This window comes from Hyaena hyaena, unplaced genomic scaffold (assembly GCF_003009895.1).
Source record: "Hyaena hyaena isolate Hyena2069 unplaced genomic scaffold, ASM300989v1 scaffold_274, whole genome shotgun sequence".
Classification (NCBI taxonomy): Eukaryota; Metazoa; Chordata; class Mammalia; order Carnivora; family Hyaenidae; genus Hyaena; species Hyaena hyaena.
Genome location: NW_024080907.1, coordinates 1053057 through 1114004, shown reverse-complemented (window position 1 = coordinate 1114004; position 60948 = coordinate 1053057). Strand labels below are relative to the sequence as shown.

The following is a 60948-nucleotide window of genomic DNA, read 5'->3' as shown; positions in this document are numbered from 1 at the left end:
GCCTTCAGTGGACACGTTTCCTTTCACCCTGCATCCAGATGGCCAGTCCTGCTTAGCGTAGTCCATGGAGAAAGAGCTGGCATAAATTGTCCATATTGGGTTAGCCACTTGGCAGATGTTTGCTAAGTATGGTTCTTGAAGGAATCCCCATGAACACTTGCATTTCTCCCTTCCTCCCCTCTTGTCCCGAGCCTCAGAGCAACAGAGCCCAAGGGCCAGCCCTCACTTTGCTGATGTGGAAGAGGAGCCTCAGTGAGAGGAAGAGGCCTGCTGGCTGTTAGCCAGAGAGGCAGCAACAAGGCAGAAGGGAGCGCTCATCGCCTCTGGTTAAGTGATTCCACTGACATCCCTCCCATGAACGTTTCCCTCAAAATGGAGTAGGAAGGGGCCAGGGATGTAATTTGCTTTGCCCAGACTCCAGTTCTTCCAGCCAAGACATCACTCCACCTACTTCCCCTCCTTGGTCCCCCACTTGCCCCTCCCCCAGCCTGGCTCACTTCCTGCCCCTTATCAGCTCGCTGGCCTTGGACACCCTGCCCCTGAGGGCCTTCTGTCTGCACGGAGGGCTGGCTGCTTCCCCCCGGGCGCTTGCACAGCCTGGACTGCCCGGTGGACATGGGGCTCCCATCCTGCCGTACTGTGGGGTCTTGTCTCCCAGACAGCGAGGGCTGTGCTATCCTTTTCACCCTTGTCTTTCCATCCCCTGACAGGAGGAGGCAGGGGCTGGCCCTAAACTAGACAAGTTAACCCTCCGACCCAGAACAATGTGGGGGAAAGTACCAAATTCCTAGGGGAGGTAGGGGATAGTGAGATAAATATGCCAGGGCCTGGCTTGGTAAATGTAAGCTCCTTTTTCTTATCTTCTTAGGCAAACAGCAAGGTAACTGACCACAGAAAGGAGAGGGTCAGCCGTCCATCGGGCATGGCTGGCTGGGGGTCTAAAACATCACAGGAATCATAGGCCTTCAACTTGGAAGGAAGGCTAGGACCCCTTTGTGCAGCTAAACCACCTGCCTGAGCGGATTACACAGCTGGGGTATGGGGCCAGGAGAGAGGGGAGGCTTGCTTGCCCCCCCACCCCCTCTGCCACCACAGCTTGCTAATGGGTCTTAGCTGGAAGCAGGGTGATAGGAAGCTTTCATTCCAGACACACTGTAGGCCAGTGTTTTTCAAACTGCTGAGTGTGATTCATTAAGAAATCAATGTAATAGCTTCGACCAGCATCAAAACAAAACACAACAGAATAGAAAATAGTACACTGTGTACAATCTGTGAAACCTTTGGGGTCGGGGGAGAGAGAGAGTGATTTTGTAGATTGGGGGAGCGTCCTTGAGAGATCTGTCAACTACTTCTCATCTCTAGGGAGAGCACCCTGAGGGAAAAGCATGACCTGGGGAAGGGCTGTGAAGTTTGCGCTAATGTGGTGATTAAGTTGGTGCCAAAAAGGAGAGGTTTGCGAAGGCCAGAAGCAATCATCTAGATGGAACCTTCTTCCCCAGGTGGTACCACAGAAGCAGTGGGGACTGCCTGGTTCCTGTCAGGGTGACACTTTACATTTGTGGAGTTTTCAGCCTCTCATTGACTTTTTATAAGATTCCTGAGAGGTGGGGGGGTGGGGGCACAGTATCATTATCCCATTTTAGAGATGGGTAAACTGAGGACCTGAGCCAGCACGGTGACTGCCTGATGCAGAGCTAGAATTTAGATTTCCTAGCTTCCAAGTGAGTGTACTTTCCTCACCATGACATGAGTGCTCTATGTTTAGAGTGTGGGTTCCAGGCCCTAGCTGCCCATTTGGAGCACCTGGGCATCTTCCAAAAAATTCCAGTGCCTGTCTGAATGAATCTTGGGGGTGAGGGGATTAGGGGTGGGGAGCAGAGGTGGGGTGAGTCCTGGGCATCAGTATCTTCTCAGGTTTCCTTTGGAGAACTTGGTGCACCACCAGGGTTGAAAGTCCCTGCCCCAGTGGGGCCAATGTCTTCTGTGCCTGTCTTCTTTCCAGGCCTGGCCCTTAGAAACTGGCCCAATTCGGCCAAACTACCAAGCTGCCTGTGAGATCCTTTGGTGCTCCCCACCCACCAGATGGATGTCACTGTTGTTTTGCTGAGTAACTTCCCCAGGGAGCCGCTGGGGCCCAGATCCAAGAAGCTGAGGTCTCCTGGGGCCCCCTGAGAAGAGGTGTGATCAGGGAGGTGGGGGAGGCAGGAGGCTCTGACAGACAGACAGCAAACAGCTCAAAGAGGTGGCAGGCTGCATTTTATTCATCGTTAATTTAAACACCCTTCAACTCCTGTCTTGGAGTTACTGCTCAGAAAAATAAATGTATTGTTTAAGAAACCCTGCAGGCTCGCCCCGCATGCTCTAACCCCCTCCTGAGAGAACACGGTCGCATAGAAAATGATTTGTAAAGCAAGGGGGAGCTTCCCTAGGGAGGGGAGAGAAGAGGAGGAGGCTGAGAGAGAGGGGAAGGGGGTCTTGGGCCAGGTTAGTACAGAAATCTCATCGCTTCTCAGCACTTAACAAGGTGCCTGAAAGCGCCAGGGCTGCCCCAGGGGCAACAGTCCAAGCCCCGAGTCCATGCTGAGGAGCCTGCCCTGGGTCGAGAATGGTTCCAGCAGCCCTTTCCCCGCCTCCCCTCTGCTCCTCCCCCCCCTCCCCCCCCCCCCCCCCCCGCCCAAATGTGCAGCCTTCAGCCACAACGTGATGAGCTCGCTGTACAACAAATCCTGCAACAGAGAAGCCCCAGTGCCTCTTCTGGACTCAGAAAGGCCCTAAGCAGTCTGTCTGGATGTGCTTTCCAGACAGTGTGCGTGTGGAATTGTGCTTTTTGTTAAGAATGTAAAAAGTTACAGTAAGACGGAACCACCTGGCCCACAGCTCCTGTGGTCTCCACCTCTGTGGGCTTCCACCTGCCTCGGTTCCCAGAAGCTTCTCCTTTGGTTGTGAGGGCTCAGACACCCTCACCTCCAAAGCACACAGGAAGAGGGCATCTGCTCGGAGGCCACAGGGAAGGAGGAGCCTGCTGTAAATTTAGCAGCTATTTTCCAGGGTTTGGCTTGGGTTTGGACGCTGGCTTCTATGTAAAACAAAAATTCAAATTCATGCAAAGTGTACGTGAAACTCCCCCAAGACGGAGAGGAATTTTCCAGGCCCTAGTAGATCTCCAGGGAGTTAAAAATGGGAAGTCTTTCTTCTCAACGTGATCAAGACTGGGGTTTTTCCTTGGGGAAAGGGGCTAGGAGCTCTTTGTAAGGCTGACGTGTGTGTGTGTGTGTGTGTGTGTGTGTGCGCGCGCGTGTGCACGTGTGCGTGCACGCGCATGTAGGTGCATGTGATGCTGTGATGTGTGAAGCTCCTGGGCAAATGCCCAGGACTGTCTGGCATTTTCCACAAGCTGAGGGCATGACACTACCTGTGCCTTCTGATTCCTTCTCCAGGCCCAGAGGCTCTGGCTTCAATCAAAGGACAGAGGAGCCTGACCACCTGGCCTTATTAGCAAGCAAGGACATTAAGAGTGGCTTCTTTATCTGCCTGCTCATCTCTGAGAAGTCCCCACTGCTCACTAAGACCCTGGCCTCTGTGTGGCCACAGTGGGAGGCATGGGCTGCTTAGGGCCCCATAGCCCCAGCCTGGGAGGGGCAAGTAGAGGCTTAGGTGAGGCAGCAACCTGAGGATCCAGGGATCGTTGCAGACTGCTGTGAGCTACCAGCTTTGGGTCAATGTGGAGAGCCCTTCATGGTGGGACAGGTCACAGCATCTAAGCGAACGAGGAGCCCTTTCTTATGGAGCCTGAGGTTCAAAAGAACCCACACCAAAGAAAGAGGTCCCTATCAATGTCATTATTCCTGAAATGATGATAGTTCTGGTTCTCAGTGCTCATCTTCAAGCAGGAAGCCACATAAGTCTAGGTATGGGTCTAGGCTCCATCAATCCCCCTAACTTTGGGAGCCCAGCTTTTCCAGAGAAGCAGCCCCTGGCACTTGGACCACTGAGCCTTCTGGGCCAGAGTGAAGGACAATGACATACTGAATTTGGGTTGGGGACTAGGGGAACATGGGCAAAAATACAAGCATGTCCCCGGATCCTGAACTACCCTTGTATGCTGGAGGGCTGGTGTTGCTCTGGGAGGTTGATGAAAGGGAAGGCTCTCTTCCCTGACCCTGTGAGCCGTGCTTAGGGATCCTTCAGAAGCTTGCTCAAGCTGCTTACAATGGTCTCCTTCCAAAGGCAGAACATAGGAGAAGTGAAAGCAACTAAGGCTGCGGCATGAGCAATTTAGGATAGACTTTAGGAAGCATTCCTGACTGAGAAGACTGCCAAGGAGGGTTTTGAGTTCTCCTCTCTAGGCAAGTCCTGCTCCCTCCTGCGGAGACACGGTTCTGTGCAGTCCTGAGCACTGGTCAGGGGGATAACTTGGACACGTCTTTGGCCTGTCTAGCTCAATGAACCTTGATAGCTAGGTCTTCAGCTTCCTGTGCTGTTGCTGGGGTTCACTTCTGGATTGGCTGCTATTTTGGCTGCTATTAAGTCCTCATGATCTAGATGCCTCATCATGGGGATCTCTTACCCCTTCTGTATGCTTCAGATCCCCAAGTTATTGCTTGTTACCTGGGTGACACCTCTAATTGGTGTCAACTTTCCTTCATTGGGAGGGATAAACATGCCACTTTATTTCTAGGTCCTGTGAGAGGGCCTTGGCCTCGAGCACTTGTGCCTCCGAGTGTGCCGTCACTGCAGTGTGACTGAAGCCATGGCTCAGATGGGGCAGGAGTGGGGTGCTCACCAGCGGGCCTGAGTGATGGTCATGGCAAATCCTCTCTGGAAGCCTGGCTTTAGGATTTAGCAAGACTGACCTTTCTCCTGGCTGTTCTGCGTCATTGGCTTTACCCTCAGATTAGGGTCTGTGTTTAAATCCCAATCCTAATTTGAGTTAGAAATTACCCAAAGGAGCTACAGAATTATTCAGATCCCAATGCATTTTTTCCTTTCTTGCCATGAACTGGAAAGAGAAAGGGGAGGCTGACATTCAAGCATGACTCCTAATGTCGTGTGTGTGTGTGTGTGTGTGTGTGTGTGTTCCAGGCACATATGCCTCCTTGGTGGCCAGGGGAGCAGATCTCACGGCTTTCCATGCCTCTCAGGCGGACAGCGTGAGGCGTCCTGGTGCTTTAGAAATCTTAGAAATAAGACTTCTTATCAGAAGCTGTATATATTGGTGGGTTACACTGTATCTGTGGCATTTGTCCTTGGGACCTTTTTTCAGATGAGGAAAATGGGCTGAAAGAGCATTGTTCATTTACAGTCCAAGACCCCCAGGCTTTCGATGAAGGCAGCATCTGACCCTCCTTCAGTTCAGTGACCTCTAGGCAACAGAGGGTAGAGAACCGGTCCCTCAGTTTAAGGATCATCCCGAGCAAAACTTTAACTCTAATACCGCTTCCATCCACCCATTCCATCAGCTCCCTCCCACCTGCTGTCCGCCACCTCCAATACAGACTGTGCGTGGAGAAAACAAACCCACTTGATTGTCAGTGGGGGCCAAACAGGGTTTAGAATGGGATCTGTCCCCCAAACATTATGGGTGGAGCCAAATTCTCCGACATTTGCAGGATGGCTGCTTTGGGTTCCTGGTGCGGCAGAGCCCTGACTCAGAGAGGAGGAGAAGGGGGTTCTGGAGGGTGCACTCTGCACCCGTAGGCTCTCTAAAAGGGGAAAAATGAACTGCTTCACGTGAATTAAGAAACAAAATCCACACCAACAAAGCAAGACCTTGTCTGAAAAGACTGAGGCGTTCCTGTTAGTAATGAACCGTTCCCAAGGACAATGCTGGTGAAAGAAAGGAGGGTTAGGGGATTCTGAGATGTGCCCAGAGCCTCAAAGATCAGCTGGCTGAAGCAAAGCAGGGCTCCTGCAGCCCGAGGGCTCCCCTCCCTGCGGGTCACCCTGGGTTTCCGGCATTGAAAGTAGCTGCCCTATGTGCTGTGCTAAGTGCACTAACTCCAGGCTGAGAAAGGCCAGCTGAGCCCCTTACCATCCCTATTTCCAAATCTCAGGGAAATGCCACAGTCCGCAAGTTGGTGCTATGTTTCATCTCATTGCATAATACTACACCATTCTACGTGTGTAGCGGCTGTTCTATTTATATACATCGGTAGGCAACATATGGCTCTCCCCACCCCCACCTGTCAAAACTGTGACTACATCACTTCTGACGACCAGAAGGAAGCTGCTAGGCTGGGCCAGGATTCTAAATGCTGCGGAGGTAATTCGGAGCCAGGAGAAGTTGCACCATATGCTTTGGGGTTGCCGGCTGCTTATGTGCATGGGGACGGGGTTCAGTGCCAGTCCGCAAAACCCAGGGATGGCCCTCTCCGGGCTGCGGTACGCACCGGGTGACGGTCTGGGGTGCCACTTTCTCTCTCCCTGGAGGAGAATCTGCTGGGGGCCACAGTTCTTCCAGAGGGGACCCACGAGGAAAACAGGCTCCCCCGAAACCTGCCCTGGATAACATCAGGCCTGGCCAAATAGTATTTATTTAAAAAAAAAAATTTTTTTTTTGGTTTGATTTTATTGGATAAAGATTAAGAAAGCGCCAGCGTCTGAGAAGGAAAGCAAACCACGGCCGGCAGCACGCCAGCCCGCCCAGGGTCCGTGGCGCGGCCGGGCGGTCTACCTGGAGGCGCTGGTCTCCGCCAGCCGGTTGTTCATGATGCCCAGCGCACCCACGCCGCCGGAGAAGCCGTTCTGGCGCGTGTTGACGCACACGCTGCGCGGGTAGCCGTTGGCCGTCTCGGACAGCTGCTTCTGCAGCAGCGCCAGCGACACCTTGTTGGAGGCCGTGAGGTCGCGCATGGAGATGAGCTCGCCCGACAGGCGGCGGCCCTCGGCGTCGCTGTCGCGGGCCGCGGGGTCGGCGCCGAGCGCGGCCAGGCGGCGGCGCAGCCGGGAGCCCGGGGTGATGGCGTTGCGCCGGGCCAGGGGCGCGCCGGGCGCCGGGCAGCAGCGCGCGCAGCAGCGGCAGCTTAGCTTGCGCAGCATCCAGTTGAGCACCTGCTTGATGAGGATGGAGATGACGTTGAAGAGCGAGTAGATGCAGCACACGCCGAGCAGGATGAAGAGGAAGTTGCCCAGGCGGTAGAGCCCCTGGTTCCGGTAGGCGGCGTGCTGGCTGCTCACCAGGTCCCCGAAGCCGATGGTGCTGAAAGTGACGAAGCAGAAGTAGAGTGAATCCACGTAGTCCCAGCCCTCCACGCTGGTGTACATGGCCGAGGCGCAGCACGACAGCAGCACGGCGAACAGGCCCAGGATCAGCAGCACGTGGTACACCGAGGGCTTCCAGCCCGCCAGGCAGTCGGCCTCGGAGAGCGCCGAGCCGCGGCGGAAGGTGGCCGGCAGCAAGCCACTGCGGCGCAGCTGGCGCTCCCTGCAGGCGCGCATGATGAAGGCCAGCAGCGAGATGATGCGCTCCAGGAAGAGGTTGAAGAACAAGATGGTCCCAGCGCAGCCGAACAGCCCGTAGGCAATGAGGAAGGCCTTCCCGCCCACCGTCGCGGGAGTGGTCATGCCGAAACCTGTGGAGACAGGGAAAGGGTCAGCGAGGTCCTGGCTGGGCAGGTGGTGCCTACTGGGCGGGGAGGCGGGCCTACACAGGTGTGGATGTGGCTTCTACCCTGAGTGGCATCAGGGAAAACCGTACTTAAACATTTCTCTCCCTTGTCGGCACTTGGCGTGGTTCCTGATGCGGACAACGCTGGAAACTGAGGGCAGAGACATGGCTCCTCGTCTTGGGGGGGGGTCTGTAGATCAAGATGGGTGGGGCAGGATGGTCGCTAGGAAGGACCCTTCTAAAGACACGTGAAACGAAACCACTGCACGGGTGCAAACCACTGATAAACCTGCAAAGCCTACAAAAGAGATATCACCTTCTCTCTCACCCCTCAAATTTTTTTTTTTTTTATGTAACCAATGGCACACGTGGACCTCCTTAGGACAGAATTCCATAAAGGCTTCATTTGATCTGGGATTACTAGGGACCAGGTAGACTGTGTTCAGTCCAGGTAGCTATGTGTGATGGTCCTTGGAAAGGGGTTTATGAAACTGACAAAAAGATTAAGAATGAGTCCACAACCTTCAGGGAGTGAGCAGGCTCTGCCCTGGGTGTCAGTTCTTTCTCACCCAAGCACCACCATCACCCTTGCTCAGACTTGGGGCCAAGGGGAAGGTTGTGGCCCGGCGGGGTCCTGTGCTGCTGTGTGTCTGGGGTCACTTTTGTCCTGGGAGGTCTGCTCTGTGCCTGGGCAGCTATTTATTGCTTTTAGCATAATTAAGCCTTAATGTATCTGCGTGTTCAAAGCACAGTCTTTAAAGGAGATTCTTTATCATTTGATTTCTGCAGAAGGCTTGGCTTCCCACCCGTGTGCTCTGCCCCCGCCATCTTGGGCAGCTCTGCCCCTCCCACCTTGCTCTCAGCCTGCTGCGGGCTGTGGGCTCTCTGCGGGACCCATAACCCACTCTGGTTACAGAAGGGGCTTTAATTTCTTCACACAAAGATTCACTGCTGCTCGGAGTCTATGATGGAAATAGGTCATCTGTCCGAGCAGCACCATGTCACCTTTCACACCTCTGCAGCAAAAGTTCAGGGGCATCCCTGTTACATTTAGGCCTCACGACAGAGGGGCTACCTGTGTGCTGCCAGTGGGGTGAAGCCAGCCCTAAGAACTGGGTTGAGAAGACTTTTGTCTCACTTGGTTTACTATTTCCTTAAAAAAAAGCCAGAGGGGCGAAATTTTTTTTTCAGTAATTCCTTAAGCTTCTATGCTAATTATTCTTTAGATTCCCTGGAGGAAATCTCAATTGCCTGACCACAATCTTCTTCTTAAGCTTAAGCTTAATGACTTAATTTTGGAGAAAAGCTTATGACAAGATCCATGTTGAGGAAGATGGATTATATCCTTAGATTTGGATTTTGGCCACAAGAGAGTGGGAAAAAAATTACTAGTAGTGTAAGCAATTTAAGAGAGGGATTTTTCCACACTTCAAAGCCAAATCTGAGTTCTTGAATTCATCAAGAAATCACCTTTAAATCTATATGATTATATGTGGAATGAGCGTATTTGTATGTGTGTGTGTGCATGCACACTTGTTTGCATGTGCGCATTTATATAAAATCCTAGATTGATAACCCAATTGTCCACAACTAAGTTAGTCTATTCCTACTAGGAAATGCTCTATAGCAATAAGAAAGCATGAACCACAGCTACTTGCAATAATATGAATGAATCTCACAAAAATGTTAAAGAAGCTGAACCCAGAATGGATTCTGTATTATTCCATTTATAAAAAATTCAAAATCAGGCAAAACCAAACTATAGTAGTTTTTTTAGGGATGCATCTTTGGTTGGTAAAATTATAAGAAAAATCAAGAAAGTTATTTTAATAAAAGTCAGAATTGGGGTTTCCTCTGGGGATGGCAGGGGGTAATAAACAGGAGGGGACACAAAGCCTCTGGGGTGCCGGAAATGTTCTGTTAATCTGGGTAATGGTTACACAGGTTTTGTATAATTGTCTAACTGTGTGCTTTGTGACTTTATTTGGTACTCTTATGATAAGAAAAACTTTTTTAAAAAGTGCTATGGGACACCTGGGTGGCTCAGTCAGTTGAGCATCTGACTTCAGCTCAGGTCATGATCTCACAGCTTGTGAGTTCAGCTGCCACATCAGGCTCTGTGTTGACAGCTCAGAGCCCGGAGCCTGCTTTGGATTCTGCATCTCCATCTCTCTCTGCCTCACCCCCACTTGTGCTCTGTCTCTATGTCTCTCTCTCAAAAATAAATAAATATAAAAAAATTTTTAAGAAACCTGCTAGACTGTTAACTGTAAGGGACCTTAATTCTGATTTCTCACTGTACAAGTGAGGGAGCAGAGGCAGAGGGGACATGACCTATAGCTTGTTGAGGACAGATACCTTACACGTGTGCTGGCTTCTAGCCTGGTGCTTAGACATTCTACCCGACACTGCTTCTACACATTGAGGAAAAACAGCACCTCTAATAGGGGATCACTTTGCTAGATTCCTGAAGAAGTGGAAAGTCCTGAGCCTGGAAAATTAATTTGCCTGAGATACTATTGAATGGGATTTTCCTAATCTTTAGGATTTTTAGCTGAAGTCTCAAAGCTAAGAATGACACATAGCACATTATCCCTTATTGGAAAGAGAGGTTCTAGAGGCATCTATGCTGAATTACTAAACCAAAATAGGTCTGGTGACTAGCACCGCCCAGTCCTGGGCTACATGGAAAGGCTGGAAATTATCCAGGGATAACAGGAGATGGTCATGAAGTAGCAGAGTTGTTGTGGTAGCGGGGGGGCACTGTGTCATCCTCCACCCACTGGGGTTGTGATCAAGAGCACCTTGTCTGCAGCCAGAGGGGAGCTGGCAGCTCACTTCCCAGAGGCTAGCTGACTTGCAGAACCAGGCAGGCCCATCCAGGGCCCCTGGATGGAGCATAGTGAGAATTCTGGGAAAGCCAGAGGTATCTCCTAGAGTCTGAAGCCGAGCTGGAGAGTTCTCTGGGTGGGAGGCTGACTGCAGTGGCCCACACAGACAGAGGTGGGAAGAGGGGAGCAGTCTGCACTTCAGGTGCTTGGTGCATCAAGGATGTGTGAGAGTGACAGAGTCAAGTGGATGTGCAGAAGGCAGCCAGGTCTGAAAATACTCTGCCCAAGAGGGTTGTTGCTGGGTGGAGGGGCCCCTGGCAATAAGAGGCTAAGGGATGGGGTGATGGGGCAGTATTTGAGGTACTCCCAGGAGGTAAGAGGGAGAGGGTACCTCCACTGAGGTAATGGTGCAGGGCAGTGGGCCCTGTGGGTGGTCTCCAAAGACCCATAAATGGGCCCCATGAAAGGGCATGTCTGTTCTAACAGTGGGCAATAGGTAAGAAAGGATTATAGTGGCACCAATGATGTCAGATGGAGCCAACAGACTGCCTCTCCCACACCACAGGCCCCTGAGCTGAGGGCCAGACCTGGAGCTGGAGGGAGAAGCTGATCTTTGATTAGAAGTGAACTTGAAGACTGGATTTAGAATGGATTTAGATGGACCTGGATATCTGAGAATGAGTTTCAATTTTAAGACTGCTGATACTTAAAAAAAACAAAAACAAAAACAAAGACTAATTGGAAAACTCTAGCATCTCCCTAAGATGTGAAGGGATCCAAAAGAAACTTCCTTTAGACAGCAGATAAAGACACGGTCACTTCCTTGTCAGCGCATTGGATAAACTGGTTCTGCCTGGATTCACTAGCTGCCGCGAAGCCCCGCCCCCAGTGCGAGCCTGCACGCCTTCTTCCCCTAACTGCATCTTGGCCACAGCTGTCGGGGAGGGACGTCCCACTCACCAGACAGGAAACCGTGGGCCAAGGGGTTAGGTCATTGTCAAGGCCCCACAGCACAGAGGGGAAGCTGTGGCTGAAACCCAGGTCTGTTGGTGTCTAACGTTCACGTTCTTTCCACCAACCCCAGGCCGCCTTCTGAGAGCACCGCAGGGCCTCCTTTCCAACTAGAACACCTCATTTCAGTCCTCCAGGGCTGGCAGCCAGGAGAGCACTTTCCCGCAGGGAGGCTGGCTGACCCTCGGTCATGATTCCTGTCCCCAAGAGTCCTCTGTCCTGTGGCTCTTTTTCCATGGACCATTGCTGGGCAGAGGGGCCACTGCTCCTCCTTTATTATTATTTTTTTAATGTTTTATTTATTTCTGAGAGAGAGATAGACAGCATGAACAGGGGAGGGTCAGAGAGAGAGGGAGATACAGAATCTGAGACAGGCTCCAGGCTCTGAGCTGTCAGCACAGAGCCCGACACAGGGCTCGAACCCACGAACTGTGAGATAAGGACCTGCGCTGAAGTCGGACGCTTAACCGACTGAGCCACCCAGGTGCCCCTCACTGCTCTTCCTTTAAGGTTCCCACAGAGGTGGGCTCATCCCCTCCCAGCCCCACCCCTCCGTGACTCAGCTAAGGCAAGCTTTAGAACCAGACTGGCCCCAGGGGCTCAGTTAGGGACAGCAGGAGGCATGCCATGAAGAGGGGCCTATACTTTTGGCTAACAGGATGGCTGGTGGCCCACAGGCACGGTGCTCATCTGCCCATTGGGGTCAGCCGACCTACCCCCCTGAGTCAAAGACCAGGCCCTCCACCAGGAGCATCCTCCGATTCCTCCCACCTCCCCCATGTCTGGATTCCTGGCCCCCCTCCAGAGTCTGGGTTTTCTGCTGAAGATTTGTATCTTCCCTCCATGATGGAACCGAGAATGTGACATGTTTCCCACTGGCCATTCTCCCTCCCCAGAAGGGCGTGGCCTTATCCTAGGGCCTCCATAAGGCCACAGGGCTAGATACACCACGGGAAAACGACATTCCCCCTCCCCCCCGCCCCCCCACATCTTCAGAAATGCAGCTTGGCAGGCTTTGTGCTAGGCTCGGGGCTATGGTGGAAAACCGGACAGATGTGGTCCCTGCCCTCAGAGTATCTGGGCTGCTTTCTTAGAGCCTTGGTACTGATCTACTCTTCTGCTCCACAGGCTCACCCTTAGGCCAGGGCACAGCTTTTCCCTGCTGCCCCCACACAGAGGCTGGGCCAGATTTGTTCTGGGGTCTCCTCAAGGCCATGACCACAGGCCCAAAATGATGCCAAATATTTGACTGGCTGTGGCCCCGTCTGCCCAGGAGGAAGGGGACAAGCAGGTCAGTTTCTCTGACAGCACAGAGAGCATTCAATGCAAGTGTCCTTCTCACGACCCCTATTCCAGAGGTCTGGCTTTGTGCCCACGACACCTCCTTTTTGCTTTCCTACACACAGCACTGTCTGTCTGCTTGGCTAAAGAGATAGGTGGCAGTTTACCATCCAGCCCCATTGACACTGATAGGCTCAGAGCTCTGGGGGTGCTGAGGTCTTGGGGTCAGGGCTGTGGGGTCTGTGCCTGGCACTACTGTCTAGCCAGGTGCTTCCCAGAGTGGAGGAGCTGTCCCTCAAGCTCTGGCATTCTGTGGGGAGTGAGGCTGGCTCTGGAGAGGGGCCTTGAAGCCTCAGCCAGAGAAAAGGCAAACCCAGCCACCCTGAGAGTCCCCTCCTTCCCCCAGTCACAGCCTGCAGAGGTGTAATCTGTCCCCAGGTTCACACCAAGCCTGCTGTTTTGTTTATGCCACAATTGATCTGCCATCCCAGTTTGCAAAGAGCAGACACTTGGGGGCTTTATTATGCCACTTTGACAAAAACTGTGAAGCTCATTCCCACAGCCTGTCTGGTGCCGCCTTCGCAATTGGGGCCCTGGTGACAGGGCCTATGGAGTTCAGCTCAAAGAGAGTGGAATCGAGATGGGGAGGCCAGGACTGACCTGTATTGGGTGCTCCTGGCTGGCAGCCTCTGTGCTGGACACTTGTCCTCTCATCCAATCCCCCAACCACCCTGGGAGGGAGGCATCATCAACCCCAACAAGGATGTGGGCTAAGGGAGGGGAAGGCACAGGCTCAGTTTCAGTCCGTAAGCTACTGAGCTGACCCTAAAGCCCTTTCCACTGTGCCAGAAGGATGGGAAGTCTTTGCTCCTCACGTGGGGGACATTTTTCTGCTGGCTCTACAGTGTCACCTGGGAGAAGGGGAGATATAATTTATAGTCCGATCCAGTATACTTTTGAGAAAAAAAGCAGCACTAGTAATAATTACCCCAGGACAGCCATAAATCAGGGCTGATCCAAGCAACTGGGATGCATGATTAAAATGCAGATTCCAAAGCAGAGGGCAGTTAGCTCAGTTAGAATGTGGTGCTAACAAAATGCAGATTCCAAGGCGGGTCCTACTCCGGAAGTTTATTTAGTGGGTCATGGAAAGGGCCCAGGAATCTGCATTTTAACAAATGTTTCCAGATGATTCTGATGCAGGCAGGCTAAAGCCCTTTCTTTAGGAAAAAAAATGTGATAAGGTAGCCCCGTATGCCCTACTGGTTGGAATCTGACCAATTTCAAATATTTTTGATTTAAATTTCTTTTAAAAAATTGGCTTTACTGAAGTATAATTAATACATATAATTGTAAAATTTTTAAATCTTACCTAAGAAAGGTATATTGTGGTGCTTTGTTGATTTAAATTTCAAGCCGCCTAAAGCACTCTGGTGGATATATAGCCTTCTCTTTAACAACACCTTCCACCCCCAACTCCTACAGGAGGCAGCCAGGTCACTGGAAGACCAGACTGAGCACCAGGGATGGGCTCCATTAGTGTAGGCCAATCAGATTACCAGTCCCTTATCATGATTGGCTCAGGGAAGGATAGGCCTAAACCTATCCTTGCAGGGCATTTTTACGGCTAGAGTGATTGGTGTAGGAGTGGACATGTGACTTCAGGTGAATTAATGAAAGAAGAGTTTCTCTGCTAGTTTCTGGGTTAAAAGATTCTCACTCTAGAGCTGCCCTGGATGTGGAGGGAGTCAGAAGTGGCCCCAGGAGTAGTTGGCAGCCATCTGCGACCATGAGGTGGGGCCAGCCTTAGATGAAGCTGACACTGCAGGAGGCTGAGTTGAGGCAGCCAGAAAGAAATGAGGTCTTCATGACTCCAATGAGCTGTCAAAGCAAACTGGCCATGCTGCCCCCAGGTACTTCTGGACTTCTGGTTGCTCAAGCCTTCAAACCCCCTTTCCTGCTTACATCTTCGATAACACGCCACCAAATACACTCCAACTGGTGTGATGGTTTAAGGGCCTGGGTAAGAGGCTCAGTGTCCAGGAAATAGAACCAGATTTGAACTCGAAGTTTTGACTTTTGTTGTGGTCTCTATCAGCCAAACGTGAAACAAATCACTACCACTATCTTCTCTCAGCCTCAATTTCATCGTCTGTAAAATGTAAAGCCCCCAGTGTGAACCCTCTTTGTAACCTGTAATACACTATGCCAAACTATCCTCCTCAGGTTAAGTCTGGGTGGCTCAGTCAGTTATGCGCCTGACTTTGGCTCAGGTCATGATCTCACCATTGGTGAGTTCGAGCCCCACAATGGACTCTGCACTGACAGTGTGGAGCCTGCTGGGATCCTCTGTCTCCTTCTCTCTCTGCCCCTCCCCTGCTCATGCGCGTTCTCGCTCTCTCTCTCTCTCTCAAAAATAAGTAAACATTAAAAAAAGTATGCTCCTTAAGATGATAAAATAAACTTAATGGTGGTGGGGATGGGAGGGGAGAATTCCCAAAATTAAAAAACAAAAAGTTGGATGTAAGGACAACGTTTATTTATGGCAGGACTTTTCAGAGCGCTTATTATGTTAATGTGATTTATGAATCTGAGGGGGCTGTGCTGACACTCTCCAGGGTTCTCCACACTAACTGGACCATAGATTGTATTTAAATCACCTCTGGTGACTTGCGTGTTTCAAAGAATAATCTTTGGGAAACGCTCCACTCTACCCTCATGAAGAATTGAGGATGAGACATTTTATAAAACGCTTGAGGAGGACCCGCAGTTTTCAACAGTCACCGTGACAATGCAGTGCCTGGAATAGCCCCTGGTATGCAGAAGGTGCTGGAGCTAAGCTTGTCGAGTGAATAAATAGACTCTCCCTCTGCTGAGTTGGAGCAGTGATTCTCAAACTAGTTTGCCTAGGACCCGCCTGGGGATCTTGTTGAATTCTGGGGTGGGGTTCCTAATTCTGCATTTGTAACCTGGCATCCAGTGGTGCCACTGCAGCTGGTCAGTGAATTTTGAGTAGCAAGCACAGATGACTTACAGCATGAACTACGTTTTGGGGCCCGTCTCCACAATGAGACTGAGAACCCCTTGCAGGTGGGACCACATTCATAATTGGCTATTTGCAACTAGGTTGCTCAGGTTTGAATCTAGCTCCACCAATTAACCTCTCTGAGCCTCAATTTCCTCATCTGTAAAACAGAGATAATATAACTGCCTCAATCATTTTTTGTTTTGAGTTCAATCTATGCAGGATATTTACTGCCTAGCACATTAATAAGCCCTTAATAAAGATTTATTATTATGAATCTTTCTAAGCTCTACAGTGAACAAAGGCACTTCATGTAAAGTAGGCACTGATAGTTATTTGTTGACTTAATGACTAAAAGTAAAAATTTCAAGAATCTCTCAAGGGTGAAAGTTTATTACCAGAGATAGTAGGAAAGCTGAGATGTGGGGTCAGTGGGCAGGGATGGGCAAGGAGACTCATTAGCATTGCCAGATAAAATACAGAACTCCTGGGGCACCTGGGTGGCTCAGCCAGTTAAGCGTCCAATTCTTGATTTCAGTTCAGGTCATGATCTCATGGTTCATGAGTTCAAGCCAGGTGTCAGGCTCTGCACTGACAGTGTGGAGCCTGCTTGGGATTCTTCGTCTCCCTCTCTCTGCCCCTCCCCAGTGTGTGTGTGTGTGCGCACGCGTGCACACTTGCTCTCTCTCTCTCTCTCTCTCTCAAAATCAAACATTTAAAAAACCAGAACTCCCAGTTAAATATGAATTTCAGATAAATAACGAATCATTTTTTGGTATAAATATGTCCCAAACATCGCATGAGGCACATTTACACTAAAAAACGGATTCATTATTTATCTGAAATTCATATATAACTAGGTGTCCTGTATTTTTATTTGCTCAATCTGGTGACCCTAACCAGGGCTCCGCTTGTCTGCTTGGCACAATCCTCTGGGAATCCATCTCATCTGATCCTTCCTGACTGGCTGGTGGAAGGATGAACAGCCTCACTTTATTATCAAGGAGGCTGGGCCTTGCCAGGCTAGCAGCCAGGCCTTCCCTTGCCCCTCCCTAGCTAAGCAGGGAGCAGTGGGAGACTCGGGGTGGGCTGTGGGGTGGAGGGTGGACTGCCATTAGGCTGCTCTGTGGCCAGAGCCAAGACACTGACTCTCAGGGAGGAGGGATGCCCTTCCTTGGAGGAAGGCTGGACACTCAAGAAGGCATCAGGCCAGAAAGATTTCCCTGGGACATGAGCCTCAGCCCTGGGCCCTGGCCCCTGGGGGCTGCCTATTCATCCTTCTCTAAGTCACTACCGTGGGGGGCAGTGTGGAGGACAACTAACCGGCCAGGGTAAGCCCTAAATATTCTGGGAGAGCTGGGCTGAAAGAATGGCGGGTAAATGTCACTACAGCATTCAGTGAGGAATAAAAACGTGGAGGGGGATAATAATAGCTGACATGTATTGAGCCCTCACTATTTCCAGGCACTGTGCCAAGACTTCATGTATATCCATGCATTTCATCCTCACGACTCTGTGAGGCACTGGCTTTCATTCACTCTAAGTCACAGCTCTTTTTCCCTTGAATTTTAACATCCTTGAAATCAGGATGCTTCTTACAGTCAATGATGGTTGATTTGGCAACATTTTAAATTCTTAATGGTACACAATAATGGTGCATTTCTAACCCATGGTGCATTTATAAGCTTAGATGCAATGAACCACAGTGGGAATTATTATCATCCCCATCTGTTAGGTTAGTAAATGCGGTCACACTTAGTAGATAAAGACACTGAGGTTAAAAAACTTGCCCAGATCACAGAACAAGCGGCCAGGCCAGGAGGTGAATGTGGAGGAAAGAGCTTGTGATGTGATAAGGGAGAGAGTCAAATGCAGGGGAGTTCAGAAGAAAGATAGGTAGGTCACTTTTCGCTCAAACAGCAGTTCTTCACTCTGGCTGCACAAGAGAATCACTGAGGGAAACTTAAAACCGTCCCCAGTGCCCAGGCATGCCTGGACCAGCGTAGGTCAGAACTCGGGCTGAGGTCCTCACGGTGGAGGGTCTGGGAAAGACTTATGGAGGAAGGTGTATTTGTGTTCAGTCCAGAAGGGTGTGTGTTTGGGGGTGTGGAGTTTGGAGAAGGAGGAAGTTGAGGCCTGGGTCTGATAAAAGTATGTCCACTGGGAGGGTGCCCAGCACCGGGCCGGGTGTGTGAGGGGCTCTATCTGGCCCACGGCATCCAGTAATGCTCGCCTATAGAACGGGTGACCGTGTGGAAGGAAGGGAACCATGTAGGAGAACTTCCCATCCACCTGTTCTCAGGCTGAACTATGGGAGCACGTGGGAATGAGGCCTCTAGAAACATCTCCAGGGGAACCTCCAGAAGCTTCTCCAGCATCTGAGCCTCACATCCGGCAACATGCCCTGCCTTGGTACAAACTTACAAGCTCTGGAAACTTCGAGCTACAGAAGACAAAATTGGTGTGCCTCCATTCCTGGAGGATTGGGAAGGGCCAACGTCACCTTTCTGTTTTTTTTAAATATATTTTTTAATGTTTTATTTATTTCTGAGAGAGAGAGAGAGAGGCAGCGTGTGCAGAGGAGGGTCAGAGAGAGAGGGAGATACAGAATCCGAAGCAGGCTTCAGGCTCTGAGCTAGCTGTCAGCACAGAGCCCGACGCGGGGCTCAAACCCACGAACCATGAGATCATGACCTGAGCCGAAGTCGGAAGCTTAACCGACTGAGCCACCCAGGCGCCCCCCAACGTCACCTTTCTTGGAAGCTGTGGCGTCAGGCTCATGTCTCAGCTGTGAATGTGGCAACATGGACAGATCACTTCTCCCTTTAAAAATGGCCTGCTGACTGCCCACCTCGGAAGGTTACGGTGAGGACTCCACGAGGAGGTAGCTCCCACATGCCTCCCGCAGAGTCTGGGATGCGCTGTGTTCACAGAGCAGTGAGCTTAATTGGCAAACAGCACAGGAGAGGCACAGCCCTTCCATCCCAGCTCAGGTGCATTAGGTGAAATGTGGAAGCCAGGGGCAAGCTGTAACTGGAAGTTTCAGTGGCAAGAGCTCCCCGTCTACACACCTAAGACCGACTCAACCACTGCCTGCTTTCACTTCCCTGGGCCTCAGTTTGCTGGGCAGTTTCAGGTGAGTGACAACACTATCTGGACTTGCTTCAGGCTCTGGCCCCTGTGCTGGGTGGGCGGCCCAGCTAGAGGGAGGCATTGCCTTCTCCAATTCCCCAAATCTGCGTGACAGGATCCTAGAAAACGGGACTGTTACGGAAAAGCTGAGACCGTGGGCTGCTGTATATGTTGGCACTTGTGGCTTTCTCTCACTTGTAAACCAGATGGACCGCTTCCCAAGGACAGCAGCTCTTGGTCCCCTTCCCTCCACAGCTGAGCGTGGGGCTGAGCTCATTCCGAACACCCCATGATTCAGGACAAAGTGGCACCTGGAGGGTGGGCCCCTCCTCATTCTCCTGTTTGCTTTTGGCTTGTTCTGGGGCGCCTCTGGGATGATCTTTGATGAGAGCAGGAGAGCAGTTGGGGGTGGCTGCTGGGGGGAGGGGAGGAGGAGGCTGGGAAAAGAAGGCTGAGCTGCACAGGCTGCAGGCCAGTGATGTTTAACATTAGAAAAGGTTTGGTAAACTGTGAACAATGGGCAAGTGACCCCGAGAACCGGTTTTGAACCTTGGCACCACGTTCCCAGCCCGCTGGGCTGACTTGAACCTCCTCCCACTCTGTGCTGCTTCTGTGGGATTAAGGTTTTTCTCTCCTCACCAGAAATCATTCAGCAAAATGAGTTATTAAAAGCCAGTTAACTACTCCTGCCTCCGGGTAGCTCCTGCTTAACAACCTCTCTCCGGGAGCAGCTGTCAAACCCAGGCCCCACGGAGCTGGCTGGCGGGAAGATGAGTCATTTGCATGGAGCCCATCCTGCGTCCTGTCCCCCAGATCTGTCCCTGCCTCTCTTATGACTAATCCTTTTGGGGGATGAGATCACTGCCCCTCCTGCCCCCCCGCCCACCCCAAAGAGCAGAGTCCTAGCCTCAGCCCAGGGTTGTGGGAGAAGACTGGATCCAAGGCCACGGGGAAGGAGGAGCCATCCCTGATGGGACACAGGCCTGGCCAACAGGGGCCTGGAGAGGGCGCCACGAGATGTGGGAAGCTGGAGGCGGCCCAGGCCTCGCTCCTGGATCTACAGGGGAGGGGGTCCCCATATGGGGCTGTGGTGAGGAGCTTGAGAGCTCGCCTCTCAGGTCTCTCAGGTCGACCTGGTTGTGGGGAGGAAGGCACGTATATCAACCCTGCTTGGAAGTGTCACTACAACATCATCTGAGTCTCCTGTTACCTCAAATCCTATATCCTCGAGGAGGAGAGGTTTCAAAGCCCATGGTGGTTCCTGTAAAGCAGAATCCTGCTCTCGCAAGGACAGTTCCGCCTCTCGGCCAATTCTGTTTTCACGCGCACCCGGAGAAGCACTGCTTCCCCTCCCCTCACCCCTGCCCGTGGAGCTGCAAGGCACATTTGAAGGAGAGGAGACGCAGGGAGGGTGCCTTGGGAGCTGAAGTCCAAGGCTCTCCGTGCACCGGGCACTCTTCAAGGCCCTGGTCTGTGTGAGGGGCTGTCCCAGCGCATGGCTTCTCCCGGGCACCTCTCCTCACAGAAGGAGGGCTGTGGGCTGCTGCAGACAAGTGCTAGAGATAGACGGATGATGCAGACAAGCCCAGCACTGAGCACCGCAGCTGGGGAGACGCCCTTGAGGGTCCCCACAGACCCCTGTGTTTGCCCCAGTGCCCGCTGACGTGCCCTCTGCCCTGTGGGCTGGCAAACAAGCGAGAGGGGCTGCCACAGTGCCTCGTTCGGCACAGGGGTCTCTGCTAGGGCCCGGCAGTATCAGAAGGGATTGGATTTGTGGCCCCAGGACTGAGGCTAAGGGATCAGGGGTGCTGCCACCTCCAGATAGGGCAGGACAGCTCCTACTGCACATTCGGCTCTCAGCCGCCTACAGGGAAGGGCGTTGACCATTGGCTCACAGGAGGTGAAGGACAGAAGGACTGGTATGGAGCCCAATCCCATGCCTGGCACTCTGCAGGTGCTTTCCAAGATGTACCCCGGAAAAATCCCTGGAGCAAGTGCTTCTGGTCCTTATTCAGGTGAGGAAACCAAGGCCCTGAGAAGTCAAGTAATGAAGAAAGAACACCAGCACACAGGTCCCCAAACCCCACACCCGTGGTTCTTTCCATTCCCCCTCTCGAGGCCTGACTCCCCTTTGATTCAGAGAATGCACTGATTTTGCTCCAAAACATGCAAATGTTTGGGCGCCTGGGTGGCTCAGTCAGTTAAGCATCGACTTCAGCTCAGGTCATGATCTCATGGTTTGTGGGTTCGAGCCCTGCGTCAGACTCTGTGCTGACAGCTAAGAACCTGGAGCCTGTCTTCGGATTCTGTGTCTCCCCCTCTCTTTGACCCTCCCCTGCTCACACTATCTCTCTCTCTCTCTCTCAAAAATAAATAAAACATTTAAAAAAAACATGCAAATGGTCATACCATGATGGGGAATTGTGGCCAAAATGCCTGCCGGGTCTAGGGCATAAGTGTGCGTCAGATGCTAAGTGACAGGAGACGGAGGCTGGGGCTCAGCACTGTGAAGGACCTTGTCCAGGGTCACAGAAAATGGACTAACTGGGATTCCAACTCAGGTCTGCCCACCCCCAAATCCCACATTTCTCACCTTGCTTTTGGCACCCTCCCCCTCATTCACAGAGGGGCCCTGATGACTTGGGACCCTCCTTCTGCACACTGTCTTGCTCAAGCCACACTGACCTCCCAGTTAACAGAAGGATCTGGAGTGTCTTAGCCTGGCATTCAGACCCTGACCCACTTCTCTAGCATTATCATCCCTCTTTGAACCTTCTTCCTCAGGCCCTCGAGTCCCCTCACTGCCTTATGCTTACACACATACACACACACACACACACACACACACACACACACACACACTCATTCACCAGGAATTTACTGAAACCCTGTTGTGTCAGGCATTGGTGGATATGAGGCGAGCAAGATGGTCAGAGCTGCAGCCTGAATAGAGCCTAGAGTCTAGGAGATGTGCCACAAACACTCCCCCCGCCGCCTCACCCCTACACCATGCCTTTTCACCTGTCCTTCCCCACCTTGCAAGGTCTGTAATGGCTTATTTCCTTTTCTTATAGCTATCTGAAGTCCATTCATCACCTGGCAGCACCTTTAGCTCATCAGGCATTTAGTTCTGTGCTGCTGTGGTGGTCCCTGTACTACTGACCGTGCCCCAGGGTATTCTTTACCCCTTTGTGATTTTCTGGGTTGCCTTGTCAATGTGGATCCAGCCCATGTCTTACATTTCCTCTCTCCCTCTACAATGCAGGTGCTCAGGGAGCAGCTGCTACATTCCCGACAGAACTGGCAGATTGTCCAGTGGTCACCAGCAGGGACTGTCCAAGAAACATGGTTTCCACCTTCATTTGAGTTAATTCATCTAACTTTTTAGCAGGTTTCTGAGACCTGCTATGTGCCAAGCATGGGGCTGGGGAGGGACTACTGTGACATACAGTATTGTCTGTGCTCTGCAGCCAAAGGCCACCAGGAACATGTCTAAAGATGAACAAAATTAAGGTTACTGACTTATTGCAACCAGGGAGATGTACATCATGGAGACCTGCGGGGCTTCTCGGTCAGTGGGTGTCACAAAGGACTTACGTAGGATTTGAGCTTGAGTTAGGTGATTTGGGGGAGGGCTCAAGGAAGCAAGGCTTTGCTCAGGCAGCAGGATTCATTCTCTGATTGGGCATTTTAATACTTCTTACCTAGGGATGCCTGGGTGGTTCAGTTGGTTTAGTGTCCAATTCTTCATTTCAGCTCAGGTCATGATCTCATGGTTTGTGAGACTGAGCCCCATGACAGGCTCTGCACTGACAGCTTGGAGCCTGTTTGGGATCTCTCTCTCCCTCTCTCTCTGCCTCCCCCTCTACTCATGCTCTCTCTCTTCCTCTCAAAATAAATAAACATTAAAAATATTTCTGGGGTACCTGGGTGGCTCAGTCAGTTAAATCTGACTCTTGGTTTTGGCTCAGGTCATAATTTCATAGTTTGTGAGTTTGAGCCCTAGCTCGAGCTGACAGCATGGAGCCTGCTTGGGATTCTCTCTCCCTCTCTCTTTGTCCCTCTCTTTCTCTCTAAAAATAAATAAATAAGCATTAAAAAAATACTACTTCCTTAGAAGGTGGGAGTAATGGAGCAAAACCATAGCTGTGATTGGTAAAGAAGTAGAAGTCACTCATAGTAACCAGAGGGGGCTGTCTGGTCATGTTTGTGGCTTGGGTGATGTTCTTATCTGGTCTGTGTCCTGACATGATTGTAGGTCTCGTTGTTATCTTACTCTGTTGTAGTCATAAAGAGGGCTTGTGTGATGTAGGTGTCCTGCGGAATTGCTTATGTTCAATGTGAGAACACCCCAGCCTAGATGTGAGCATGGGCTAGCTCCTGGCTTTCTGGGGCTGTTTTTGTCTTTCTCAAAAATGGTTCTGCACTCAGCATTCCATAATAGCATTTTATTGGAAGCCATTCATTTTTTTTTTAAAGAAATTCCTTCTGCTAACAAACTAGAATTTAAATAAAAACTTGAAACATTAAAAAAATGAAAAAGAAATTCCTGCTAAATCTTCCAATGTACTTAAAAAATACGTATATATGCATGTGTGTCTGTTCAGGCACGTGTATTCTATAAGTGGAGCACACCTCTAGGTTGTGGAAATATGGGCGATTTTTATTCTAATTTTTTTCTGTATGCTTTTATAAATATTTCACATTCCCTGTGGTACAAAGGGGATAGTTACTACTTTTGAAATCATAATTTTTCCCCCAACAACCATTAAAATTTTTTTAAAAATATTTATTTATTTTTGAGAGACAGAGACAGAGCACAAGCGGGGGAGGGTCAGAGAGAGGGAGACACAGAATCTGAAGCTGGCTCCAGGCTCTGAGCTGTCAGCACAGAGTCTGATGTGGAGCTCAAACTGGTGAGCCATGAGATCATGACCTGAGCCAAAGTTGGACGCTTAACTGACTGAGCCACCCAGGTGCCCCTCCCAACAACCATTTAAAAAAAAAAAAAAAAAAAAAAAAAAATATATATATATATATATATAAATAGGGGCGCCTGGCTGGCTCTGTCAGCAGAGCATGTGACTTGGTCTTGGGGTCATGAGTTCAAGTAGCACATTGGGCATAGAGATTACTAAAGAAAAAAAATTAAAATCTATAAATAAAAATGAATAAAATAAGGACACTATTTTCAAAAGAATGACCCTGAACTCTATGAAAAGGATAGCATGGGAGATGTCACACGAAGCCAGGAAATATAAGAAGAGGCCCGGGGGGCTTCCCAGAGGAGGTACCACTGGCTACGTAGTAAACATGCCTTAGGCAAGCAGGTGGAGGTTGGGAGATGGATTCAGGGGTCATATAGATAAGATTTCTCAGGGAGTATGTACTGTATGAGAATGAGGGCCTCTAGGGAACCACAGCATTTAAAGAACAGGAGAAGGGCGCCAGGGTGGCTCAGTCAGTTGCCTCTAACTCTTGATTTCAGCTCAGGTCATGATCCTAGAGTCATGGGATTGAGTCCTGCATTGGGCTCTGGGCTGAGCATGGAGCCTGCTTGATTCTCTCTCTCCTTCTGTCCCTCTCCCCTACTTGTGCTCTCTCTTTCTCTAAAAAAAAAAAATAAAAAAATAAAAAAGTAAAGGACAGAAGAGAAGCCAGTGAGGGAGGCTTTCATGCAAATACTTATTGAAGGCCTACTGTGTGCCAGGTATTGTGCTAGGCCCTTGGGATTCCTCAGTAATTCAAACAAAGTTCCCTGTCCCCACGAGGCTTCTGTTTCAGTGTGGGAGAAGGATGATAAACTATAAACATAATATGCAAGTAAACTGTGTTAGCAAGTAGTAAGTGGTATGGAGAAAAGAAAAATAGAGCTGGCCCAGCCATGGGCTGGGAAGAGGCACACTGCAATATGAAGTGGGGTGAGTCAGGGCAGGTCTCATTAAGAAGTAACATTGGAGGAAGGACTAGAAGGAGGTGTCTGGGTTAAGTGTTCCAGGCCAGGGGCGCCTGAGTGGCTTAGTCGGTTAAGCGTCCGACTTTCGCTTAGGTCATGATCTCACGGTTCGTGGGTTCGAGCCCCGCGTCGGGCTCTGTGCTGACTGCCAGCTCAGAGCCTGGAGCCTGTTTCGGTCTGTGATTCCCTCTCTCTCTGACCCTCCCCTGCTCACGCTGTCTCTCTCTCTCTCTCTCTCCTAGAAATAAATAAAAAACATTAAAAAAAAAAAGTGTTCCAGGCCAGTCAACAGCCAGAGGAAAGGCCCCGAGGCAGGGGAGCTGGAGATGGAAGTAGAGAGCAGGAAAAAAAAGTGGGGGAAGAAAATACTAGACAGATAGATTAGTCAGCAAATCTCTCATGAACCCTCTCAGGGAAAAGCTGAACTTACACAGATGTCCCAGTATGTATGAAAACCCCTCACTCTCGTTTGATTTTAGCGTGAGGGATAAACAGATAAACCAGTGGTCTCATACAAAGAGGAAGAAATATAATAACTATTCAAGTAGATTTCAAGGGACAGCAGAGATGCTGAGTATAACTGATCATAATATTTTTTCTCAATCCGTAGAATCACATGCCATTTCAGAAGGAATTAAGATTATAAGAACCACCATCAGTTGCTCAGTGCAGAGAGCTAATTTTTATGTCTTATCACATGTAGCCACTGCTACTACCCAGGAAGGAGAGAGGCATCACCATCCCCATTTACATCCCCATTTACAGATGAGGAAATCGAATCCATAGGAAGTGATGTGACTTTTAACACATCTGACTTCCTTGAGTCTAAGCCACAGTTTGTACCTCCTTACCCCTCAAGCCTAGATTCTTTCAATTATAACAAGGAAAATACTGGAGGGCATGTCAGTTTGTATTTTGTATATAGTGTTCATGAGGCTCTCAATCAATGTTTAGCTATTAAAATTTTTATATGACAGTAATAATAATTTTAAAAAGCCAGTCTCTCTGGCTGCTCTGTGGAGGGCAGCCTGAAGGGTCAGGATTGAGGAGTCCAGTTCAGAGGCTGGGGCACCAAACAAGTGCGAGTGGCCCCGAGCAGGGCAGTAGCCAGAAGGAGACTAAGGAAGAAGAGCAAAGGGAGGACACAAAAGCAGGAGGGAACAAAGTCACTGAAGCTAGAGCAGACAAAGGGTTTGAGAAGTGGGAATGAGGCAGCAAGGGGTTGGAGATTTCTAGAAGCATCTAGTCAGATAGAAACCTGACAGTCCTCCTGGGATTTGGCAACTGGGAGAAGCTGGCTCTGGACATGAGAGGAGGCAATGGAGCCTCATGGAGGCCAGGCTCCAGGGGCTGCAGAGGTCTTGAAAGAGGAGGAATGGACGCAGGTAGGGAGCTTGCCTTTGCAGCCGCTTACAAGGTAAGGCTAGGACATCCCCACTCAGCAAGGCTCAAGGCCAAGACAGGTGCTTACTTTACCTCAGGTACTATTAAGGTCTTAATGTTTGTGTGTCACCCACCCCCCCCCTCCCAGCCCCAAATTCATAGTTTGAAATTCCACCCTCCCACCCTCACCCAGGTGATGGTATTAGGAGGTGGGGCCTTTAAGAGGTGATGATTAGGTCATAAGGGAGAAGCTCTCATGAATGGGATCAGTGCCCTTATAAAAAGAGTCCAGATCCCCTCATCCTTTCCATCACATGAGGACACAGAGAAAAGGTGTCACCTGTGAACCAGGAAGTGGGCATTCACCAGACACTGTATCTGTCAACACCTTGATCTTGGACTTCCCAGCCTCCAGAGCTGTAAGAAATAAATATTGTTTAAGTTGGGGTGTCTGGGTGGCTCAGTCGGTTAAGCGTCCAACTTCAGCTCAGGTCATGATCTCACATCTCATGGGTTCAAGCCCTGCATTGGGCTCTGTGCTGACCGCTCAGAGCCTGGAGCCTGCTTCAGATTCTGTGTCTCCCTCTCTGCCCCTCCCTGGCTCACACTCTATCTCTCTCTCAAAAATAAGTAAACATTAAACAAATTTTTTTAAATATATTTAAGCCACTCAGGTATATTGGTTATAGCAGCCCAAACAGAAGAGGCAGGGAAGTAGAATAACTTGCCCAAGTATCAGAAGACCGTGTCTAAAATCCCAGGCCCTGGAGTCAGAGGTTCAGATTGTATCCAGCCCCACAGTCACTGAGAGCTGTTTGCCATGCCTCAGTGTCTTCATCTATCAAATGGAGACAGTGGTACCTTGCAGGGTGGCTCTTGTACTCTGCAGAGTGCCTGGCATGGTAAACCTCTATCCTGAAGGAAATACACACAAATGATCCTAAAATTTCAAGTGTCAGACCTTGCTTTTAGGCATTTACTCCCTGTCTCAGCCTGTTTGCACTGCTATAACACAATACTGTACATGGTGTGGCTCATAAACAATGGAAATTTATTCCTCACAGATCTGGAGACTGGAAAGCTAGGATTAAGGTGCCAGCAGATTCAATGTCTGCTGAGAGCCCTCTTCCTCGTTCACAGATGGCACCTTTTCTCTGTTCCCATGAGGGAAGGATAAGAGGGATCTCTCTGGGTTCTTTTTTATAAGGCTTCACCCTCATAACCTCGGCATCTCTCAAAGGCCCCACCACTTAATACCATCATCTTAGGAGTTAGGCCTCAACACAGATTTTGGGGGGACATGAACATTTCAGATTCTACCACTCCCTCCCATGTGCTTCTATAACATTATGAAGTGCCTACTATGTGCCAGCCGTGAGCCGTGTTCGCTATGCCAAGGAGCTTAGTGTCTGGGACATAGGAAGACACAGGCTCAGCTCATTAGAGGCTTGACCAAGAGCCCGACGACTCTAAGCAGTAAGCCCCTTCTTGTGGGATCTCCAAATGCCACCTCTGTGTTAAGTCACATCATCAGAAAGCAGCAACTGTGGACCATATCATCCTTGCTCCTCACAGAAATGATTTAATGTTTTATCTCCTGCCTTTAGGAAGCCATGTCTGTGTCTTCTGCAAAACCAAGGAAAAAACATTGCCCATGTCCCTCATGAAAGATCCGTGAGATTTGCTTCTTGGGTTTAAGATCCGAAGTACAGGTTTTCCAGGGGCACCTGTGTGTGCGTGCTTCCTTTTCCTGAGTGCTGAGTGCCCGGGGTGTCTGCTCAGGGGAGGTTCGGGGTGATGCAGTGACCGATTGCTGTAGGACTGGGTCCTACACTTGGGACACTCCTCATCAATTTTCAACAATTTTGTAGCTCCTTCCGCCCCTCCCTCCTTCCCTCGTCTTCTTCCTCCCGTCCACAGACCTGCTGAGCACCTGCTCTGTGCAAGCACCGTGCTAGGGCACAGTCCTGCTCTCTTAGGCTTACACTTCAGTTTAGTCTAGTTTCATCACTAAGTTTGTTCACACTTTGTGGGAAGAAGCCGGCTTTTAGTCGTATATAAGAAGCAACAGCAGTTTCTGATAATCTTGTCACAACGACCCCACCCAATGTATGGAATCTCTTTCTCCAAGGGGGTTTTTAAAATGCAGACTAACTCTACTTCCCCCAAGGAAGGCTCTGACATGTTTCAGTCTGAAGGTAGGGAGATGACTTCAATGACTTCTTGTTCCCACAAATTCTTATGTTGAAGTCCCAACATGACTGTATTTGTTCATAGAGCCTTTAATGGCAGTTAAGTAAGATGAGACCATATAAGTAGGTCCTAAATAGGAATGGGTCTTTTTTTAAGAAAAATTATTTATGTTTGGGAGAGAGAGAGTGTCAGCAGGGGAGGGGCGGGGGGAGACAGAGTATCCAAAGTGGGCTCCACACTGTCAGCAGAGAGCCCGACATGAGGCTTGAACTCACAGACTTCAAGATCATGACCTGAGCCAAAGCTCAATCAACTAAACCACCCAGGAGCCCCCAGGACTGGGGTCCTTCTAAGAAGAGGAGATTAGGACACAACCACAAACGGAGGCAAGACCATGTGAAAACACATAGAGAAGACAGCCACCGCAAGGGGCACCTGGGTGGCTCAGTCGGTTGAGCATCCGGCTTCGGCTCAGGTCATGATCTCACAGTTCGTGGGTTTGAGCCCCACGTCGGTCTCTGTGCTGACAGCTCAGAACCTGGAGCCTGCTTCTGATCCTGTGTGTTCCTCTCTCTCAGCCTCTCCCCTGCTCATGATCTGTCTCTCGCTGTCTCTCAAAAATAAATAAATGTTAAAAATTTTTTTTAAAAAAATAGATAAAAAGAGAAGACAGCCACCTGCATGTCAAGGAGAGAGACCTCAAAGAAACTAGCCCTGTGGACACCCTGATCTTGGACTTCTGGCCTCCAGAAGTGTTAGAAATTAAGCCACCCAGCCTACAGCACTGGTTCTGGTGGTCTCAGTACTGCCCCAGCCTGTGCGCCGGGCTGCGGAAGTCCAGAATTGCTTCACCCTTGTTTATCCTGGGATTTTGCAGCAGTGGTGGCAGCAGGGAGCTCAGATGCACAGCTCAGTATCTGAGCCTTGATCAGGAGGCTGTGTTTATATTTATCCTGCTAACTGCAGGGGACTGTTTATAACCAGAACAATAACCTCCCGGGCGAGATGAGGGCAGCCGAGGAGCCAGCTGCTTCCGTCAGGCCTGCTGGGTCCCTCCAGCCGGGCCCACCGTGTCAGGCCCCATGGTTCTCGTGTGCCATGTCCCTCCGGGCTCGCTCTCATGCCAGACGCTGGGCTTGGCTCAGGGGCCGGAGTCTGGACTTCTGGAGCCCAGGCAGATTACACAGGTGCTGACTGCTTGTCACACGCTGTCTGGAGTGCACGGCCCAAGGACTGGCCTTTGCCAACAGGTCTCCATCCTAGTCTTGCTCGGATTCAACATGGTACCAGGTATTCACCAGGTGCTCAACAAACAGAGTAAGAAGGGGTTTGGGTTAAAAAAAAATTAGTCTAGGGGCACATGTGTGGCAAAGTCGGTTGAGCGTCCAGCTCTTGGTTTCAGCTCAGGTCATGATCTCAGTCATGAATGAGATCGAGCTTGGGATTCTCTCTCCCTCACTCACTTTCTCTCTCTTTCAAAAAATAAATTTTAAAAATTTTAAAGATTAGTCTAGGCTTACAGCTTCATTAACTGTAAAGTGCTTCTGCCATGCAGCCTCCCATCTTGCTCCCCTTCCTGGGAGCTCTGAGGGGAGGGCCTCCTGGAAGCGGGTCCTGGCCACTCCACGATGGTTTAGGGGTCTCGAAGCTGGCCTGGCCTTCCGGGAGCCAATGAGAGGTTTTAGCGGGACTCTGGCCAAAGTGCATAGGTTCTTTATTTTGTTTTTCATCATTGCTCAAGTGTTCATCTCTTATGTATTTATTTCCCCTAAGTACTGATTTTTATTGTTTTCTAAATAGGGCGTACAGGTTTAAAATTGATAAGATAATTTTTTTTTAAAAAAATATAATTTATTGTCAAATTGGCTAAGATACAGTGTGTACATGTGCTCTTAGTTTTGAGGGTATATTGTGATTCATCGCTTACATACAACACCCAGTGCTCATCCCAATGAGTGCCCTCCTCAATGCCCATCACCTACTTCCCCTTGCCCCCCATCCACCCTCAGTTCGCTCTCTGTATTTGAGAGTCTCTTATGGTTTGCTTCCCTCCGTCTCTGTTTGTAACTATTTTTTCCCCTTCCCTTCCCCCATGGTCATCTGTTAAGTCTCTCAGGATCCAAATATGAGGGAAAACATATGATATCTGTCTTTCTCTGACTGACTTATTTCACTCAGCATAATACCTTCTAGTTCCATCCACGTTGCTGCAAATGGCATGATTTCATTCTTTCTCATTGCCATGTAGTATTCCATTGCATATATAAACCATATCTTCTTGATCCACTCATCAGTTGATGAACATTTGGCTCTTTCCATACTTTGGCTCTTATTGAAAGTGCTCATAATGGATAGATTCTTATTTTATCAGAGAAATCACTTTCGCACTGTGACCCTGAATCCCCAGCCCAGAGAGGAGTGGGATGAGAGTATCTGAGCCAGGTGGGGGCCCAGGCCTCTGCCCCCTGCAGAGAACTCAAGTGTGCCGGGAGCTGGCCCCTGCCACAGCAACAAGGAGGCAAAGAGGCAGAGAAGCTTATGGGTTTTCAGCGCTGGCTGGAAGGCACTGTATACTCCTGGGTGGGCATATAATGCAGGCCAGTCTGCACACTGACATGCATGTATTCTCTTTAAAGGAATTATTTGAGGTGGGAACTTTAATTCACTCGAGCAGGTGTGTCAATGTAACTGAAAAACGGAGCTGCCAGAGCGCTGTGTCACAGGTCCCGTCACAACCACGGCCACCACCACAAGCACAGATGACAACTACATTGTTCAGCTCTGACCACTTCTCTGTGTCACTCTCCTCACTAGGTTTCTGTGGGGGGTTTATGGTTCTAAAGGCCATTTTCACATCTAGTTTATTTACCTCTCCTCCCAACCATGGGAAGTGGGTGGTATTTCCCTGTTTTCAGATGCACAATCTGAGGTCCAGACAGGTCTGGTCTAAGGCAAGGAAGTGGTGGAGGTGGTGTCAGAATTCAGGTCAGAGACCCCACCGTGGCCGGCCCTACAGACCTTTCGGGTCTGTGACGACACTGTCTCAGGGTTTCAGAGCAGAAGCTCGTCAGAAGCTTGGCTGTCTCTCTAGGTGCTTCTGCCCCTGGCTGGATAGATGCCCTGGAAGGCAGTGGGGTATCTTCCCTCCGACCCTCGCATGTGCTCTCTTGACTCTTTGGGAGGAAGGGCAGAGCAGGGGTCAACACGTCCCACGGCCCCGGACACAGCCCGCAGACTAGTCCTCTGGGGCCGGGCCAGCACGCTAGGGCTTGGGACTGGGTCATTCCCTCCTCCCTGCTGCTGTGATCCTGGAGGTCTGTGAAAGAATGTGTGCCATCTTTCCAGTCTCTGTCCTCTCTGTGCCACGGATGAAGTGTCATCCACCTAGATTCAATTCTCATAGCTCCTTCTATCACTGATGGAAGTAGAGCAGGGGCTCTTTCCACCAAGGAGCCAGGAGGACGCCCATCACTGTTCCCAGGAGCAGGAGGTCCCCAGATGCGGCGCTGGGTCCCCAGGACCTGCCTTCCCTCAGCTCTTGATGGCAGCGAAAGTCCAAGCAATGTTCTAGAAACATCACCACCGATTTCACTTCTCTTTCTTTTGGACTGACTCCACTGTCTCAGAGGAGAGTGAAGATAGACCTCCATCCAGACACCAGACACACAGACATGGCTGTACTCCATTTCACTGGCCCGTCCCCCCTCAGCATACATTCGGAATCACAGGGCTAAAGCTAGGCCAACTGGCTTCTCATCGTATCTCCAGCTCTTTGTATAGATTCAGCCCGCTCTTCTGTAAGACCTCATAGCCGAGGGAGGGCCTGGCCTCTGTGCGCGGGGCCTAGGCCTCGCCACCTATGAATGACAGGGATTGGAGGCTGTAAACAGCATCTGGGAAAGCCTTTCTCCTTCACACGGCACTTTCTCAGGCCCTAGAGAGGGCTGGCACCATTGTTCCCAGGGATCCCACTAAAACACATGAGTCCTATGTACTTTCCTGTCTGAGTAACTCATAGATTGCAAAAGCTATAATTTGATGGGATTTGTTTTAAATGCCCTTTGTTGGCAGACGTGGGCTCAGCATGAGCACTCTGTAATTTTCCAGCCTCCTAAATGGCCCCCCTGTAGCTAACACATACCACGCACCAAACATAACCCACCCTCTTTCCAATCCCCCCCCAGACAACCTGATTACTCACGCACATGGTCTTCACCAGAGCCCTCCCTGGGGGGTGGGGTCCCCTGGCCTAGGTCCTGTGGGGGAGGCATTCATGCTTCTGAAAAGCCACGGCACATCCTCTCCAAAGAATAGTATGCATCCAACAACAGGGATGCTTTTACAAACTTTATTTCTACATTATATATCCATAATGTAAGGCCTACAATTTTTCTACAGAAGAAAAACTCAAAGGCAAATCCCTGGTGTAGCTCTATTTTAGCAGTAGAAATATTGGAAATGTTTTTCTTCCACTTCTATGTGCTCTCTTCTCTTTTGGAAATGTTCAGTAATGAGCATATATTATTTTAATGGATTAAAGCCTGTGTCATTCTATTTTAAAGGCAGCGTCTAACCTCTGGTAGGAAGGGAAGTCATACACTTGTGTGGCCAGATAATCACTGGCAGAAGTGAAATGAAGAAGGAGGGTCCGTGGAGGCTGAATTAGCAGGGTGGGCTCTGCCAAGGAAGAGGCCCTTGAATGCTGTGTGGGTTTTGGAGAAATGAAGTGGGGGAGGATGGCAGAGGGCTTTCTGGGCAGAGGTGATGGAATAATAAAGAGGTGAGAGGCACGGTCCCAGGTGTTTGACTAGAGCTGAGGGTGCAGCAAGGGGAGTGTTTGCTTAGACACAGGCCTGGAGAGGCAGAGGTCAGTTTCCGGAAGCTGGAGGCTGCCGCCAGAGGAGGGACCCTTTGGGAGGTCTGGATACAGTTCCTCTTCTTTCCTCAATTCAGTCATTTACTAAATATCTTTTTTTTTTTAATGTTTTATTTATTTCTGAGAGAGAGGCAGCGTGAGCAGGGGAGGGTCAGAGAGAGAGGGAGACACAGAATCTGAAGCAGGCTCCAGGCTCTGAGCTAGCTGTCAGCACAGAGCCCAACACGGGGCTCGAACCTACGAACTGTGAGATCATGACCTGAGCCGAAGTCGGCTGCCCAACCGACTGAGCCACCCAGGTGCCCCTACTAAGTATCTTTAGTGTCTCTGAATTCCTCATCGTTCAGGCAGCGCCAGCCTTGTAGTAGGGAGGGGGTGGGTGGGATGGCTGAGGAGGCAGTGGCCTGGGTCAGAGTCTCAGTTCTGTCACTTGCCAGCTCTTGATCTGAGAAAGCCCTTTTGACTCCTCTTTCTTATGGTTTTCTCACCTGAGAATATGCATTGCACCTATTTCCAAAGGACAGTGATGAGGATTACATGAAATAAAGTATGTAAAATGCTTAGCATAGTGCTTGGAAACATTGGCCATTTGTGCAGTTAGAGAACAAAGAACAGAATTTCTAAAGACAGGAGATGAGGACGAAGGGAGAAGAGAAAGGTGGTAGAATAAAACTCCCAGACTGAATTTCACTCAGCTTCCTTTGTTTTCTTCGGGTAAATAATTTGCTCAGGAGGCCAGCTGGCATTATCTAAAATGCTGTCTTGGGGAGGAACTCACCCACATTAAACTCCCAGAGAAAGAGACGGCTATGCACAGGGAAAAGCTGGAAAGGAAGCACGCATCAAAGGTGCCCCAGGAACAGGGGAACAGCCCTTCCCCCGTTGGAAGCTTCCAAGAGCTTCCAGAGCCTAGAGCTGTGGATCCTACATTCCCACAACTCTGTATTTATTGCAAAGGCATCCAAATCTGTTTGTTCACCGAGCATTGTTCTCAGCCATAATAACCTTCTCCTACATGCTTGTGCTAGGAGTTTCCAAGTATATGTAAATGTAAAACCATGAGTGCATTTAAAAGTCGTATTGAATTAATTCAGAGGACTTTGTGCGTCAATATGTATTTTCCCTATTAATTAATGAATACTGAAAGTATATGTCACTCTTATCATATGAGTTCTATATAAAGTATTTCTATCATATGGGTTCTGTATAAATATTCTCAATAAATAAAAATATTACGTAAAAATAAATAATTTAAATTAGTAATTTAATTTAAATTATGTTATATGTATATATATATATATATATATATATATATATACACATTGTTTTTTAATTAAGTAAACTCTATGCCCATTGTGGGGCTTGAACTCAAGACCCTGAGATCAAGGGTCCCACCCTCCACCGACTGAGCCAGCCAGGTGCCTCAAGTTATCCTCACTTTTTTTTAAATGTTTTATTTATTTCTGAGAGAGAGAGAGAGATAGCGTGGGCAGGGGAGGGTCAGAGAGAGAGGGAGACACAGAATCTGAAACAGGCTCCAGGCTCTGAGCTGGCTGTCAGCTCTGAGCCCAACGTGGGGCTTGAACCCACAAACCGTGACATCATGACTTGAGCTGAAGTCGGACACTTAACTGGCTGAGCCACCCAGGTGCCCCTGATCCTCACTTTTAAAAAGGTTTGGAGACTTCTGGTTTTTAAGATAATCATCTAATCACCCGGATTGATCCCCTCTCTCTCTAAGACCAGTTAAAATGACAGAAAAAGGGTAGAAGGGCATAAAACAGGAACAATGCTGAGAATGGGGAGGTAGATGTCCAGTGGATGAGGAATCTCTACATACTTCTGGAAGGTGGCAGCAGGTCAAGGAGTGGTGACTGGTGAAGGTAGGTGCGGCTGAGGAGGGGAAGGAGATGAAGTGCCCCAAAGAACCCTGGACAGGCTTGGGTGTGGGAAACACCACAAAGATAATGGTTGGCAGCTCACCCACTCACCTAAAGAGAAACCTGAGTCTACAGTCCCCACCTAGACAGTCATGTTTTCTATTTTTAATTCTTAAATGTGAATGGACAGCCACAGTTTATGCATTTGCAGAAAACTTGTGACCTCCTTCTGTCGGTTCTCCTACTAGCTTGCCACCTCTTCAGCTTTTGGACCACTAAGACTCAGTCTTCAGATCACTTTTGGGTCCCACGATCACTCCCCAGGACTCAGTGCTTCCAACCTTGGCTATACATTGGCATTACTAAGTACTTTAACAATGTACTCATTCCTATGCCCTACCCCCAGTGAATATGATACAATTGGACGGTGGGGGGTAGGGTGGTGGTTGGACATTAAGACTTTAAAAAGCTCCCCAGGTGGGGCACCTGTGTGGCTCAGTCAGGTAGGTATCCAACTCTTGGTTTCGGCTCAGGTCATGATCTCATGGGTTCGTGGGTTCAAACCCCCTGTCGGGCTCAGTGCTGACACGAAGGAGCCTGCTTGGGATTCTCTCTCTCTGCGCCTTCCCTGCTTGTGCTCTCTCTGTCTCTCTCACAATAAATAAATGAATAAACTAAAACTAAAATAAACTAAAGTAAAATAAAATATAAAGCTCCTCAGGTAATTTTAATATGCAGTCAGGGTTGAGAATGACTGCCTTAGCTGATCTTTGGCAGGGCGTCAACCACATGTAAGAGTGGTTCTTACCCCTGCCTGCATATTAGAATCATCTGGAAAACTTAAAAAAATATTAATTCCTAGTTCCAATCCCCAGAGACTCTGATTGCATTGGCTTAAGGTCAAGTCTGAACATTGATTTTTGTTTTCTAAGTTTCCTAAGTGTTTTTAGTGCCACTTAGTCAGGGTCAAGAACCACTGGCCTATAAAAATTTGTATCTCAGCCCTGAGCTTTTTCCTGAGTTTTAGACTTGCATATACAAATGCCTGACATCAAACCTGAAGTCTAGCAAGCATGTCAAAATTAATATCTTCATATCTTAGCTCTTGATTCTCATCTCCATCCCAGCAACTCCCCTCCTTGATTCAACTACAACCCTCCTTATCTCAGTAAATGGTAAATTCATCCTTCTAGTTGCTAAGGTCAAAAGCCTTAGAGTCTTAGAGTCCTTATTTTCTTTCTCTCACACACTATATCTGATCCATTAGCAACTCCTGCCATTCTGCCTTTGAAACATATCCAGAATTGAACCACAGACTTTAGGCCATGAAGCAGCAGCTGGATCCAGACATCCCTCTTACCATACACAACTAGGAAACTGGACAAAATCTATGAAACAATTACTTTCAAACACTAGAAAACAGGTAGTACAGGACTATGATTCCTGACAGAAGGGAAACAAACAAGGTGAGACCTTTAATTGCCCTGGTTTTCTGCCTGGAGGCAATTTTCAGATAGCAATAGAGGAAATGGGGATCCAAACAGAGCCCAGCACTCTTACTGAATTGCGGAGACAGATTTGAGCTCAAGGAGGACAAAGCAGCTACAGCAAAGATAGTACTTGCAGGGTAGTGTACGGGAAAAGAAGGAACCACCAAGAAAAAGAACAAAGGGGTTTCCTTGGGTCTTTGGCTGAATAACAATCTGTTCAGGTGTAAGGTGAAATTTATTTAAAAAAATTTTTTTAATGTTTTATTTATTTCTAGGAGAGAGAGAGAGACAGCATGAGCAGGGGAGGGTCAGAGAGAGAGGGAGACACAGACTCTGAAACAGGCTCCAGGCTCTGAGCTGGCAGTCAGCACAGAGCCCGACGCGGGGCTCGAACCCACGAACTGCGAGATCATGACCTAAGCGAAAGTCGGACGCTCAACCGACTAAGCCACCCAGGCACCCCATGTAATGTGAAATTTCTTAAGACCACCACCACCAACAAAAAAAACTTCCAGGAAAGAACAATTGCCAGAGATGTGTAAGCCAAACAGTTTCTAGAGCTCTTATAGAACCAGGAATCAACCTGAGTTCCCACCAGCCAGGATGCAAAGGTTTTACTGAATACACAACGCATTCAATAGAGACCACAAAATGAATGGCTCTGCCTTAAGAGTGTGGCTAAACTAGCCCCAGAGAAAAGGCTCCTTCATTTCTATCTTTAAAAAGTTTAAAAAGAAGCATGGAAAAGGTCAAATGTATTTATAAGTAACTCAACTGTCTGTTAGAACAAAGCCCAACCCATTTTAAAGGAGTACAGCATAATCCAGCATCAAAAATGTAAAATTCATAATGTCTCTAATAAAAAAAGTGTCAGACATGCAAAGAAACAGGGATCCACAAACAAGAAAAAAAGTCAGTCAGTAGAAAAAGATCCAAAAATGCTAGAGATTAGGGAACTAACAAAGACATTTAAACAGCTGTTAGAAATATGGTAAGTATGTTCAAGGGTTTAAGAAAAAGATAAACATAATGAGAGAAATGGAAAAACTAAAAAAGAACTAAGCAGAACTTGTAGAGATAAAATATCTTAAAAGGAAGTTTCACTGGATAAGATTAACAGAGTAGACACTATAGAAAAAAAAGAAAAAAGATCAAACTGAAAGACAGAGCCATAGAAACTATCCAAACTGAAGCACAGTGAGGAGAGGAAAAAGTCTGAAAAACATAAAAGATAGCAGATAGCCTCTGTTACCTGTGAGACAGTATTAGGTGGTCTAACTTATGTGTAATTGGAGTCCAAAAAGAGATGCTGGGGTAACAAAAAGAATATTTGAAAAAATAATGGTCAAAAAATTTCCAAAGTCAGTAAAATTTATAAACACACAGATCCAAGAAGCCCAATAAGACCCAAGCAGGATAAACACAAGGAAAACTATGCCAAGGCACATCAAATTGCTAAGAATCAAGGCTGAAGGAGAAATCTTTTTTTTTTTTAATTTTTTTTTAATGTTTTATTTATTTCTAGGAGAGAGAGAGAGAGACAGCATGAGCAGGGGAGGGTCAGAGAGAGAGGGANTGAATGGACATTGAAATAATTAGGCAATTAAATTAAAGTTATTTGAATACAGTTCACTCTCAACATCAAGTCAATTGTTGTGATGAAGAAAAAACTTCTGAAATTCCTACTTTATTATTTTTTTTAGAAATCTTTTTTTTTAATGTTTTTTTATTTATTTCTAGGAGAGAGAGAGACAGCGTGATCAGGGGAGGGTCAGAGAGAGAGGGAGACACAGACTCTGAAACAGGCTCCAGGCTCTGAGCTGGCAGTCAGCACAGAGCCCGACGCGGGGCTCGAACCCACAAACCGCGAGATCATGACCTAAGCGAAAGTCGGATGCTTAACCGACTAAGCCACCCAGGCGCCCCTGAAGGAGAAATCTTAAAAGCAGCCAAAGAAAAAAAGGCACATTACTTACTTATAAACAAAGATAAAAGTCACAGACTTCTTGTCAGAGACTATGCAAGCCAGGAAATAATCTTGGCTCAGTTTGTTGAATGTCTGACTCTTGATTTAAACTCAGATCATGATCCCAGGGTCTTGGGATTGAGCCCCATGTCAGGCTCTGTGCTGAGCATAGAGGAAGGAAGGAAGGGAGGGAGGGAGGAAATATATCATCCTTAAAAGGCCGAAGGAAACAAACAACCCCTCAGCCTAGATTTCTATACCCAGTGAATATATCTTTTCTGAATGCTATTCTGGAAGATCTAATCACTTCTCCCTGGCTCTGCCATTAAAACCTGGTCTAAGTCACCATCATCTCTCGCCTGGAATATTTCAAAAGCCTCCTAACTGGTTTCCATGCTTCTACCTTGCTCCTCTAAAGTTTTCTTGAACAGTAGTCAGAGTGATCTTAAAATCAAAGCTTCTCTCACTCCTCTTCCTAGTACCTCCAATGGCTCCGCATTTCAGTCAGTAAAATTCAGAGGACTTGTGTGGCCCATACACCCTGCATGTCTAGTCCTTGGTTATTGTTCTGACTTCACATTCTAACACTTTCCCACTTGACCCTCTTCCAAACACTATTCCAGTCACATTGCCCTCATTGCTGGTCCTCCATGCAAGCTTATACTAAGAACCATGGCTGGAATAATCCTCCCCCAGGTGGCCACACAGCTCACTTACTTCACTCCATGTCTTTCCTCAAAGGTCATAGCATCAGAGACCCTTTTAGAACACCCAATCAAAAATAGCACTCCCATTTCCAACACTCTTTATTCTCTTACATTGCTTTTTGTGTTTTGTAGCATTTATCACCATCTGACACTTACTTGTTTATTGACTGTCTTCCACAACTAGAACATTAGTTCTATACAGTAGGGACTTTGTCCACTTGTTCACTGCTGTATGTGGAATGTGAAATCAATCACTCATACACATATACACACTGCATCCATACCTCAAAATTTTCTGAAACTCTCTAGTTCTGGGTTCCTTGATGCATAAACACATTTTGGTGCCCTCAAAGGGCTGGGCAGAGCTCTAAATGATATGTATTTTAGTACAATGGCACCACTCTGGGGTTGGAAACTCTGGGAACATTACAAGAGGAAAAGACCAGGGCTTTGCAGATGCTGGGTCATTTGATCACATTACATGGAAAAGTTGAGCCTCTCCCTGCAGGGTCTGAAGATCTCCTTCCTCCCTTCTTAGCCCTGGGGTGTGGGGCAGGGTCAGGAACTGGGATAGAATTAATCAGAGTGCTCAGCTCCCAGTCTGCAGCTGGGGTGCCCTTCAGCCATAAACAGCTATAAAAGAAGAGGAATTTTTATAGAAAAACATTTAGAAAGAAATAAAGCAGACCTTCATTTGAAGATGAAGGTGATTCTAGAAACAGATGCCATGAATTTAGGTCACTGCTACACACCAACCTCTGCTGCAAACTTGCCACCCTTCCCTAGTGCCTTTCTCACCACAGGGCACAGGAGGTTGCCCTCAGCAATCTCTGAGCAGGGAGGGGAGGGCTGCCCTGCAGAGCCCAGATTTGGAGGACAGGCTTTCTCCTCCAGCCTCAGCCTGACTTCACTCCCCTACGCAAGCCTCTCTAGATGTATTGTACTGATACCCAGGCTCACAGCCCCTTTTCCTGGATCTTCATGTGTGGCCTTGATGTTGAGGAATAGGAAAAAACAGAGAACTAGAAAACCCAAGATTAGTGGAGACTGTGTTGAGTCATGTTGAGTGCCAATCACTAGATCCTGCCACATCATTCCTGAAAACATTTCTCTCAGCTTTTCGTCTGTTGCTTTCCAAAGGCCACAGGATTGCCAGCCCCTATCTGTAGCCCCTTCCACGCAATTCACTCTGCACGCAGATATACAGCATCCTGGATTGTCACATAAACAAATGAACAAACATTTATTGACCCTTGGCCTATTATGTGGCATGCCTACAAGGCAGACATTATTTTGGGAAAGATTTGTATATAGCTGTTAAGTCTAATGTGCCAAGTTCTGCTAGCTCTTTGTTAATGTGTGTGTACCAGTAGCTATAAAATAAAATTATAACTATCATAGATCATGAGCCACTTAGAGCTCATGAAGAAACAATACACATTGGCAATCATTTTGAATGAGTTTGGAATCACACTGCAGTTCAGTGCTAAATATACAAACTAAGTACCTACTCCTCAAGGATTTACCACCCGTATAGACATGTAAGCTTCCCATAAAGTGAAGGGGACAGCTGGTAGTGGGCTGATATAAGCGTTTGAGGTGAACAGCCAAAACAAGGTACTTCACAATTATCTGGTTGTTTCCAGGCAGTCTGGAGAATGACAATTTAGACTAGATTGCCTGACTTAATGACATACGATATAGTGACTAATCAGTCAGAATCCTTCTCTAAAACACTCATCATCACATTGCACTCCTGCTCAAGAACATATAATGGCTCCTTATTGCTCCCCATACCAAGTGCCAAGTCTAAACATTTCTGCCCAGCTTTTCAAGACCCTTTGATATATCCAAACCTATAAATCAGGTCACTGTTCTTTAACATGCCAAGGGCAGGCTGGTCCTGATGTCACACACTGTTCCTCTGGGCCTCCCTACCCTGCAGCCTGAGAGGTGGCATCAGACACTGTGGAGCGAGCAAAGGCTCTGGGGTCAGAAACCTTAGCTCACGGTCTAACTCTGCCACTCACTGTGTGACCTCAGCCAAATTATTTATTAATAAAAACATTAGCTCAGTTAGAGTGCTCATTAAATGCCAGGGTCAGACTAGGCACTACATTCATTACCTCATAGAATCCTCCCGACAACCAGCAAAATAGACACTATTATTACCCCCATTTTATAGATGTTAAAACTGAAGCTCTGGAAGTTCATTCATTCATTCAGCAAACGCCAGATGCTTGGCAACAGGGACATAATGGTGGGTGAGAGAGAGGAGAACTGCTCTCCTGGCAGTCAGGAACAAACAAGCAAATAAGTAAACAAACATAAAACATGATTTACGGAAGCGGTTCATGCTCTAATAAGACAGGGAAGGGGCACCTGGATGGCTCAGTAGTTAAGCATCTGACGCTTGATTTTGCCCTTAGGCAAAACCACGATCTCATGGTTCGTGAGTTCAGGGAGTTTGAGCCCCACGTTGGGCTCTGTCTGTGCTGACAGTGCAGAGCCTGCTTGGGATTCTTTCTCTCTCTCTCTCTCCGCCCCTCCCCCACTTGCTTGCCCTGTCTCAAAATAAATAAATAAATATTAAAAAATTAAAATAAGATAGGGAAGTGTGATGAACAGTGGCTGAGGGTGAGTAGGGGTGGTCAGAGTGGTCAGGGAAGGCTCCTCAAGGGATGACATTTTAGCTCTCATCATGAAGACCTGAACGTGGTTGAGAAGTCAGCCATGACACGACTCAGGGAGCAGTGCTCTAAGGAGCAGGAGGAGCAAGTGCAAATACCCTGAGGTCTGATAAGGCCAATTTGGATGTAGTGACATGAGCGAAGGGGAGAGAGATACCAGTGAGGCTGAGAGAAGGCAGGGCCAAAACCCACAGGGCCCTGCAGGTCACAGTAAGGAATCAGATTTCTTGCAAGGGAAAGTCATTGAAGGGTTTCAAGTGGAACACTGGACAATAACTTGATCTGATGTATACCTTTAAAGATTTCTTTAGCTGCTGTGTAGAGAAGAGGTTGTCGAGATGCAGAGAGGAAGCTGAGGGTTATTAGTTAGGAGACTGAGTTAGTTGCCCCAGCAACAAATGGTGGTGATGGTGGTCAGAGTAGACCAGTAGTGATGGGCATGGGGACAGGCAGATGGAATCAGCATATATTCTGCAGGCTGAACTGACAGGATTAGATGACAGATTGGATATGGGAGGTTAGGGAGAACAAGGAATCAGGACAGCTCCTGATGTTGGTGACAGTTTTTCAGATAAGGAAGATGGAGATGGGGCAAGAATCAAGAGTTCTATTTTTGGTCTTTTTAAGTTTTCACACCAAATTAGACATCCATGTGGAGATGTCAAGTAGGCAGCTGGCCCTGTGGTCTTGAATCTCAGTGTGGAAGATGGGGGTATTTCTTCTGGAAGTCATCAGCAGATAGACAGGGTTTAGGTACATGGGATGCAAGGGGATCAGAGGATGCAGACCCAAAATATGCAACTTTGGCATAGGATTATTTTGAGCTGAAGGCAATGGAGAAACAGCAGATGCAGGAGAAGTTCTCTACCTTTCTTCTGTCTGCCTAAATGTAGGGTATAAATTTTCCTTTGTGAAGGTGTCTTCCCTTCCCTCAACTGTACCAGAAAGAAAAGAACTCTTAATCACCAGAGACACTCATATCACCCTGATGCTGCAGGAGATTGAGTCTGCATAACAAACCTTACTAAAATAACTCTGAAGTTCCATTAGTTTCCCCTTCCTACAATTTATCACTCCTAGAAGCTTAAACCCCTTTTTCTTTGTCTTATAACCACACAATTTATAGCTCTTTATTAAGATGGAAAATAAACCCCTGGCCTAACTGCTTCTTTGGGTATCAATTCTTTCCTTAAAAGGCCTCTATATACATACATAATAAGCCCTTTCTCATGTTAATCAGGCTTTTTGTCAGTCTAATTCGCAGGGCCCCAGGAACTGAACCTAAGAGGGTAGAGGAAAAAGACTCTTCCTCGCTGACAGGTGAAATGTGATGGTCTGAAGAGAGAGCAGAGAGAGGGGTCTGAGGACTGAACATAGGGCTCTCCAACACTGAAAGGCCAGACAGAGGAGGGGATCCAGCAGAGGAAACAGAGGAAGGCAGCCAGTGAAGATAAAGGAGAGGATGGTGACCCAGCAGCCAAGAGAAAGAGGATTTTAAGAAGGAGGAGCTGTCTGCCATGTCTAATATTGCTGAGATGCTGAGTAAGCTGAGAGCAGGGAAGCCATCACTGGATTTGCAGAAGGAGGCTTCTGGGGATCTTGCAAGTACAGATTCTGGAAAAGTGAGATGACCTTTTGACTGATGTGCACCCAGAAGAGAAGGAAGGGGAGGAAGGGAGAGGTTGGCTACCCTTTTGAGAAGTTTTCCTGTAAAGGGGTGCAGAGAAATGAGGTAGCTGGAGGGCAATGCAGGGATCAAGGGGGTTGTCTACTAAAAAAGGAGAGGGGTGCCTGGGTGGCTTAGGCGGTTTAGTGTCCAACTCTTGATTTCAGCTCAGGCCATGCATGATCTTACGGTTCGTAAGTTGGAGCCCAGTGTCAGGCTCTTTGCTGACAGTGCAGAGCCTGCTTGGGATTGTCCTTCTCTCCCTCTCTCTCTGCCCCTCCTCTGCTCACACTCTCTCTCTCTGTCTCTCAAAATAAAAAAATACCATTTTTTTAAAAAAGGGAGAAAATACAGCATGTTTGCATACTAATCAAGGACACTGATAAATGCATGCGAGTAGGTAATGGTAGGAACAGAATCTTTGAGCAAGGTAGAGGGGATGGAACCTCATCAAACAGGCATTTGAAAGTGGACAATTCAACTGCTGTCATAACAGGGAAGGCAGCACCACATGACGAGTGGATTTGGCAGTGTGAGGAACAGAGAGTCCCTGGCTACTTTTATTTTCTCAGTGAAGTGTGAGCAGAGAGAGGGGTGTGAGAGGCTGGAGGTAGGAAGAGGGGGCATAAACAGTGAGTTGACATCATAGGAAGGTGGTAGGAGGGCCCCCCGGTCCCCAGGGCCACTGAGAGAAGGTTGGATCTGCCAGCATCATGGCACTGTCTTCTTCAGCCACAGTCCGCTGCTTGGGTGCAGATGAGGAACAGGTGGAAAGCTGGCATTTTGATGGAGGCAGAGTGGAGACAGGGGCACGGCACATGGAGAGCAGGGTAAGGAAGTTAAGGGTCCCTGCAGAAGGAGTAAATCCAAGCTGGATTAGAAAAGTAAGGGGGGGGCAAACCATGAGAGACTCTTGAATGCTGACAAAAACTGAGGACTGATGGATGTGGGGGGAGGGAGGGATGGGCATGGAGGAGGGCACTTGTGGGGATGAGCACTGGGTGTTATGTGGAAACTAATTTGACAATAAACTATTTGTAAAAAAAATAAAATAAAATAAAGTAATAAACCAATAAAAAAATAAAAATAAAAAATAAGATGCTGAAAAAAAAAAAAGAAAAGTAAGAGGGGGGCCGCCTGGGCGGCTCAGTCAGTTGAGGGTCCGACTTCAGCTCAGGTCGTGATCTCGTGGTTTGTGAGTTCGAGCCTGCATTGGGCTCTCTGCACTGACAGCTCAGCCTGGGGCCTGCTTCCGATTCTGTGTCTCCCTCATCTCTCTGCCCCTCCCCCACTCATGCTCTGTCTCTCTCAAAAATAAATGCTAAAAAGAAAGAAAGAAAAGGAAAGAAGGGCCCAAACAAGATGATGGAAACATAAGAGTAGGCCACTGCAGGTCCTGAGGACGCGGGATCGTTGTTCTAGGACAACAGAGGAGGAAAGTTGGAGCGACAGGAGGTAGTGGTCAGAGGAAGAGATGTGTGGGGTAAAACCTTTGAAGGTAGTGCAGTTCCTGGTTGTAGCAAGGACAGAGGTAGAGCCGAGAGGGACAGAGAAAAGCATCGCTGTAGATGAGACGGCCAAGGGACATGTGTGCGGAGTCCTCCATGAGTCACACTCAGGACACAGGAGAGGGTCACACTCAGGAGATGGGAGAGGGGTGCTGAGGAAGGCGGTGAACAGGACTTCCTCAGTGAGCCAGGCAGATGTACCCTGGCGACTGGCTAGCGAACAGCAGAGCTGAAATTCAAACCCCAGACCAGAGACCTCGCTCTCACCCTCGCCCTCTCCCTGACCACTGAGCCGCCCTGCACGTTGTCTCCTGGTGATGCAGATTATCTGTCTGACAACCGAGACGTGAACACCCACCCACCCGCTGAACAGTGTGCCCACTGAACAGTGTGTCAGGGAGCTTTGTAAGGCACTTTCCGCACCGCAGGCAGGCAATCCAGCCTGCTGCCCTGTGGGCACGGGGCATGCCACCCACTTCAGCTAGGCACACCTGCTTCTAAGATGCTCACTGGGTCATGTATGTGCTCGCTAATTTGACCACAGTCCCTCACCATGAGGGACTGTGCTGCTTCAGGAATTCGAGGCTCCTGTGTAGGTGGCAATGGCAGGAAAAGGGACTTAATGCAGCTGCTGGGTTCTTGACATACTGGCTACATGAAGCACCTCACTCTAAATGCACTGAAGTGCCTGGCTCTACTTCTAGAAGCCCTGAGGTGAAGCCTTCTGCAAACAAGCTTTCTTTTACAAAGGCGAATCGTCACCTGATTTTCATATCTTACTTTTTCTTAAACTGGCACCTAGGTAGACTTGCGAATCTTAGACACAGCCATTCATCCCACAGATATTCCTGGAGCCCCTCCCGTGTGCCAAGCCCTGTGCTGGCCAACAGGAGGCACAGCAGAGAGCAGAAGGACCTGGCGCTGGCCGGACAGGGTGCTGACCGAATGGAGCCCTGTGGTTCCGCGTCACTGCCTCTGACAAAGGCAGGGTCCTCTTCCCTGGATGCTGCCCGAGGCTCCCGGACCTCCCCCAGCACTGGTTCACCTGCTATCTCACCTCTCCTTCCTTACCTGCCATTTAAACATAGCATCCAGACATCGAAACCAGCATGGTCTCCAAAATGCACCCTGCCCTCCTAAGAAATGCCAACCAGCTCAACGCAGGCAAAGTTTGATGTGTTCCTTTCCCTCTTGGCGGGGCTGTCTCTGCAGCATTTCTGGTGGGCCCTGGTGCGAGGAGCTCAGGATTCAGAACACTTGGCAGCAGGGAATGGGGTGGTGGCCATTTGGAAAGGATTAGAAAGAAGTCACACAAGAGTGCCATTTGGGGTTTGTGTATCTCAACTGTAACTTTCCAGAAAGCTGGGACACCCAATTCCAATAAAAGCCTCCCCAAGTATTTTTGGAGGCATTGTCATGGTGCGGGATTGTGTGGGTGAGCATGGCTTTGCCCAGTGTGTGCAATTGTGTTTAGTTACTGGGAAAACTTCCGTCCAATTTGTGAACCAGGATCTGGTTCCCAAGGGGTGTGCCCCGGGCAGGAGGGGGAGAAGGTAGCACTGCTAGGCTGAGGGGCAGAATTCAACGGGACCTCCTTAGGGCTGGGGACCAGAGGCTGGGGCCGAGGCCAGGCCAGACGGGGAATCAGAGTTAGTGGGACAGCTGGGACCCGGAAGTGTGGCTTCGTTGTTTAGGACAGAACGTTTGCTACCAGTCCTGGGGCAACAGGGGCTGAGGCTCAGAATCATCTGGTGTGGTGTCATGCCAAGCATGGTGCAGGGCCCCAGGCAGGGGAGGAAAGGACCAAGCTGACTCAGAGCCACAGAGACAGCACCGTCAGCCAGGGGAAGCCCCGCTAGAGTGAGTTGGCTGCCTGCTGCACACCTGCCAGTCGCTGAGAGATCATTAAACCAATGGCCCAGAGGAGGGGCCAGGGCATAGCCAGTCCCTCTGGCTCCAGAGCGGGGAGGAAGAGGCAGGCGTGGGGAGATTCCTGGAGTCCAGCCTGGGCCCAGCTTTTCGCATTTAAGAAAAAAGTTTTTTTATTACTGTGTCCAGCAGTCCAAGGTTGTCAGTTACTCACTCTCATTAATTCATTCCATCCATTCAACATACGTTGATTAATCGCCTATTCTGTGCCAAGCATTATGCTTCATAATTTACAGAAACGATCTCTTTGCTTTAATTATCTCCATCCATCTCCAGACGCAGTCCGGCTATTACTGTTAACTGCAGCAGTGACAAGCCCCATTAAGACAGAGCCCCTGGCCTGGAGGAAGAGGAAGGGAGAGTAATTTCTGACACCTACTATGTGCTGGGTCCTGTGTCAGGTTTTGACATAGCTTTCATTATTTCCAGGGAAAGTGGCATAGAGATAAATAGTTGCCACAAGTCTGAGGCCAGTAAGAGAGACTTCAAAGAAGGTCTCACTCTTGTGTCCCTGTTTGAGTTGGGCTTTGAGGACCAAGTTCACCAAGTAGAAAATGGAGAGAAAGGGAAGAGCATTTCAGGTTGAGAGAACAACATCAGCCATGGCTTGGAGGCTCAAAGAGCCTGTAATTGGGGGATGGGGGTGAGTGGGAGGGGTTGGGGTGCAGTGGGGTGGGGAATAGGGGAGGGATGGCCAGAAGTTAAGAGTGGTTAAGGAGGGGGGTGCATTGGAATCCTTGGATTCATGTGCTCCCCTAACATCTGGGCAGGTTTGCCTCTAGGACATGACCTTGAGCAGAGCCTTTCATAAACCAACTGGCCCTTAGGAACTGAGCTGGCCGTATCCCCAGACTTTCCTGGCTGCAGGACCTTCTGGTTATTCAGTTTTCTGTTCCCACCTCTCCATGTCCACTGCTGCTAGCCCAAGTGCAAGGCTGAGGGCCCTCATGGGGTTCCCTCTCTGGGTAGGAGCTTGGCACAAAGTTCCCTTCCACACAGGCTCCCAGAGTTCTGGTGAGCACTGTGCAAACCACTAGACATGTCTGCTTCTTTCATCTCCATCTCCTCCTGGAGAGGAGCAGTTGTAAAGGATGGAAAGCACATAGTCCTTAGTTCATTGTAGCCATTGGGTCTGCAAGGAGCACAGCACAGCCAAATCCAAGTCCTTAAATTGTGCTTGAGCCCTTGTTGATACCTCCTCATATTCTCCTCCACCCCCACCTCCCAGAAGGCCCAAAATTGGGCTGTGATCCTTCCCTGTCTGTGGTAATACAGGGCTCAGGGGTAGCAGAGAGGATGCATGGTGGTCAGAAGTCTTGAATCCTCTATCCTGCCAATGACTCACTTGCTGTGTGACCCCACACATGTTGCTTAACCTCTCTGAGCCTATGTCTTCATCTGCAAAATGAGATAGTAGCTTCCTCTTTGCTGTCCTTGGGTTTTTGAAAGGTTCCTGAGTAAACATGGGTGAAAGCATGGTAAACCAGCAGGCATGACATGTCTTTGAGGGGGAGACAACCAACAAGAGTATCAGGCTTCAGCTATCCCTCCTGCTCCCCAGAACAGACGCCCTAGGTGCTGGCATGGTAGTTTGGAGAGGGGAGATGCTGGCAGGCCCTGCAGCCTTCCGCTGTCCTGCCCTAGGAGGCCTCCTCTGGCAGCACCCTGGCTCCGCCCACATAGGGGCTACTCATTGCAGTGCTCTCCTCCAATGGCCTCCCCCACCCCCACAGTCCCAGCACCAGACCCACCTCAGAGAAGCATGGCAGGGCCCGACTTCAGCCACCTCTGGCCTCTGCTGCTCTCAGCTCCATGACTGCCCCCCCCCCCCCCCCCCAAGTCAGAGCACTGCCAAGAGGCCCCAGCCCACCTGGGAAACCAGGGGGCTGGGCAGGAGTTGGCCCACCAGGGTTCCATTCTGGGAGTGGAGAACACAGAAGCACCAGGGAACACCGGTCTACCCCACCACTCACTCATCCATTCAGTTATTCCCTAAATATGTTCTTTAAAAAGATTGCCAGAGCACACACATGTGAAAAACTAGTAAGACGTTTTAGTTGAGGAATTGAAGAAAATGCATTTTGAAAAGCACCCTCCCAGGCCAGTTATGTAACAGTGCAGGGCAGCAACACACCCCAGAGACAGTGGCCAATGAGAGGGCAGCAGATGCCACACTGCAGGGGTGGCTGGGACCCAGAGGGTTGTGCACAGGGTGGTGTGTGTGGGAGAGCTGTGGGGGGATTAGTACTGCCTCAGTTTCCCTCATGTGCATTAGGCAACTCGCCAATGGGGCCAGCTCGGGGCAGCTGATGGTTGCTGAGGGCTTGCCAGGCACTGCACACGTGGACTAGCTCACTTAGTGCTTAACGTAAACCCCATGGGGCAGCAGCCATCATCATCCTCACTTTCTAGAGGAAACGCAGGTGAGGAGAGGTATATCCACTCACCAGGAGCACGTGGCTTGTAAGTGGCAGAACTGGGACCGGAAGTCAAGCAGGCAGGCTGTGTAGCTGGTGTGTTTAGTCCACATTATACTCCACTGGGAGAATGTGAGCAAATCGCCTTCTAAGATATGAGAATGTCAGAGCTGGAAGGGACCCCTGGGACTCCAGATACTCTTTCCTTTTAGGAATGAAGAAACTGAGGTAGTGGGAGGTGATGTATCCTGCCCAAAGCCGCAGGGCCGGTGAGTGGCAGAGGTGGGTCTCAGCTGCCAATCCCTGATTTCACCGCTGCTTCTCTACACCCTGGCTAGTAGAGGAGTGGTCTGGGGACCAGTGATATGGATGTCACTGAAGGCTTGTGAGGAATACAAAGTCAGGTTCCCCCAGACCTACTGGGCAGACAAGACACCTGCATTTTGATAAGAGCTCAGTGATTCACATGCACTTTATAGTTTGAGAAGCACTGCTCTGTGCTAGTCTACCTTCCTGGCCTCCAGTATCTGTTACTGTGAGTACAGACATGTATTATATCCAGACACAATAAAACCTGAAATTACAAAATTCTGGAAGCTCCATCCTGGGCTCTCCCGGGGTGAGTCCTCTGGGATCTAGGGGAAGCAGACAGAGCAGGTCCCCCAGAGCTTGATCCTTCAAGGGCTCAGGTACACCAGTCACCGCTGACCTGCTACTGAGCTGGGAGCTTAGCCCTGAGCTGGGGTTGCCAAGCCCAGGGAAGACGTGACACAGACAGGGTCCAGAGCATCCTCTCCTATCACCACTGATGGCCTAGAGTGCCGTGAGGAAGAGCTAGGTTGGAGGCGGGCCTGGGAATGGCAGATTCAGGACAGAACTCCCTGGGGCAGAGCCTGACAGCAAGGGTGGTAGCCATGAGCTGGCTTGGGCTGAGGGCCTGGGGGTTTTGATTCTCTCTCTGCTCTCTCCTGGCACCTCCCCCAGTATTGTGAAAGGCTCTTCTCAATCCCATGGAAAGTTCTACGTCCTCATAGCCTCAGGACCCTCCTGCTCCCCGACTCTTCCCTGCATAGAAATCCTGCCACTGCCACTGAGTGTAGTCAGAGCTTGAGATGGCCCAGCCTGCCCACCTCAGCCCACACACATTCCAGTCAGCTGGCTGGCATCCCCTGTCCCAGCCTTGGGCTCTGGGGAAGTCAGTGGAACTAGACAGAAGCCAGGGGAGGGTCAGAAGACTGAGGAAGACCCGGGCTAGGAGTGGCCATGGGAACACAACGGCTTTTTGCTCTATCTCCCAGCTCCTCTGAATCTGAGGCAGCTGCACAAGGGCACGGAGAGTCCCACTGTAGTTGACAGGGCTGGGGGCACCAAAGTCTACCTTTATACACGGACCGCCTTCAGGTGGAGTAGGAGCTTCTCCCTGGAGGACACCTCGAAGGCACATAACTAACTTTGCTGCTCCTCACATGTCCTACTCTCCTTTCTATAAGCTTTTCCCCTTTCTCCCTGAGGTACAACTAATTGCTCCCCTGACTCGCTGTGTGACCTTGAGAGCCTCTCCCCCTTTCTGAACCTTATGTGAAATGAGGACTAAAAAGACTAAATTAGCCCTCCTCAGGTGGGTCTTGGAGGAGCTCTAGAAGGTCCTTGGAAAAGCCTCTGGGGAGAGCATGGCATCCTAGAGTAGGCCTGACGGGCAGGACTCCAATCAGAGCAGCTTTGCTACTGCCTGTTTTCTATAATGGGAAGCTTGTTGGCTTTTGTTGGCAAAATGGTCTAAATGCTTGGGAGACTTTTATGGTACTGTCCAGCTGGGATCCCTGAGGGGTAGATCTTTGCTCCCTGTGGCACAATTCAGGGCCACTCCAGGCTGGGGCCCAGTCAGGACTGAGGGGAAGAATGCTCTCCTTCAGCCGGCTTGGCACAGGAGTGGTGGGAGACCATCCTCAGGAGTGCAGGGGACATGAGGGAAGAGGCTCCAGGTACCCCTCTCTCTCAGTCGCTGATGGCCTGGCAGCTATTCCCATCTGTTCCTCTTTCCTGCCGTTCTTCATTCACCCGAGACTTTCCAAAGGAAACCGCTCTCATTAAAGCAATGAAGGCTAAAAATGCTGAAGCCACAGACTTGTTCAAGGGGCGGCTCTACCCCTGGGACTGAATGCAATCCTGGAGAAAACCAAGTGGCAGTCTGTGGCCTGTTTCCATGGAAAGAACAGCTAGATAACTGTCCGGTCTTTGCCAGGGCATGTAGAGGTGTAGGCCTAGCTTGGGAGAGACCAGACAGTCCCTCGCTTGAAAGGGACTGGCCACAGAAGCCATCAAGACAGCAGTATCCACTGACTCAGCAATTTCATCATTGGGAATTCAACCCAAGGAGAAATTACAGAAGGAAAAGGCCATCTGCATAAAGATGAGCACTGTGGCATTACTCAAAATAGCCCCAAACAGGGAACTACCCGGCTTCCCAGCAATAGGGGTAGTAAATTATAGAACATCAAACAGATGGAATATTATGCACCCACTAAAATTAGCATGTGAAGGCTATGTGGAAACCCAGAAACAACACTGATGATAAAATGTTAACAAAAGGAAAGCAGCTCAGCACAGATCAGTTCTCTTTCTTTTCTCTATGAAAGGTATGCCAGAGAACTGCAGTTGTATTATGAGTGATTTACTCTCTTGTTCACTGAATAAATAATGAGCGAGTGTCCACCATGTGCTGGGGCCAGGACTGGGAGCCGCGGATGAGCATGGATGAGAACACATTTCCTTAAAGGTCCTTCAAAGCTGTCACGGCACCATCTTTCAATAAAAAATAGTTGATGAGGGAAAAAAGTGAGGAAAGGGGCTCCGTTCCTTCTGGGTGATGTTATTTCACTCCTGGGATCAGAACCACCTCCAGCTGAATTACATACATGTTAGAAGAAAACCGAATGTAAATGTGGCAGTGACATTTCGGTCTTATAATGTCTTAGTTTCCTTTGAAGCAAAAACAGTTTTAAAAATCCATGTGAAAAAAAAGAGGAAAAAAGTTAGGACTTGTTACTAATCTCGCGGCTGAATAATTAAGTGTGCCTAATTCTGAAAGTAGCAAGCTAAATTATGCAGTGCCAACAGTGACAACTTTCATATACCTACACCATCCCGTCTAGAGCGGCGTGGTTTTAACTTTATAGCTCAAATACGCTGCCAGAAAACCTAATAAAAGGAAGCAAAAATATTTCTGTTTATATCAAGCTGCCATTTGAGAAAGACTTTTAAATATGTTCTTCCCTATGTGTAAATCTGACAGCAGTTGCATAATTAAAACCCCAGTGGAGAGTTTCCTTTTAATCTTTTCAAAGTAAACCAGTAAAACATCCTTTAGGATGTGAAATGATGGACTAATACCCTTTGGATTGCTTCAGTATCTGTAAGCTAGAGCACTGCCTTCAAGAATATTGTTTAGTGCTAACAGAATACAAGCCGCCATCTTTACCTGGAGGGGTTCACATAATCACAGGAGATGCAGATAATGACCTGCCAAAGGCCACACATGCATCTACGATCAACTAGGCTTGTCTTGGATTTTGTTAAATGGAGGAATGAATAAATGAATGTATTCATATTAAAGCAAACTTGATTCCAACCCCTTAGGAATATGTTACATCGCATAAATGAAAGAAATAATAATTACCCAGAGTTTCAGTTGAGTGTAAGCAATCAATATGAATAATTTAGACCATAAAGTGGATTTATATTTTGCTTGAGCTATTCAGGTTGACTTTCCACACAGCCGCAAGGACTGCTGAACAATCACTGGCAAATTTTCCCTCTGGGTCTGTACCAGGTGGACACACATGTGTCTATACTGTTGCAAACTGCCTAGTTCTGAGTGTGGGGCCCTGTTCAAGCCAAATGGCCAGACAAATGTTATCATGATGTTCCATCTAACCCTAAATACACAGAGCCACACCTGAACTTTTCTTCTGTGTCTCCCTCTAGCAGAAGGCCCATTCCTGCCCCTTCTCCCCCTTCCCCTACCCTATGTGTGTGTGTATGTGTGTGTGTGTGTGTGTGCATACACAAACATGCACGTGCATGCATGTATGCACACACACATGCTCTCTCTCTCTCTCTCTCTCTCTCACACACACACACACACACACACACACACTGGGGCAAAAGAAGGCAGAAAGCAAGTGGTTTCTGTCTTTGTACCATTCTGATAAACACCAGAATGTCTCCTACTTGCTAATACCTCTGTCTCTGACCTTCTCAGTATTGGCTCTTGCGTTTCCAGCTATCTTAGACCTGCCAGATGCTTCTAGTCTGTCTGACCTCTATCACGTTTGATCCTTCAAGTGTTCTCTGGACTTAATCAGTTCTTGGCCTGACCAACAGACCAGTCCTCCTGCCCAGCCCTGCCCTGATGTCAGACCCAGCCCCCCACACCCATTATTAAATACTTCAGTCTCCAACAAGAATGTGCCCACCACTTATATGCATGAAACTGATAGAACAAACACTGCACAACATGGATTCTCGATCTGGCTGAACATATAATTAACTGTGACCTGAGACAAGTCCTTAAAACTCTGCACCACATAGGATTGGACTAACGGTCTCCTCCATGTTCTAGTCATCTTTAGTGAAAATAGCCAGGATATGCTGCCCGTAAACTCTGTGATCCATCTGCTGCTGGACTATGCTGTAATCTGTGTCTTATAGAATAAGCTTTAACTTTTCAAAACGTAGCACTGGGCCTGACATACACAATACATCATATCTATAGAATAAATAAAGGAAGGTTTGTCCATATGAACATCTAAATGAATGGTTTAGCAGGGTCCACACACCACTAAAGAGGAATGCCCGCCCTGCTGCATGGACCACCTACACCATGATATTCACTGATCAGAGAAAACAGAGTGCCTGCTAATTTTCCTTTTCACTGGATGAGATGGCAGGTAGAGAATCCTGACTGCCCATTTTGGACCGAGGTTTGGCTCCCTGAGCTGCTAAATCCGTAAAAGCACCAATACTAATATAATCGTCTCTGAAGACTCAGGGCATTTCAGGGAAGGAAACGATGTAAGCAGAAGAGAAACTGACGTATGTAGGCCTTTACTTAAATCTCATCTAAGTATATTTTACAAGAGAAGACTGAAATGACAACCACGCTACTTTGGGGATTCAGCAGTACTTATCTGACTGACAGAAGTGAGCAGTCTGATCCAGTGGTCCAGAACATGGCAGCAGGTGGATCCTGCTACTTGTGTCGCTGTCTTGGCATCCCTGCAAATGTCTAGTTCAATGCTAAGTTGTCCACAGGTTAGTTCCCATTCCTGAGTGTAGCTCCCCTGAGAGATGAATGTCTCCCTACAGCAGATTTTGGAAACAATATGCTGGGTCATTCGTAACACAGCCACATGCTTCAGTGTAGCCCTCCTACATGGCTTGCCTACATCTGAAAACACAAATCAAGAAAGAGAACTTAGTTCCTTTCTGCTTGACTAAAGAACAGCCACTCCTGCCAGCAGATTAAAGGCTGAGGTTTGGAACAATTTGCCAACACACAGACTTGATTTTGTACAAAGACTGAGAGGAGCTTTAGAAGCTGTGGCTGGGCAGTGCATGAAGAAATTGATAGGAGCTCATCAGAGAGGCACAGAGACCAACAGGTCACTGGCATGGGGCCCCATTTGGATGGACTCATTCCCTGTACGGGAAGAGGACACTGCTGATACCTTTCTCTTTAGCATGTAGGTTCCACTAGGAAGCTAAAGCCAGAGCATGTAACTGGGAGAGAAATGCTGTTGCCACCCAATATGCGCACAGGTGGGCCTCTAGGTGGAAGAAAGCAAGAGGGTGTGTTTACAAGTGGAAGAGCACAAATCAGTAATGAGCTATGAATGCATGATGTCATCTTCCAGGACTAAGCATCCTTAGTACTTTTAAAGCACTTAAAAAAAAAAAAAAACTCTAGTTGCTATAGCAACTTGATGCAGCTCTTACAAGGGGATTTTTTGAGGGGGGGTCATTTTATATCTTCAATCACCATAACAACATGATATAGCTTTTAAAGGGTATTTTTATCAAATTTGTATGTGCTTTGGGCTTGGGCCACATTTGCCATTTCTATTTCAAATAATCAGATGAAGCATGACACATGAAAAATCATTGAAGGAAAGGAAGCCCTTTCGCAGACTACATATACACTCAGAGAGACATCTATAGCTGCTCATATCCTGCACTTGCATGAAGTCTTTCTCTGCCTCCCAGGAGCCATCTGCGATGGCTTACACTGGCCAGTTGGTCTAAGCCCACCTCTGAGCTGGTATACGAAACCGGCCCAGAGCCTACCCATGGAAGGTGTATCTATGCAATCCCTCACTCCTCAACCCAGTGAAACCAGCCCCTTCTCCAAAACCACCGCCCGGAGATAGTGCCTTGGGATGACTAGTGATATGGCCAGCCAAACGCCTTCTCCCACCCTGGAACTCAAAGCAGGAGCAGACGGCGTGCACACACACACACACACACACACACACACACATCTCACCAAAGTGATAATCCTGTATTTATTCTGCACTCTGTAGTAACTGGGGAGGAGGTCTCTTTCACATGACACCCAGGATCCATTGAAAGGGGGGATGGGGAAAGTGAGTGACAGGAGAAGAAGAAAAAGAGAAGGAAGGGGTGGGGTGGGGAGCAGCCAGTGAGTGGCTCCAGGATCTCTGCAGGAGAGGCTCAGAGGACGGGTGAAAGTGGGAGAAGTGGGGGGCTTATTTACGTGTCATGTTTTGTGTGGTTGTGAAACCGTGAACTGTTTACACCAAAAATAAGGAGAAGGAACGATAAAAAGTATAGAGGAACTACCCCCTCCCCAAGCCCCCCCCCCCCCCGCAGCTACCCCTTGGTGCCACTATTGGTGGGAAAAGATGGCAAGGTAACCAGAGAGGTCAAGAAATTGGAGGAGAAGTTGGGAAGCGGATGGAGGGAGAAGGGGGAGAAAAAGTGGGGAGGGGGACAGAATACGAGCGCTGAAATCCTGGCTTCCGAGTCTAACGGGCTTTTCTTTGGTGGAGGGGGCGGTGTAGACTGTAGGCGTAGCGGGTGGGAAGGAGATCAAGGAAAGTGGTCGTCGTCCCCAGGGAAAAGGGCTAGAGGATGCTAAAGGAAAACGTGTGGTAGAAGAAGAAAGAAAAAAGAGATAAAAGCGTTGTGAGTGGAGGGAAAGGGGGCTTCCCAAATCATCTGCATGAGGAAACAGACCTAGGGGGCGTGAGAAATAGGAAGGAAATTGAAGGTCCTAGACACTTATTCTCACAAGTCCTTTAAGAGGAGAAAACTGAGGCGCACAGAGGTCAAGTTATGGAGCTGGCAAGCACTAGATCGCGCGGGCGGCTGCGGGTCTGCCCAGCGCCTGGGTGAGGGTTCTCCCCATTCGGCCGTACTGCCTGGCGAGTCACCGCTGGGTGAGCGCCGGAGATGGGTCTCTCAGGCCACCTCTCGCGCCGAAAGCCAGTTAAGAAAGAGAAGCGTCAGGAGGAGGGGTCGTGGGGGAGAGGTGAGGACAAGACGAAAGTAGGCAGTGGGGCATTAGAAGGGAAGGGGGGAAGCCAGGGACGCGGACACAGCCGCTGAGCGGTGGAAAGGGTGGCTGGTGAAAGGCGCAGAGAGGAAAGACGCGCGCGGGTCGCGCTGCTCACCTATGGTCGATACCACGGTGCCCACGAAGTAGAAGGCGCCAGGGAAGTCCCAGCGCGGGCGCAGCGCGTCGGCTCGGACGCCGGCAGCCAGCGCGGCCTCGTAGTGCCGGAGGAAGGCGCGCAGCTCTGGCTCCGCCACGCCGTGCGCCGCGCTGAAGTTGCGCAGCGTGGCGCCCCAGCGCGCCCGCGCCTCCGCCTCGCCCGGGCTCTCGAGCGCGGAGAAGACTGTGGCGCCCGCCACCAGGTAGAGGCCGATGAGCGCCGCCAGCAGCACGAAGCGACCCGTGTCCTCGTTGAGGTGCGAGCGGCGGCAGCAGCAGCAGCAGCAGGAGGGGCGCGGCAGGCGGCGGCGGCAGCGGCGGGGCGGGGGCCGGGGGCTGCGGGAGGACATGGTCCGGAGCTCAGCCCCAGGGCCGGGGCGGCGCTCGGGGCCCGGGCCGCGACATCCCCCCCGCGGGAGCAGAAGCGTGAGGATGGTGGCCAGGGGTTGGGGGCCGCCGCGGAGCCCCTTGCCGCCTCTCCCAGAGCCCGGACGGCGGGGCGCCTCGCCTCCGCCTCCTCCTTGGCACTCAGGCCGCACACGGGTCCCGCGGCCCTTCGGGCGCCCGGGCTGGGACGCTCCTCTCCGTGCACCGACGCCTCGCCGGCTCCCGCGGCTCCTCACCAGCCACCCTCGGGCCCGGGGGTCTGAAGCTAGGCCCCTGCCGCCCTGTGGCCGGCGTCCGCGGGGCCCCGGGCCTCATACTCCTCTCCAGACAGGCCGCGGGCTGCGGGCGGAGCGTGCTGGGGAGCCCGGGAGCCTAAGACTGGGACGCCGCAGCAGGGCACGAAGAGAGCCCCTGGGGTCGTCCCATGAGGCGTTCCCCGCTCGGCGGCTCCTAGGCGCGGGCTGCGCGGGCAGTCCACCTGCCACCCCCGGGTCTGAGCCGGCGGCGTCGGCTTCGGAGCCTCAGAACCGAGCCGAGTCCAGGGAAGCGCTCCCTTTCCAGCTCCAGCCGGAGAGCCGCCCGGCACGGAGAGGCGGAGTCACCGGCGCCCGGGGCGGGGTGTTGGGCGGGGGGGGAGATAAGGATGGGAGGGAAGGGGTGGGGAGTTGGGCTGCTGCGACGCCTCCCGGTCGTTTCGGCGGCACTAAATGCGGGGCACCTAAGCAGGTGTCCGGCCTGCGATGCTGGCTGCCACCCTGTCGGGGAGCCCCGTCCGGCCCCTCCCTGAGCTTCGGCTTCGGAATCCCTTTCTTATCTCCAAGCTGCCGCCAAACTTTGCTCAACTTGATGGTACCCAGAGGTCTCAGGGGTTGGGGGCCACACGGCGCGAATCCCCCGACACCCGGTTCTCGGGCTGCAATCCGAAGTTTAAGTTCCCTCTTCTTCCTGGATCCTTCCGCAGCGCTAGGTCTCTGAGAGTTCCTTTGCAGAAATGATCCCTCCTGGGAAGGAATGGGGGTGGGGTTACTCGGCTCCTGGAGACCCGGGAGTGAGGGAGTCTCCTCCCCTTCCCAAACGAGCAGGCGGCCGGCGTCAGCACCGCGGACAGCGCATCGGTGCGGCAGCCGGGAGGCGGGCTGCTCTAGGGCTGCCGGGGCCCGCAGCGCGGGGCGAGGCTCGTCACCCTGGGGCGCTGTGCTCCCCAAACCCTGTTTCCCCTTCTCCTTCCCCTGTGTTCCCCCAGTCAGCGGCAGGTACAGTTGCTGAAGCAGAGTGCTGACAGGGCGAGGACGCTGCGGAACAGAGACAGGGGAGGAGTCAGGGGACCGAGGTGCCACCGGAGAGGAGGCGTCCAAACCTACCCTGCTGCTGGATCTTCTTTTGCCACCCAGCCCCCTAACCCCTCTAGCCCAGGATCGGGAAGCCTGGATAGGAACCTGGCTGCGCCAGAGTGGGTAGAAGGGTAGGGGAAGCTCACTAGAAGGCTCTCAGGAGGACGGCTTGGGGCGGGGAGTGGGGGGGAGGGGAGGTGGATGAAAGGGTGTGCTCTTGAGCGCGGCGGGGGTGGGGAATCGTCGCCCCTTGGTCCCGCTGCGACCGGGAAACAGCAGGTGCTCCGCGCTACGGCTCCGCGGAACACAGTCCGGGCTTGGCCTGGGTCACAAAGTTCTGTGGTGAGGAGCATCCTAGGTAAGGACGAAAAGCCCCCTTATTCAGGCAGCCAGCCCCTTCTCTGCCCCCTTCGGATGACAATGATGAGACCGCACTGATAACAAAATAAAAACAATGATGGTAATTGTGTTTAGATATCCTAGGTGGGTGAACTGCGGCAAAATACAGAATTGTTTCCCACTCCATTTCCCAAACTGTCCGGCCTCCACAATACAAAACACTAAGCTAAGATCGACCCAAAGTGGTGGCAGCATCCTCCGGCCTCTCAGGGTCAGGGTGCTCAAAGTGGTTCCTGAAAGAGCCTCAGCCACTCAGTGAGCATTTCCCTGCTTAGTAACCAGGTGCCTCTGACCCCATGCCCCCACACGGAGACTGGAGATGGGTGGGGAGCAGGAGAACTGTCAGAACGCTAAAAGGCATCTGACTTGGGATGTTGATTTTCTTAAACCAGGCACATTGGAGACTTGGATCTTCCTAGAAATGCTGTTCCGGTGTGTAGATGGAGCCAACTGCACTCTCCTGTGTTAGGGAGGGACAGATGAGAAGGGATTCCATCACCATAGTCAGAATTAGGCTTTCTGGCTGGGGGTGGCATGTCAGGTTTTGCAAGGATCATCTTAGAAAGGGGCAGGGGAATATTTGCGTGAAGGGGAAGAATCTCATGGTGGGAGCCTTAAACAAACACAAATTATTGCCTTTGCTGACTATTGCTTTATTTGCAAAATGCCCTTCAATTACTCTTTTTCCAAGGCTTTGCCTCCCTCGGGGCCTCAACTGGTGTTGCGCCAACTTGTTCTGTCTTCCCTATGATACCCTCATCTCTCTGAGTTCCTGAAGGCAGGGTGGACAGCCCAGCCATAGGCCTTCAGGGCTGGATTCCACTTGACTGAAATATCTGACAGAAGCCCTGAGAAATATCATTCCAGGAGTTGGCCCTAGAAGCCTCCAGAGGCAGCTGAAGGGCATTACCAGACCTCAGTGGCTTTCTTTGCCCAGACTCCCAGGGTAGGGACAGAGTGCTTTGCTGCAGTGTTCTGTGCTTCTGGACCAGCTCCTTGCCCAGTTGGCAGAGGGCCTGCCTTGTCCTCCAGCTTGTTATTCTAGCTTGATTAGCAGCAAACCTCTGGCATCAATCTCAAGTCTGAATGATCTAATGAATTTATATAATAGGAAAATGATGAGTTCCTTGCACATAGGCATGGGTCCTTTGAGGGACCAGCCCCATGATGAATGCCACTTTGCCCACTGAATCAATATTTAAGTCACTAATTTCCAGCTGGCTATTGTCAAAGCCTTTACCTTGGCCCTGAATTACTGCAAGAGCCTCCTAGGGTTGAAGGCTTGCTATCTCAGATGTCTCCCTTTTTAGCTCCATCCTGCCTGCATCTGCCAGTTATTGCTGTGACCATGCCATTTGATCTGATCATATGACTAATGTCCCTAGACCACAGTCTTCCACGGTCCCTCAAAGCTACTAAAACCCTGCTATTTAAACCCTTGATGATATGCTTCCCAGCAAATTATTCCAGGCTCCCTTTCTACTTATCTTGCTTATCCCCTGAGTACTCCATACTCAGCCCAGTCATCTGGCCTTTGCTGATGCTATGG

The 60948-nt window shown here is 49.7% G+C and overlaps 1 protein-coding gene across 1 annotated transcript; it reads right to left on the bottom strand.

Annotated features, from left to right (window-relative positions):
* Window positions 1-6565: 6565 nt before the first annotated feature.
* KCNK12 (potassium two pore domain channel subfamily K member 12) lies at window positions 6566-57632 on the bottom strand. The gene is made up of 2 exons (XM_039245945.1): window positions 57242-57632; window positions 6566-7571 (listed from the first exon to the last, which is right to left on the bottom strand). The coding sequence occupies exons 1-2, from the start codon at window positions 57630-57632 to the stop codon at window positions 6670-6672; spliced, it is 1293 nt and encodes a 430-aa protein (XP_039101876.1). The 3' UTR covers window positions 6566-6669.
* Window positions 57633-60948: the final 3316 nt, after the last annotated feature.

Excerpts from the sequence above, each read along its gene's own strand:
- KCNK12 (XM_039245945.1), bottom strand. The coding sequence starts at position 57,632 with ATGTCCTCCCGCAGCCCCCGGCCCCCGCCCCGCCGCTGCCGCCGCCGC. Across the intron at positions 7,572-57,241 it reads CACCGTGGTATCGACCATAG|GTTTCGGCATGACCACTCCC; the intron begins GTGAGCAGCGCG and ends CTGTCTCCACAG.